The sequence below is a fragment of the Triticum aestivum genome, chromosome 7D (genome assembly GCF_018294505.1).
Source record: "Triticum aestivum cultivar Chinese Spring chromosome 7D, IWGSC CS RefSeq v2.1, whole genome shotgun sequence".
Lineage (NCBI taxonomy): Eukaryota > Viridiplantae > Streptophyta > Magnoliopsida > Poales > Poaceae > Triticum > Triticum aestivum.
In genome coordinates, this window is record NC_057814.1 from 204,981,637 (window position 1) to 205,053,725 (window position 72,089).

A 72,089-nucleotide genomic window follows, 5' to 3' on the forward strand; every position below is an offset into this window, starting at 1 on the left:
AACCCATGGACGAAAAGTTGGCAATCGCCGAGAGAGTTCGAGCAGTCGTCCGTTCCTGCGCGGCATACCTTGCCACGATGGAGGCCGCGAAAGCCCAGATCGCGGCCGCCCACGCCCAGCTCGTGGCGGTCTATTCCAAAGATATTGGGCAGACGCAGATGGCGAGCTGCTTGTCGAATATGGTGCGATTGATGCCATGGAGCCCCTTCCCGAGGAGACCGTCGGGCACGAGCTGGACATGGAGGCGACGGCGGAGATAGACGAGCACCAGCCGTAGTAGTACTCTTTGTTTTGTTTAATTAAGAGCGCCAGTCTTTAATTTGTTAGAGTAATGTTTAGGTCAGCTAGCTAGCTCTATTTAATTGCTGAACTTGCTCAATTAAGAAATGTGGGTGTGCTGTAGTCTCCTTTGTGTACCCAAATTATACAATGACGTGGATGACCACTGTAACCAGGGAAATTCAAACCAAAATTTTTGATGTTCAAACTCATCACACACGGGTAAAGCTATCTGAATCGTTTGTGATGTTCACATATCATACATAGTTCTGGATAAGGGACCATGTCTGATGACACTTTGCGCGCCAGTTTTTTCGCTGAAGCGATTCCAAATTTTCGGCTTCCGCGGAAATATCTACCTCCCCGCCCCCTCCCCCTTACAAAAAGCCACATTTCCCCTGTTTCAGCCTTCCTTTCCAGGTTGAAACCTTCACTCCTTGCTTGCAGCACCGCCTCCTCGCCGGCGACCCTCCTTCACGCTGCTCGGCCTCGCCTATCCAGGCAGGTAATCCACACCCGACCCCCATCCTCCTCCTCCTTCCACATCCCACATGCCCCGACCGTCGGCGCGACACCTATCGGCGTTCTGGGAACGGGGGTCCCCGGACTTGCCTGCCTGCAGCCCACGGCGTGGTTCTGCGAGCGGGCCCGTACGGCCCATCTTCACCAGCAAGCATTGAAGACCCTCGCGAGGGGCCAAGCCTCGGGAGGCGAACGATGCAAGGCCTCCTCAGGAGCGGCCTCACCAGGTTGGCTCGCGAGGGGCGGAGAGATCAAGGCAAGGCAAACCTCGCGAGGTTCTTGTGACGTGAGCCATGACGACCGAGACCAGGCGGGCGCCAGCACGCACAATGTCCTTGTTTCCTCTTTGGTGCTAAGGAGGCAAGCGCAGGCGCGGAGTATCGACGTGTCAAGCAAAGGTTTCCATATCAGTGCAACGAGACCAAGACCAGCAGGACAGCAAGACGGAGGCCACCATGGAGCCCAAGGCGGCGTCACCACCGGAGCCTTTGGCAGGCGAAGACTACTTTTGTCAGGATAAGCTGTAGTAGTTGTCCCCTTTCAAATTGGTCGTTGTTGGCTCCCTTCCCGCTCAATGTTTGGGAAGAGGACCAGGGCCTCTATAAATAGGGCTAGCCACCACAGTAGGTGAAGGAAATATGCCCTAGAGGCAATAATAAAGTTATTATTTATATCCTTATATCATGATAAATGTTTATTATTCATGCTAGAATTGTATTAACCGGAAACATAATACTTGTGTGAATACATAGACAAACAAAGTGTCACTAGTATGCCTCTACTTGACTAGCTCGTTGATCAAAGATGGTTATGTTTCCTAGCCATTGACATGAGTTGTCATTTGATTAATGGGATCACATCATTAGGAGAATGATGTGATTGACTTGACCCATTCCGTTAACTTAGCACTCGATCGTTTAGTATGTTGCTATTGCTTTCTTCATGACTTATACATGTTCCTATGACTATGAGATTATGCAACTCCCGTTTACCGGAGGAACACTTTGTGTGCTCCCAAACGTCACAACGTAACTGGGTGATTATAAAGGTGCTCTACAGGTGTCTCCGAAGGTACTTGTTGGGTTGGCGTATTTCGAGATTAGGATTTGTCACTCCGATTATCGGAGAGGTATCTCTGGGCCCTCTCGGTAATGCACATCACTTAAGCCTTGCAAGCATTGCAACTAATGAGTTTGTTGCGAGATGATGTATTACAGAACGACTAAAGAGACTTGCCGGTAATGAGATTGAACTAGGTATTGAGATACCGACGATCGAATCTCGGGCTAGTAACATACCGATGACAAAGGGAACAACGTATGTTGTTACGCGGTCTGACCGATAAAGATCTTCATAGAATATGTGGGAGCCAATATGAGCATCCAGGTTCCGCTATTGGTTATTGACCGGAGACGTGTCTCGGTCATGTCTACATAGTTCTCGAACCCGTAGGGTCCGCACGCTTAACGTTTCGATGACAGTTATATTATGAGTTTATATGTTTTGATGTACCGAAGGTTGTTCGGAGTCCCGGATGTGATCACGGACATGACGAGGAGTCTCAAAATGGTCGAGACATAAAGATTAATATATTGGAAGCCTATGTTTAGATATCGGAAGTGTTCCGGGTGAAATCGGGATTTTACCGGAGTACCGGGAGGTTACCGGAACCCCCCGGCAACATAATGGGCCTTAGTGGGCCTAGGTGGAAGAGAGAAGAGGCGGCTAGGGCTGGGCCGCGCGCCCCTCCCCCCTAGTCCGAATAGGACAAGGAGAAGGGGGCGGCGCCCCCTTCCTTCTTCTCCCTCTTCTCTTTCCCCCCTCCCAAGTCCTAATCCAACTAGGAAAAGGGGGGAGTCCTACTCCCGGTGGGAGTAGGACTCCTCCTGGCGCGCCCCAAGGCTGGCCGCACCTCCCCCCTTTGCTCCTTTATATACGGGGGCAGGGGGCACCCCATAGACACAACAATTGATCGTTTGATCTTTTAGCCGTGTGCGGTGCCCCCCTCCACCATAATCCACCTCGATAATATCGTAGCGGTGCTTAGGCGAAGCCCTGCGTCGGTAGAACATCATCATCGTCACCACGCCGTCGTGCTGACGAAACTCTCCCTCAACACTCGGCTGGATCGGAGTTCGAGGGACGTCATCGAGCTGAACGTGTGCCGAACTCGGAGGTGACGTACGTTCGGTACTTGATCGGTCGGATCGTGAAGACGTACGACTACATCAACCGCGTTGTGTCAACGCTTCCGCTTTCGGTCTACGAGGGTACGTGGACAACACTCTTCCCTCTCGTTGCTATGCATCAGCATGATCTTGCGTGTGCGTAGGGAATTTTTTGAAATTACTACGTTCCCCAACAGTGGCATGCGAGCCTAGTTTTATGCGTAGATGTCATATGCACGAGTAGAACAAGTGAGTTGTGGGTGATATAAGTCATACTGCTTACCAGCATGTCATACTTTGGTTCGGCGGTATTGTTGGATGAAGCGGCCCAGACCGACATTACCTGTACGCTTACACGAGACTGGTTCTTCCGACGGGCTTTGCACAGAGGTGGCTGGCGGGTGTCAGTTTCTCCAACTTTAGTTGAACCGAGTGTGGCTACGTCCGGTCCTTGCGAAGGTTAAAACAGCACCAACTTCACAAACTATCGTTGTGGTTTTGATGCGTAGGTAAGAACGGTTCTTGCTAAGCCCGTAGCAGCCACGTAAAACTTGTGACAACAAAGTAGAGGACGTCTAACTTGTTTTTGCAGGGCATGTTGTGATGTGTTATGGTCAAGACATGATGCTAAATTTTATTGTATGAGATGATCATGTTTTGTAACCGAGTTATCGGCAACTGGCAGGAGCCATATGGTTGTCGCTTTATTGTACGCAATGCAATCGCCATGTAATTGTTTTACTTTATCACTAAGCGGTAGCGATAGTCGTAGAAGCAATAGTTGGCGAGATGACAACGATGCTACGATGGAGATCAAGGTGTCGCGCCGGTGAGGATGGGGATCATGACGGTGCTTCGGAGATGGAGATCACAAGCACAAGATGATGATGGCCATATCATATCACTTATATTGATTGCCTGTGATGTTTATCTTTTTATGCATCGTATCTTGCTTTGATTGACGGTAGCATTATAAGATGATCCCTCACTAAATTATCAAAGTATAAGTGTTCTCCCTGAGTATGCACTGTTGCGAAAGTTCTTCGTGCTGAGACACCACGTGATGATCGGGTGTGATAGGCTATATGTTCAAATACAACAGGTGCAAAACAGTTGCACACGCGGAATACTCAGGTTAAACTTGACGAGCCTAGCATATAACAGATATGGCCTCGGAACATGGAGACCGAAAGGTCGAGCGTGAATCATATAGTAGATATGATCAAAATAGTGATGTTCACCGTTGAAACTACTCCATCTCACGTGATGATCGGACATGGTTTAGTTGATATGGATCATGTGATCACTTAGAGGATTAGAGGGATGTCTATCTAAGTGGGAGTTCTTAAGTAATATGATTAATTGAACTTGAATTTATCATGAACTTAGTACCTGATAGTATCTTGCTTGTCTATGTTAATTGTAGATAGATGGCCCGTGCTGTTGTTCCGTTGAATTTTAATGCGTTCCTTGAGAAAGCAAAGTTGAAAGATGATGGTAGAAATTACACGGACCGGGTCCGTAACTTGAGGATTATCCTCATTGTTGCACAGAAGAATTACGTCCTGGAAGCACCGCTGGGTGCCGGGCCTGCTGCAGGAGCAACACCAGATGTTATGAACGTCTGGCAGAGCAAAGCTGATGACTACTCGATAGTTCAGTGTGCCATGCTTTACGGCTTAGAACCGGGTCTTCAACGACGTTTTGAACTTCATGGAGCATATGAGATGTTCCAGGAGTTGAAGTTAATATTTCAAGCAAATGCCCGGATTGAGAGATATGAAGTCTCCAATAAGTTCTACAGCTGGAAGATGGAAGAGAATAGTTCTGTCAGTGAGCATATACTCAAAATGTCTGGGTATAACAATCACTTGATTCAACTGGGAGTTAATCTTCCGGATGATAGCGTCATTGACAGAATTCTTCAATCACTGCCACCAAGCTACAAGAGCTTCGTGATGAATTATAACATGCAAGGGATGGATAAGACGATTCCCAAGCTCTTCGCAATGCTAAAGGCTGCGGAGGTAGAAATCAAAAAGGAGCATCAAGTGTTGATGGTCAATAAGACCACTAGTTTCAAGAAAAAGGGCAAAGGGAAGAAGAAGGGGAACTTCAAGAAGAACAACAAGCAAGTTGCTGTTCAGGAGAAGAAACCCAAGTCCGGACCTAAGCCTGAGACTGAGTGCTTCTACTGCAAGCAGACTGGTCACTGGAAGCGGAACTGCCCCAAGTATTTGGCGGATAAGAAGGATGGCAAGGTGAAGAAAGGTATATGTGATATACATGTTATTGATGTGTACCTTACTAATGCTCGCAGTAGCACCTGGGTATTTGATACTGGTTCTGTTGCTAATATTTGCAACTCGAAACAGGGGCTACAGATTAAGCAAAGATTGGCTAAGGACGAGGTGACGATGCGCGTGGGAAATGGTTGCAAAGTCGATGTGATCGCGGTCGGCACTCTACCTCTACATCTACCTTCGGGATTAGTTTTAGACCTAAATAATTGTTATTTGGTGCCAGCGTTAAGCATGAACATTATATCTGGATCTTGTTTGATGCGAGACGGTTATTCATTTAAACCAGAGAATAATGGTTGTTCTATTTATATGAGTAATATCTTTTATGGTCATGCACCCTTGCAGAGTGGTCTATTTTTGTTGAATCCCGATAGTAGTAATACACATATTCATAATATTGAAGCCAAAAGATGCAGAGTTGATAATGATAGTGCAACTTATTTGTGGCACTGCCGTTTAGGTCATATCGGTGTAAAGCGCATGAAGAAACTCCATACTGATGGACTTTTGTAACCACTTGATTATGAATCACTTGGTACTTGCGAACCGTGCCTCATGGGCAAGATGACTAAAACACCGTTCTCCGGAACTATGGAGAGAGCAACAGATTTGTTGGAAATCATACATACAGATGTATGTGGTCCGATGAATATTGAGGCTCGTGGCGGATATCGTTATTTTCTCACCTTCACAGATGATTTGAGCAGATATGGGTATATCTACTTAATGAAACATAAGTCTGAAACATTTGAAAAGTTCAAAGGACTTCATAGTGAAGTTGAAAATCATCGTAACAAGAAAATAAAATTTCTATGATCTGATCGTGGAGGAGAATATTTGAGTTATGAGTTTTCATTTGAAACAATGCGGAATAGTTTCGCAACTCACGCCACCCGGAACACCACAGCGTAATGGTGTGTCCGAACGTCGTAATCGTACTTTACTAGATATGGTGCGATCTATGATGTCTCTTACTAATTTACCGCTATCATTTTGGGGTTATGCTTTAGAGACGGCTGCATTCACGTTAAATAGGGCACCATCAAAATCCGTTGAGACGACGCCTTATGAACTGTGGTTTGGCAAGAAACCAAAGTTGTCGTTTCTTAAAGTTTGGGGCTGCGATGCTTATGTGAAAAAACTTCAACCTGATAAGCTCGAACCCAAATCGGAGAAATGTGTCTTCATAGGATACCCAAAGGAGACTGTTGGGTACACTTTCTATCACAGATCCGAAGGAAAAACTTTTGTTGCTAAATTCAGAATTTTTCTGGAGAAGGAGTTTCTCTTGAAAGAAGTGAGTGGGAGGAAAGTAGAACTTGATGAGGTAACTGTACCTGCTCCCTTATTGGAAAGTAGTTCATCACAGAAACCGGTTTCTGCGACACCTACACCAATTAGTGAGGAAGTTAATGATGATGATCATGAAACTTCAGATCAAGTTATTACTGAACCTCGTAGGTCAACTAGAGTAAGATCCGCACCAGAGTGGTACGGTAATCCTATTCTGGAGGTTATGTTACTAGACCATGACGAACCTACGAACTATGAAGAAGCGATGGTGAGCCCAGATTCCGCAAAATGGCTTGAGGCCATGAAATCCGAGATGGGATCCATGTATGAGAACAAAGTATGGACTTTGGTTGACTTACCCAATGATCGGCAAGCAATTGAAAATAAATGGATCTTCAAGAAGAAGACTGACGCTGACGTTAATGTTACTGTCTATAAAGCTCGACTTGTTGCGAAAGTTTTTCGACAAGTTCAAGGGATTGACTACGATGAGACCTTCTCACCCGTAGCGATGCTTAAGTCTGTCCGAATCATGTTAGCAATTGCCGCATTTTATGATTATGAAATTTGGCAAATGGATGTCAAAACTGCATTCCTGAATGGATTTCTGGAAGAAGAATTGTATATGATGCAACCGGAAGGTTTTGTCGATCCAAAGGGAGCTAACAAAGTGTGCAAGCTCCAGCGATCCATTTATGGACTGGTGCAAGCCTCTCGGAGTTGGAATAAACGCTTCGATAGTGTGATCAAAGCATTTGGTTTTGTACAGACTTTCGGAGAAGCCTGTATTTACAAGAAAGTGAGTGGGAGCTCTGTAGCATTTCTGATATTATATGTGGATGACATATTGCTGATTGGAAATGATATAGAATTTCTGGATAGCATAAAGGGATACTCGAATAAGAGTTTTTCAATGAAAGACCTCGGTGAAACTGCGTATATATTGGGCATCAAGATCTATAGAGATAGATCAAGATGCTTAATTGGACTTTCACAAAGCACATACCTTGACAAAGTTTTGAAGAAGTTCAAAATGGATCAAGCAAAGAAAGGGTTCTTGCCTGTGTTACAAGGTGTGAAGTTGAGTAAGACTCAATGCCCGACCACTATAGAAGATAGAGAGAAGATGAAAGATGTTCCCTATGCTTTAGCCATAGGCTCTATCGTGTATGCAATGTTGTGTACCAGACCTGATGTATGCCTTGCTATAAGTCTAGCGGGAAGGTACCAAAGTAATCCAGGAGTGGATCACTGGACAGCGGTCAAGAACATCCTAAAATACCTGAAAAGGCCTAAGGATATGTTTCTCATTTATGGAGGTGACAAAGAGCTCATCGTAAATGGTTACGTCGATGCAAGCTTTGACACTGATCCGGACGATTCTAAATCGCAAACCGGAACGTGTTTACATTAAACAGCGGAGCTGTCAGTTGGTGCAGTTCTAAACAAAGCGTCATGGCGGGATCTACGTGTAAAGCGGAGTACATAGCTGCTTCGGAAGCAGCAAATGAAGGAGTCTGGATGAAGGAGTTCATATCCGATCTAGGTGTCATACCTAGTGCATCGGGTCCAATGAAAATCTTTTGTGACAATACTAGTGCAATTGCCTTAGCAAAGGAATCCAGATTTCACAAGAGAACCAAGCAAATCAAAAGACGCTACAATTCCATTCGGGATTTAGTCCAGGTGGGAGACATAGAAATTTGCAAGATACATACGGATCTAAATGTTGCAGACCCGTTGACTAAGCCTCTTCCACGAGCAAAACATGATCAGCACCAAGGCTCCATGGGTGTAAGAATCATTACTGTGTAATCTAGATTATTGACTCTAGTGCAAGTGGGAGACTGAAGGAAATATGCCCTAGAGGCAATAACAAAGTTATTATTTATTTCCTTATATCATGATAAATGTTTATTATTCATGCTAGAATTGTATTAACCGGAAACATAATACTTGTGTGAATACATAGACAAAGAAAGTGTCACTAGTAAGCCTCTACTTGACTAGCTCGTTGATCAAAGATGGTTATGTTTCCTAGCCATTGACATAAGTAGTCATTTGATTAACGGGATCACACCGTTAGGAGAATGATGTGATTGACTTGACCCATTCCGTTAGCTTAGCACTCGATCGTTTAGTATGTTGCTAATGCTTTCTTCATGACTTATACATGTTCCTATGACTATGAGATTATGCAACTCCCGTTTACCGGAGGAACACTTTGTGTGCTACCAAACGTCACAACGTAACTGGGTGATTATAAAGGTGCTCTACAGGTGTCTCCGAAGGTACTTGTTGGGTTGGCGTATTTCGAGATTAGGATTTGTCACTCCGATTGTCGGAGAGGTATCTCTGGGCCCTCTCGGTAATGCACATCACTTAAGCCTTGCAAGCATTGCAACTAATGAGTTTGTTGCGAGATGATGTATTACAGAACGAGTAAAGAGACTTGCCGGTAATGAGATTGAACTAGGTATTGAGATACCGACGATCGAATCTCGGGCTAGTAACATACCGATGACAAAGGGAACAACGTATGTTCTTATGCGGTCTGACCGACAAAGATCTTCGTAGAATATGTGGGAGCCAATATGAGCATCCAGGTTCCGCTATTGGTTATTGACCGGAGACGTGTCTCGGTCATGTCTACATAGTTCTCGAACCCGTAGGGTCCGCATGCTTAACGTTTCGATGATAGTTATATTATGAGTTTATATGTTTTGATGTACCGAAGGTTGTTCGGAGTCCCGGATGTGATCACGGACATGACGAGGAGTCTCGAAATGGTCGAGACATAAATATTGATATATTGGAAGCCTATGTTTGGATATCGGAAGTGTTCCGGGTGAAATCGGGATTTTACCGGAGTACCGGGAGGTTACCGGAACCCCCGGCAACATAATGGGCCTTAGTGGGCCTATGTGGAAGAGAGAAGAGGCGGCTAGGGCTGGGCCGCGCGCCCCTCCCCCCTAGTCCGAATAGGACAAGGAGAAGGGGGCGGCGCCCCCCTTCCTTCTTCTCCCTCTTGTCTTTCCCCCCTCCCAAGTCCTAATCCAACTAGGAAAAGGGGGAGTCCTACTCCCGGTGGGAGTAGGACTCCTCCTGGCGCGCCCCAAGGCTGTCCGCACCTCCCCCCTTTGCTCATTTATATATGGGGGCTGGGGGGCACCCCATAGACACAACAATTGATCGTTTTATCTTTTAGCCGTGTGCGGTGCCCCCCTCCACCATAATCCACCTCGATAATATCGTAGCGGTGCTTAGGCGAAGCCCTGCGTCGGTAGAACATCATCATCGTCACCACGCCGTCGTGCTGACGAAACTCTCCCTCAACACTCGGCTGGATCGGAGTTCGAGGGACGTCATCGAGCTGAACGTGTGCTGAACTCGGAGGTGCCGTACGTTCGGCACTTGATCGGTCGGATCGTGAAGACGTACGACTACATCAACCGCGTTGTGTTAACGCTTCCGCTTTCGGTCTACAAGGGTACATGGACAACAATCTTCCCTCTCGTTGCTATGCATCACCATGATCTTGCGTGTGCGTAGGAATTTTTTTGAAATTACTACGTTCCCCAACAGTAGGAGGCATCTGTTCTTGAGTAATCCTCACCATCACAAGTTCACCGAGCACAAGAACACCTCAACCTCAGGAGGTTGTTCTTCCCCTTGTAAATGTTCATCCTCGGCCCGAGCGGCAATCCACCACCACCACACTGGAGTAGGGTATTACACCATAACGGTGGCCCGAACCAGTATAAATCCTGTGTTTTTTGTGTTGCGAGTTCGTCGAGTTATCCCTTGAGATATTAGCAAAGCTAGGACACGGATCGGTAGGGGGAGATCTTCGCGCGCACCCCAGAGTTCGAACCTTAAGGGTTTTGCCGGAACCCGAGATCCGACATTTGGCGCGCCAGGTAGGGGTGCGTCGGAGTCTCTTCCCCATCAGCTGATCCACCGATGCTCCGCGGTTCCGACGTCCGGCGACCCGAGGGCTGACGCCGACCGCTGGGCAGCCTGGCCCACCCGAACGCCGCCGCCTGCCCAGGAAGACCTCAACCCCGCGCTCCAGGCGGCACGAGCGTCACCTAACGCTGCTGGGCGCGGGCGGCGTGGCCAGGAGCCGTCCACCCTTACTCCATGACAGGCGCGAGCCGCTGCAAGGGCCACAAGCCACGCCGCGGCAACGGCGCCACACACCCGGCGGGAGCAGGCGAACATGCGGGCTGCACTCACAGTGGCACGGGAGCTGCTGCGGTGCCGACTGATGGAGTGCGGCCGAGATGCGCTGCTGGAACGCGTCGCCGAGCTACTGGACGCAGTGGCCACGGGAGCGCCGCCCTTCTGCTATCAACTCAAGCCTCAGGCGGCGGCTGGATCACACGGCGGGCCTCGCCGCGTTCGCGTGCTCCCGGGTGCGCCCGGGGGCCTCGTCGATATCAACACGATCCGCGGTGGAGGGCGCCCTGTCACGCCCGCACCACCCCAGATGGGTGCGGGCACGAGCGTTACCGCATACGGCCCCATCGGAGCACTGCCTTGCCATCCTCAGGACGGCGTGACAGGCCAGGCGACATGGAGCGTGGGGCACTTCAGCGAGGTCTTCGGGGCAGCGGCCGCTGCCCTCGGAGGCCTACGTGCCCCGCATGATGGACCAGGAGTACACGCCGGAGGATGACCCCGGCTCGTTCCTCGGACCAGGTTGGGAGGAGGAGGCGTTAGGAGCCGAAGCCTTCCAGGAGCCACCAGAGAGCCCCACCAACCGCGCCGTCGACAACAGATACAGGGTACCACTAATCCCTCAGGGGCAAGCTTACGCTAACCATGAGTCACAGGTGAACCAGGTCACAGCGCCAGGCGATGGTTTCGGCACAGGGATGTCCGCCCTATCAGGAGAGGCCCACTGGGGGCTGCGCAGGAGGAGCCAGGAGCAAGGCCCCTCCCCGTGTCGCGTGGAGCAAGCCGTTACCCGGAGGTAGGCCCTCTGCCTGGGGAGGCGCCGGCGAGCCCTACCCCGGTAGAGGACCCGTGGTCGCCAAGGGCGCCGCTGGCGTCCCCTTTGCCCCTTTGGTGGCGTCCTGGTTTCCGGTGACCCCCAACGGTGGCCGAGGGAGGCGCAAGGTGGGGCCCTCGTCTGGCGATATGAAGTGAGGCTCATGCCTGTGAAGATTGCCGCCCGTGACACTCTCACGTAATAACGAGTGGGGTTGTACATGCCCCGGAGTCTCAGGAGTGCCGCCCTCGGGCCTCAGGGGCTCCCTCCCGCGTCCTAGTGGCAGTACTTAGCTCCACACTGGTGAGAAGACTCGAAGACAAGAAGACTAGACTAGGTGCCGGACGCGGCCATTTGCTTTGGATCCCTTTTCTGTAGCCTTGCCTTCTAGATTTGGATTTAAGTCGATGTTGAATTTTCATTGATGCGCGCGGGGGTGCCTTTTCTCGTTCAAGCGATTTCTCGCTATCTGGTTCTTGCCTTATTCCGAAGCTCGCGCTCGCTGCCTCCCCATCACGGGCCCCTCGCGAGCGGGGCTGGGCGCGGCACACGCACCGCACGCGTCGATCGGCACCTGATTCTGCGAGGCCCTCTCGGGCGAATCAGCAGACCCTTTAGGAGATCTGCGGGAACTCACGACCTCACGATCCGGTTCGGGGCTTGCCTCGGCTAAGGCAAGCCGCAACAGCAAAACTTGCCACCAGACTCATGGATCCACCAAGGCGCACACTCAGCTTGGCATAGAAGAATAAAAACTGCGATTTGTTTACATGAGGGGCTCCCCCTCTCAAAATGCTCTTACAATATTCAGGGGCCACACCCAAGTTCTTGCATACAGGGTAAAATAGCAGGGGGAAATGGGATCAGCCGGATATGTCGCTAGCCGCGTCCCCCAGGTCATCTTCAGACGCACCGCTGGCGTCGCTGTCGCCGTCGCTGGCGTTGCCTCCACCTTCGCCGGCCCCGACATCGCCGTCATCAACCACGTCACCTTCGTCCGCCGCGACTACCACCGTGTCATCCTCAGAAGCGAAGGCCCTGACCAGCGCATCCACGTTGTCCTCCACCCATCATGTCAGGTCGCCCCGGATGGCCGCGGGTACGGGGGCAATGGCGGCGTTGAAGTCAAAGTCGGGGAAGGTGTTCTGAAGATGGCTGAAGACGCGGGAGAACGCGCGCCCGAGCAAGCCACGGCTCCAATCTTCCACGAGCTGGCGAGCTCTATCGGATCAAGCTTCCAGACGCGTCACCACGTCAGAGAAGAAGCAAAGGTGACTGGCGTAGTCACCCGAGTGGGGATGCGGAGCATTCTCGTTGCAGACATGGCCCAGCGCCGCGTTGGCCTTGATCCTGAGGACCTGGAGCATGGGGGCGTGCTCACGCTCCAGCGTCCGCCACTGAAGCACTTCCTCCCCGCTCTGCCGCGCAACGGATTCGGCGTCAGCAACCCGCTTCTGGAGGGAGAGCAGCTCGGCGCGGGCAGAGGCCAATTCCGCCTGCGCCATGACCAGGGTGGCTGTCGTGGCTTCCTTGCGCCTCTCCACCTCAGCTAGCCTAGGCCTAAGGGCAGCGGCCCTACCCGCTGCCTTCGTCTCCGCAAGCTTCAACCTCAGGTCGTGCCTACCCTCAAGACCCGCGCGAACCTCGGCCACCCGGCGATCGACTTCCTCCTGGACTTTGGCCTCGCGAGCACCAACGGCACCTTCCGCTTGGGAAACTTGACGCTCCCTCATCTCCAATCACTCAATCTCGAGGCTACGCTCCACGGCTTCCTGCGCTAACGCCTCCTCGTGCCTCCGGATCTCTTCTTCTTCGGCGGGCATCCCCCTCAGCGACGCAAGGGCCGCTTTGCGCGCCTCCACCTGCTGCTCCAGGGACGCACTCCAGGCCTGGAGCTCCCATGCGCGCTTCTCCGCAGCTTCGCAACAGCGGTCAGCCTCGCGAGCCTCCTCCAAAGCTTAGGAGCAAGCCTCATGGGAGACCTCAAGAGACGCCTTGGCCTTCGCTTTGTCAAGATCGCGCTGATGGCGGCCAAGGTTGATAGCCACCTTCAGCTTATGCCATTCCTCTGCCAGCCGAAGACCCTCAGCCTTGAGGCACGCGTCGACATCCGCGAGCTCACCGTCGAGCCGGTCCATCGCGCCCATTGCCTCCTGAAGAGCTCGTGGCGAACGACGCTCCGTTCGTGCTCAAACTCAAGCGCACGACCCATCTCATCCTCCACCATCAAAAGAAGGCATGCGCTCCGCGAATTCCTCCTTGTTCGAGCAACGGTACAACAACCAACTCTTCCCAGGCATGTCGTCTGGCAACGGAACGCCCGCCAAGACATCAAGCACCGTCTGCCGCGTCTCAAGAGGGAGCCCGGACTCCTGAAGCCTCATATGGTCCTTGCTGTTGAGCAAGGCCCACATCAGACGAGAATGGCGCTAGAGCGGAGCGACTCGGCGCCTGACAAACTCCTTCACCACCATAGGCGCAGTCACACCAAGGTCTTTTAGCTTCTTCAGCCTGAGCCAGACGGGGACAAGGCAAGGGCTCGCGAGTTTCTCATGGCCCCAGCCAGAGTTGGAGATGGCAGGCGACGACGGAGGCGAGAGCGGGGGGCCGAGCACCCCTACGTCCACGTACACCCAGCGCATCCGAAATCTGTCCATGGGTGGCGGAAGGTCGAAATCGATCCCCGAGCCGGCTATCTCGGCCACGGCATGGAAGCTCACGCACCCCAAGCTCTGCCGGGGATCCACCAGATGCAACGAGAAGAAGTGGCGGAGAAGGGCCACGGAAGGGGCAGTGCCCACCATGGCCTCGCAAACGAAGGCGAAGACGGCGAGAAGAGTCACGGATTGGGGGTCGAGATGCAGCATGTGGATCTGGTAATGTTCAAGCACCACGTTGGAGAAGGCAGAGAAAGGAGGGACCAGGCCGGCCCAAAGGGCATCGATGAAGATTGGGACCTCGGTGGCAGCCCGATCAATGCGAGCACGAGACGCAGGCCAAGCCACCGTCTTTCCCCATTCATTGAAGCTGGAGGCGAGCATGGGACGCACCTTGCCCATGGCCTCATCGTTGAGCACCAGCGACCGGCCAACTGCGGGCTCGGCGGACGGAGGCGCGCTAGCCAAAGACAGAGGTTTCTTCCCCTTATCTGCTTTGTTTCGGCGCCATGGCAATGGAGTGAGCAGGGCTCAGGTCAGATCGGAAAGAAGAGCGGAGTCCCGAGGAAGCAGAGGAATTGGAGGAGTATGGCGCAGGCGGTGGAAGAATAACTGTGTAGGTTGTGGTGGCCGCCTAGCTAGGCGGGTATCAAGGCAGCGTGGGGAAGCGGAGACGCACACGTCCAATCAACCACCACGCGTCGACCGTGGTGCCCGTGGTGCTCCGCGCTTGCCCTTTGGCTTCGCCTTGAAGCCAAGCCCGAGTGTGCCTTGGGCCCGGGGGGCTACTGTCGGCGTTCTGGGAACAAGGGTCCCCAGACTTGCCTGCCTGCGGCCCACGGCATGGCTCAGCGAGCGGGCCCGTATGGCCCATCTTCACCAGCAAGCATTCAAGACCCTCGCGAGGGGCCAAGCCTCGCAAGGCGGACGACGCAAGGCCTCCTCGGGGGCGGCCTCACCAGGTTGGCTCGCGAGGGGCAGAGAGGTCAAGGCAAGGCAAACCTCGCGAGGTTCTCGTGACGTGAGCCATGACGACCGAGACCAGGCGGGCGCCAGGCGGGCGCCAGCGCACAGTGTCCTTGTTTCCTCTTTGGTGCTAAGGAGGCAAGCACAGGCGCGGAGTACCGAGGCGTCAAGCAAAGGTTTCCATATCAGTGCAACGAGACCAAGACCAGCAGGACAACAAGAAGGAGGTCACCATGGAGCCCAAGACGGTGTCACCACCAGAGCCTTTGGCAGGCGAAGACTACTTTTGTCAGGATAAGCTATACTAGTTGTCCCCTTTCAAATTGGTCGTTGTTGGCTCCCTTCCCGCTCAATATTTGGGAAGAGGACCAGGGCCTCTATAAATAGGGCTAGCCACCACAGTAGGAGGCATCTGATCTGGAGTAATCCTCACCCTCACAAGTTCACTGAGCACAAGAACACCTCAACCTCAGGAGGCTGTTCTTCCCCTTGTAACTGTTCATCCTCAGACCAAGAGGCAATCCACCACCACCACACTGGAGTAGGGTATTACACCACAATGGTGGCCCGAACCAGTATAAATCATGTGTTCTTTGTGTTGCGAGTTCGTCGAGTTAGCCCTTGAGATCTTAGCAAAGCTAGGACGTGGATCAGTAGGGGAGATCCCCGCGCGCACCCCAAAGTTCGAACCTTAAGGGTTTTACCGGAACCCGAGATCCGACAACACCTTTCACCCAAATCACCGACCCCTCCACCAAATAAGCGCCGCCCTAAGCCATGGTGCGCGCATTATAGCCAGGATCTCAAGGAGCATTTGGCAGCGGAGAAGCAAATCGCGGCTGCACGCGCGGATGAGGTCGCGATGGCTGCCATTCGTGTCGACCCCCGGATCTTGGAGGAGCACCTCGCCGTTGAGGCCACCGTCGATGCCTCGTGCGCCGATGATGCGACGTGGTTGGCTGTTTGGTTCAATTCTACAATGCAATGTTCAATTGTTGTGGGTGCATTCTGTTATTGTATACCATGTGAGAAATAAATCGAATTTGGTTGTACTAAATACATGAGAAACAAATACAATTGCTATATTTCCAAGTTGTTAAGCATGCTTGGTTTGGTTAACTGTCTGATCTTCTATTAGGAGTATGTTATATTGTGCAATGTGGTGCTCAGTTAATGTTTGGTTCATTTGTTGTGGTGTTGAGTTAACTGTTTGGTTCAATTCTGCAATGCGATGTTCAATTTGTGTGGGCGCATTCTGTTATTGTATACCATGTGAGGAATAAATTGAATTTGGCTGTACTAAATACATGAGAAACAAATACAATTGCTATATTTCCAAGTTGTTAGGCATGCTTGGTTTGGTTAACTGTCTGATCTTCTATTAGGAGTATGTTATATTGTGCAATGTGGTGCTCAGTTAATGTTTGGTTCATTTGTTGTGGTGTTTAGTTAACTACCTGGTTCAATTCTGCAATGCGATGTCCAATTGTCGTGGGTAGAATTTTGTATTGGTGTGCATGTGAGGAATAAATCGAATTTGGCTGCACTTAATAGATGAGAAACATATACAAGTGCTATATTTCCTAGTTCTTAATCATGCTTGGTTTGGATAAATGGGTTTTCCATGTGGCTTGAATTAGTCTGATGAATCTGCAATGTGCTTATTTTTCATCAACATATTTTACTGATAGCATGCGAACGCTTACTTAACCTGATGACTAACTACCTTATATGTGTTGCAGAGAAACAATGGGAAGCACTGAGGTTTACAATCGAGGTTAGCACGTGCATGGTCCGTTGTCTAATAGCACATTATTGTGCAATTGCAGGAACCATTCTAATATTTAGGTTTTTAACAATTTGGTCTTCCACATGTAGGTCCTGCTGTCAGAGGTTTTGACCCACTGTTTGACCCTTTTTGCATATGGGGAAATGAGTTGTCCATGAATATCAATCAAGTCAAGAAACTAAGAAAGATTGTTAGGATAAAGAAATTAGAGACAAAAAACAACAAGATCTTTGTCTGCACAATGAAGAAGACATCAGTTCACTACAAGATGGTACTAACTATTATACCTTGCCGTTTTTATTCCTTTGCCCCATTTCCAATATAGAGAAGATATTTATGCACATCCTTGTTTTCACGCCTTTCCAAAGCAGTTCACTGATGATTACCTCTCAAACCACCTCTATCATCAGGAGGCGAGGAAGGTTTTCATACAACACCCATGGTTCAATATTCAAGTATTCTGGAGAGGACGAAGGACGGACGGTCAATCATCCATAGGCACTGGCCCAAAGTTGCAAAGACCTTCAACATGAATGAAGGCTCAATATTCGCCTTCTGCTTCAGCAGTTTTCCTGATGTGATGCATCTGTCTATATACCGTCTATAATGCTAATTTCGAAATGTTCTACATGTTGCATGTGAAACTTGGTGCTGGTGCAGTTGTGTAATGGGGTAGCTGAGTGCTGAAGCTATATCATGTTGTACTCCGATGTATTTCAATTATGAAATTCTTCTTCCTTAATATGGAAATGAAATATATTATGTGCTTAATATGAATGTCAATTATATTAATAAATGGATTATTAATAATACGACAATTAGCCTGCTTATGGCGAATTAGCCTGCTAATTGGGTTTTGCTATTGCCAACGGTTATTGAGAAAATACCATGGGCGGTGACCTCATGCAACGCACACAGTTTCTAGGAATAAACCGTGTTGGATCAATGAACAATCACACATGACCTTCTCTTGAAAACTGTTTGCATTAGGCCACCTTGTGCAAACATTTACCACATAAAAACTGTGTGTGACGGACAGCCTTTGCCACACAGTTTCTTCTACGCACCGTGTGTGATGCATTCAATAACGCAAACGATAAAATTGTTAATATCGTGTGCAATGGCAACGCTATCACAAACGATTTAATGGGGAAAATTGTGTGTGATGTACCTGTGAACGGAAACGTTTTCCTTGGAGTGACTGTGTGGGATGTACATACGAACGGAAACGTTTAGCGGGGACTGACTGTGTGGGGTGTACTTGCGACTGGAAACAATTCCGCATGTATAATTCTATTTTTTTAGCACTACTGTACGTATTATCGTATTTGAGCGCTCGCCGGTCGCACACGACACCATTTTGCCGAGCGTGTGTGCGAGGAGGGCATATCCCCGACGGTTTCTGGGTCATGTGGGAAGGACCCCCCTATCGCCATCACTCACTAGGCGACGGTTCCAAATGCCATCGCGGAAAGGGGTTAAAAATTGTTTGTATAGCACCGACGCGTACTAGTGAGTCACCCCAAAGACTGGAATCAGACTTGGTTTTATTGCCAAGACACCTCTCCAGCGGGTGAGAACCCTCTGCCGGGTTTCCGTATCTGCCGGCTCAACCCAAGGCACCCACTTCCAGACTAGATCAGTTCTATTGAACGGGCCAAATACGGACCCGCTTTTAACAAGATAAGGGCCTTGATGGCAAATGGCTTGACCAGTGTTGACTTGGTCCGATGCTGGGTTGGCTGGAGGATCATGCCTTTAAGTCACCACCCCGGTTTAATGTGCACATACACTGGTGATGTAAACGACCCCTTGCGGTATAATTCAACATGTCTTGAAGAGAATGACCTCAATGAAATGACCAAGTCCTTGCTTGGGGAAACTCTAGAAAACTGCAGCAAAATGGGGCTGAACCCCTTCTATGCCCTTAACCCGGCTCCAGTTGTAAGCATTTCAATTTTATTCACTATTCTCTTATACTGCATTCTCCTTATTATCTTGCTTTCTTCAAGCCGACTCTCCTTTTTGGAACAAGAAGCTTCAACATAAACCGGCCAAGAAGGCCAGGGACAAGCACAAGGCTCCTAAGAAAACCAAGAAGAAAACAGATGCAATAGAGCAACTTGCCCTGGATGATGAGTCGGAGGTAGAACTTGATTCTCTTGGCTCCTTTTTTATACATCTTATTGACGCTGACTTCTCTCAGGATGACGCGGAGACTAGCCATGCAGATGCTAAAGAGGTAACTATTATTTCCTCTGACTCAGAGCCTTTGCCAAGACAAAAAGTTCGGCAAGTGACCCGGAAAGTAAGGTTTTCTCACCCTTTGGCTTACTTGGATCCAAACTTTATTTTGAAGAAACAACAGCATGAAGCCCGGCGTATAACCCGGAACAGCGGAGGGGGAGACCTTCATGCCGGATTACCCAACTCGCCGGCCCCTCGCAAACGCTGAACAGAGGTGCCTCAGAGTTCAATCCTTTCTTTTGCAAAGGCGGGTCTTACCCGTCAACCACTTAATGCTTCCGACTCAAATTATAAGGGAACCTCTCACTCATCCTCCGGCTACTCTACTGGGACTCAGATACCTCCCTTCAAAATTGCCCCTGGGTGAGAACATTTGACTTCTTTGTTTTAACACTTGTAAACCGATATACTGACATCCTCATATGTCTTACTTTCAGTGATATAGCCAAACCAAGCAAGAAGATGAAGATAAGCAAGCCGGCCGAAGATCCCAGGGTTATTGAGCCGGAGAAACAGACATCAATATCAGAAGCTTCTCATCAGACTCCTGAAGGCACTGCCGATGACCCGCCACCAGAAAATCATGATGTCATAGCGGATCCAATGGGTGTTGACCCGTCCAGTGCTAAACCACCAAGCCCCACCAAGCCTGCTGAAGAAAATGTTGAAGATGTTGTGGTCACTGGGACTGGTTATGCAGAACCAAGGAATCCTACTATCTTAGCGAAACAGAGTGCCAAGGAAGAAGTTTTAGCCGCCGACAAAGGCAATGGAAATTGGACCTGGAAAGCTATGCCAACTTTAACGCAAGTGAAATCCATGCGGGCTACTTGAGCCGCCTTCATACCAGCCGTGACATGGAAGCCGGCTGTCGGATCACGGGTTCCGGCAAAACCCTCAAGGTTCGAACACTGGGGTGCGCGGGGAGATTTCCTCCCTACTGATCTACGCCCTAGCTCGCTAAGGCCTCGCGGACGAACTCGACGAACTCACAACACAAAGACACAAGATTTATACTGGTTCGGGCCGCCGTTGTGGTGTAATACCCTACTCCAGTGTGGTGGTGGTGGATTGCCTCTTGGGCTGATGATGAACAGTACAAGGGGAAGAACAGCCTCCTGAGGTTGAGGTGTTCTTGTGCTCGGCGAACTTGTGTGCGTGAGATGCCTTGCAAATGGGTTATTAGATGCCCCCTACTGTGGTGGCTAGTTCTACTTATATAGGCCCTAGTCCTCTCCCCAAATATCGAGTGGGAAGGGAGCCAAGACCGTCCAATTTGAAAGGGGACAACCAGTATAGCTTATCCTAACAAAAGCGGTCTTCACCTGCAAAAGGCTCTGGTGGTGACGCCGTCTTGGGCTCCATGGTGACCTCCGTCCTGCCGTCCTGCTGGTCTTGGTCTTGTTGCACTGATATGGAAACCTTTGCTTGATGCCTCGGTACTCCGCGCCTGCGCTTGCCTCCTTAGCACCAAAGAGGAAACAAGGACGCTGCGCGCGCTGGCGCCTGCCTGATCTTGATCTTCATGGCTCACGTCACGAGAGCCTCGCGAAGTTTGCCCTGCCTTGATTTCTCCGCTCCTCGCGAGGCAGCCTGGTGAGGCCGCTCCCGAGGAGGTCTTGTGTCGTCCGCCTCGTGAGGCTCGGCCCCTCGCGAGGGTCTTGAGTGCCTCATTGATGAAGATGGGTTGTACAGACCTGCTAGCACAGCCACGCCGTGGGCCGCACGCAGGCAAGTCTGTGGACCCCCGTTCCTAGAACGCCGACAGTAGCCCCCGGGCCCAAGGCGCGCTCGGGCTTGGCTTTGAGGCGAAGCCAAAGGTCAAGCGCAGAGCGCCGCCGGCCCCAAAAGCCTGCGGCCTTGGTCGACGTGTGGCGGTTGATTGGATGTGGGCGTCTTCGCTTCCCCTTGCTGCCTCGGCAACTGCTCGACTTGACAAGTCCCTGCGACATGCAAGGAAAACCATCATTACCTATGATCGTCGGGGGCGCCGGTTGGCCTTCTTCCCTTATAAATGGGAGGGGGACGGAGCCCCCGTCGCCCATCTCTTCCTTGTTCGCTTGCTTCTTTCCTCCTCTGCTCCATTGCCAGTAGCAGCTCCGATGGCGCCGATCCGAAGGTTCTCCGCTGACGAGAAAGCAAAGGCCCCCCGTGATGATCCAGGGCCGCTCCCGCCGAAGAAGAGGCCGGTTCACCGTCGCGACGAAGCGGCGATGCAGGTGGTGACGAGGCCTTGGTGCGAGCGGCCTCCTCCAGGGTATCCGCTACCCTTGTAGGCCCGAGCCGAGGGCTCCGGAGGAAGGAGCGACGAACCGCGCCGCTCGCGCCGCGGTCGCGGTCGCCGTGCGATGGCGGCACGCGCTGTTGCTCCCGGAATCCACGCCGCGGATTCCTCGCGCGAGCTTGTGCTTTGGGCGCCGATGCCTCCAAGCTCTTGGATCCGCTTCCCGCAGTTCTTTTCCGATGTGATGCCGCCGCGGGGGCCCCTCGGGCTCTGGTTGCAGCATGCTGACTGCGATGCTCCGGCGACCGGAGCAGAGGTCGAAGCGGTCCCCGCCAGCAAGATCTTCATGACCCGTGGCTGGGGCGAGGTCGCACGGGTCTGCCATGCAAAGGGCGCCCTCACGATCCACTTCGAGTATGACGGCACCTCCACGCTTTTCTTCAAGGTCTTCGATGCGGAGGGCCGCCGCTTGGAGTGTTGCCCTGGAGGGGAGCGCCAGGGTGACGCGTGCTCCGCTCATGGCTGCTCCAGCAGCAGCGACCCATGGGAGTCCAGCAGTTCTCCTGAGCTCTACGAGACTCCGGAGACGGACGACGATAGCTACGTGCCCCTGAGCTCTTGTCGGGCTCGGAGCAGGGCTACGGTGTCCAGCCGCCGTCGCCGCTGATCTGGATGGGGTTGGCGCCGGCCTCCCACGGCCCACTGTTAATGATGGCGTCAGCCGCGGGAGGGTGTAGATAGGATTCCCCTAGGTTCTCACCTCCTGTTCCCTGCGAGGAACCAAGAAGTGCCCCGTGGGGGCGTGTAAGGGACTGTGATGTCTTTTGTGTATATCTTCCTTATTATGAAAACCTGCGAACGCATGTCCTGTTAAGGCTCAGTCTCCCCTTTCCAACCTCGCGATAGCTTGTTGCTCTATGCTGACAGGTCCCGGTCCCCAGGCAGGCTGCAGCCATCGCTGGTATGCCAGGTTGCGTGCCGTGGTCAAGGCCAGGAGGTGAGCGGCATGAGGTCCAGTAAGAGCCCCTGAGTCGCGGTGCTCAGGAGGTCCCCTTTAGCGCTCAAGCATCTATGGTAAGGCAAGAAAGGAAGACAACGTGGCCGCAACAGGGCTGCGGCGAGCGCGACCCTTAGGCTCCAACGATTAGCCAATCTGAGCACGAGACTTATCTTGGTGGTTTGGGGGTCGGTCCCATGGCAGAGGCGGAGGCTCGTGTTCTTTCTTCAGCCACGTTGACTCGCGTCTTCAGCCACCTGCACCTTCGCGACCCCAGCGCTCGTCTTGACGAGCTGCTGGAGCCTGTGGCTGATGAACACTGCACAGCTGCCGCCGCAGCTGTGCAAGGTCAGGTGGAGGCCTTGCTGAAGAAGTTCCGCGGCTTTGCTCCCACGCCCTTGACCAGGGGCGACACCACCACGGGAGGAGTGTCGCCCACAGGCATCGATGGTGTTCAGGGGTGACCTGCGGCTCCTTTCCTGTTTTATTCCTGCAATCATGCATCAGGCCTCGTGGAGGCGTTAAAACTTTCATCTAATATTGTGACGACAATATGTCTTGTAATATTTGCTTCGAGATTTTGTGATTTTCTTCCTATTTGCTTTGTGTTCTGCGTCGGCAGAGCCCGGCCCCGCGCATACCTCAACCGCCGTTGGGCCGACCGGAGACCAGGACGGACTAAGGAGTGAGGGGCTACGTGACCAAATAGGCTCCTGAGTCGCGATGCTCGGGAGTCCCCCTTGACGCGCAAACAACTTATAGGGAGAGTATGCGAGGATAGGTTAATGTTCTACGTCAGTAGAGCCCGGCCCCGCGCATACCTCAACCGCCGTTGGGCCGACCGGAGACCAGGACGGACCAAGGTGTGAGGGGCTACCTGACCAGTTAGGCTCCTGAGTCGCGATGCTCAGGAGTCCCCCTTGACGTGCAAACAATCTCCATGCCTGCCCTCGCCGAGGCCTCGGGAGGGGCGTGCGACGACCAGGTCCGGGAGACCTGGTTGGGTGACGTGCGCTTGGGCATGACCTGAGCGCAGCCCCCAGGTCCGGGGGACCTAGTTGGGTGGCGTACGCTTGGGCGTGACCCAAGCGCAGCCCCCGTGCCCGGCCCCCTCGCACGGCTCTCCCGAGGGAAGGCGTTGCGGTGAGGCCGGACGTTGAGCTCTGGGTTCCCTGAGGTTGGTACGACCGTGAAGCCGCCCTCAGTTGTTTATCACCAGCGCGGAGCATAGTGCTTCCGCTTGTGCACGAGCATAGCCGCTACTCGGCAGTGTCGACGGCCAGGGCGGAGCATGGTGCTTCCACTTGTGCGTGGGAGGGGGGCTCCCTCTAAGGAGAGCCCCCGGGGCGTGTACAGCCCCGCCCTGACACGTGGCTTGCACGGCAGGGCTAGACGAGGTGTATATGGGCACTCATGAGCTAGCGCGGGACTCACGAGGCCCTACCTCAAGGCGGGTTGCGCCTGGTCTTGGGTCTTTGATGGCTGTATGTTCCTGCGAGACGGTTAGGTACAAGTGCTCTACGTCCTCAGGTCCCGGCCCTCGAGCGAGCTCAGCCGCCGCTGGTATGCCAGGTCGCGATGCCGTGGGCAAGGCCAGGGGTGAGGTCTAGAGAGCCAGTAAGAGCTCCTGAGTTGCGATGCTCAGGAGCCCCCCTTTTAACGCGCAAGCGAATTGCATGAGAGAGGGATGGACCCGTGGCAGGTGGCAATTGAGCTGATGATAATCATAGGTAGATTACGCATGAAAGGCAGATCAGCTTCGGTAAATGCAGCAAGATACATGCCACTGGGTCAGGCCCGAGCGGCTTGGGGATGATGCAGCCCGAAGGGCGCCCCCAATAGGGTAAGCTAAAGACATACGCAAAAGTGATACATGCCACAGGGACGGACCCACGCGACCTGCGAATGATGCAGCCCGAGGGGCGCTCCTAGCTGAATGAACTTGGAAAATGTCACCTGGTTCTATTGATGAAGGGTTGTCGGGGCAGCTGAAGGTGCGCGGTGAAGGGATTGCTCCTCACGAGCCACCGGGGGCCCGAGCCTCGGGAGGCTCTGGGGGCTCAGGTGGTTCCCTAAGGACCATCTCCATCTCTGCCAGGACGGTGTGGTGCCTGGCCTCCTGAGCCGCCAGGACACGCCGCAGGTTGCGCTGATAGGCTGACGACATGCTCGGCAAGCCGAAAGGCATGCGAACGTAGCTATGTGGCGGACCCTCGCAACGTCCCACGCGCGAAGGCCAGAAAAGCTCCTGAGAAGCGGCCCTGTTGAGCCTTGGGACAACGATGCAGACACGCAGCTCGGCATCCTCGCCTGGATGGGATGCTGCGCCTCGTGAGCGGCGGACGCCGTGCATGACCCTTGCGTCCTGCAGTTCTTGAGTGGCCTTGGTGATGAACTCCTGAGCGGTGGGCGCTCCTTGCTCTGTGTCCTCCTGAGGGAAACGTGCCTTGAAGCACACCTCCAAGTGGTGCCCGAGCGCCTCCCTCGTGATGTTGGCAAGGTCTGAGGCCCTCCAGAAAAGAGCCCCCGAGCCCTGCCCGAGGAGGGCGCTGGGCGCGCCTTCCTATGTGACGGAGGGAGGCGCCCCTGGAGCGGGCACTGATCCTGACGAGGTTCCAGCCGCGACGCCACCCTCCTGAGGTCCGGCACGGTGCAGCTGCTTCTTCTTCTTGGGGATGGCCTCCGGAGGGCCATCGCCCTGGCTGTCAGGGTCGTCAATTGCTGCAGCTTGAAAGGCACGCTCGAGGGAGCACACCGCGTCTCTTTCTTCGCATGGGACCGTGATGATTCTGCCGCTTCCCGGCATCTTGAGGACGTTTTAGCCGTGGTGTGTTACCGCCATGAACTTGGGCAGGGCTGGATACCCTAGGATGGCGTTGTATGGCAGGCGGATGTGCGCGACGTCGAAGTCGATGAGCTCGGTGCGGTAGTTCTTGCGTTCACCAAAGGTGACAGGGAGGCGTACCTGCCCTATCGGTGTGGTGGAACCGTCGGTCACTCCTGAGAAAGGCTTGGTAGGCTGAAGCTGGTCATATGGCACTTGGAGGTTGTCGAACGTCTCGACGGACAGGACGTTGAGCCCTGCGCCGCCGTTGATGAGGGTCTTGGTAACTTGCACGTTGCTGATGACTGGTGAACAAAGCATCGGGAGGGCGCCAACGGTGGCTGCGCACTTGAGCTGATCCGCCGAGTTGAAGGTGATGGCGCACTGGGACCACCTGAGCGGGTGCGTGGCCTCCAGCTTGGGGAGGACTGCATTCACTTCACGAGCAAACTGTTTGAAGATGCGCTGCGAGGCTGGGGCCTGGGCTCCGCCCAAGATGCAGGCGATAGAGCGCGGCTCCTGGAAGCCCCCCAACCCCCTCATCCTGATGGTGGTCATCATTCCTTCTTGGTGGTGGCGGCAGCGGGGGAAGACCGGCGTTGCCCTAAGGATCATCCTCACGAGTCTGGTCCCTCCAGGCACCCTCGCGAGGATGATCCTGCCAGTGGTCCTCACGAGGCCGATCGCGCCACTCTTGGCGCGGGCCACGGTCGTCCCAGCGCCCGCCTCCACGTCCTCCTCCCCGGCCGTAGCCCCGATCGCTGCGCTCGGGGCGTCGACCGAAGCGTCCTTCGCGAATGGCTTTGAGCTCTTGACAGTCGCTAGTGTTGTGGGTATTCAGAATGTGGAAGGGCAGAACGGTCAGCTGCTCTTGGATGACTCGGGCTGGTCTCTGCCTCGCTTGGTGTCCGGCTCCGCTGCGAGCACGGCTGCTCCCTTGCGCTTCGCGTCCTTGGCCTTGGCCTTCTTCTCCTCCGGGTCTGCAGCCGGCAGCTTGAGGAGGGAGAGGCGCCCTTCCTCAGCTCTTGCGCACTTGGTCGCCAGGTTGAACAGCTCCTGAGATGTGCACAGCTCCTCGTGGATAGCGAGCCCTTCCTTCATCTTGACGTCGCGGACGCCATCAGAGAATGCGGAGATGATGGCTTCATCCGTCACCTTGGGGATCTTGAGACGAATGTTGTTGAAGCATTGGATGAACTTCTGGAGGGTCTTCCCCGGTTGCTGCTTGACGCGGCGCAGGTCGCCTGCGGCCGGCGGGCGGTCGTGAGTGCCCTGGAAGTTGGCGACGAAGCGGTCGCGCATCTCGTCCCAGGAGGAGATCGAGCCTGGAGGTAGGTTCATGAGCCACGAACGGGCGCCGTCTTTGAGTGCCATAGGGAACCAGTTCGCCATGACTTTCTCGGCGCCGTTGGTCACCTCGATGCTCAGCTCGTAGAGCTGCAAAAACTTCACGGGGTCGGGGGTGCCGTCGTAGCAAGGAGGCAGATTCCGCTTGAACTTGCCCGGCCAGGCGACGCTACGTAGCTCGGGGGCCCGGCCAGACCTAAGGATAAGGGAGGCCTAGGGGTTCTTAACTTGAATATTCAGAATCAAGGACTCCTCCTCAAGCATTTGCATAAATTCTATAATAAGCAGCAAGTACCATGGGTTCAGTTGATATGGGATAGTTATTATGATGGAGTTGTGCCACATGCAACAATACTCACTGGCTCCTTTTGGTGGAAGGATATTCTCAAGCTTGCTGACCGTTATAGGTCAATTGCCTCAGTGCAAATTAATATGTGTGATTCTGCTCTCTTTTGGCTTGATGCTTGGCATGTGGGTGGTTCTTCCCGACCCTTGAACTTGAGACTACTAAGACTCTTCTCTTTTGTTTTGGATGACAAGGTTTCTGTCAGGGACTTCATACAAAATCAAGATTTGTTCTCCATGTTCCATCTGCCAATATCACAGGAGGCAACAGCTGAATTGGAAATCTTGGAAGGATGGTTGTTTAATCTACAGAGAGATCCCACTTTGCCTGATGTTTGGATATGGCCTGGAAAGTCTGGGCAGTTCTCAGCTAAGAGATTTTATGACATCATGCATATGCACCTTCCAACTATCCAACCCTGCAAGTGGTTTTGGCTGAGCAGATGTACTATGAAAATTAAAGTTTTTGGCTGGCTCCTTTTCTTTGACAAGCTCAACACGAAGGACATGTTGGTCAGACGGCATTGGCAGTCCCCTTTGGATGAGAACATATGTGTCATCCGTAATGTTTATGAAGATAGAGCACATCTTTTCTTTGAATGTAACTTCAGTTGCAGGGTTTGGAATTACTTGCAAATTGATTGGAGCCATGGCTCTAATATCCAGCAGTGTATCTCCCAAGCAAGGCAGGGATTTGGACACCCATTCTTCTTTGAAGTGATGCTCACAGCTGCTTGGAATATATGGATTCTGAGGAATGGAAGAACCTTCAGGGGGACAAGGGCCACTTTTGCAGCATGGAGATGTAATTTTGTACATGATATCCTTCTGCTGTCTCATAGACTTAAGGATAGCATTAAGCATAAGCTTGTTGATTGGGTTAATTCCCTTATGTAAAGTAAGCTTTCTTTCTAACTTAGTTTAGGTCTATAACCTTTGAACTGCTCTGTACAGTTTTGTTTGTTTGTTTGTTGCAATAAAAGACTGTGGGGTTTTTACCCTACAGTAAATATTCAAAAAAAATTGTGGATCTCATCCCTCCAACGCGTAAGCATACTTTTGCTCCTGATGTTGATCCATCCACACTTATCGATGATGAAGCTGTATTCAAGGCCTTAACTGGCATCGACTGGATGTCACCTGACTTCTAGATGGTCAAAGAAGAAGAGCTGGAGCAGGATGACCCGGAGCCATCAACCCGCCGTGACGAAGGCAACTGACATCCGGCGATTCATAATCATGGCTTAATTTCAATGTGTTGGAAAACACTTGGTTTCCATTTGTAGGCCCTTTGTAATAGGCTAGATTGCAAACAGTTATCTGTCATGCCATCGTGCATTTTTATCTTTTGAATGCTTAAACCGCCGAACAAATATTTATGACCCGCCACTTGTGCGTATAATGTTATCAGTCCTGTGGGTCAGATCAAATATTGTCATACTCCCTACACATAAGCAAACAGCATGTGCCCTGATGGTTTAAGCCATGGTGGGTCACAAATACCTTTGAAAACCCTAATATAGACATGAGTTGTCATATTTTCGGCTTACATAGCCTTTAGTCTTTCTATCAAATGACAACTCATGTCTATGGTCAGTAAACCTTAACCATTTTTACCAACGAGCTAGTATAGTAGAGGCTTATTAGGGACACAATGTTGTTTATGTATCCACACATGTATTTAAGTTGCCGGTCAATACAATTCTAGCATGAATAATAAACATTTATCATGAACAAGGAAATATGATAATAACCAATTTATTATTGCCTCCAGGGCATATTTCCAACAACGCCTTGTCGTGAAAGTGCTCTCTCATTTTTTTAGGGCAAATGGCTTCATATAGCGGAAGATGGGGCATCGGTGGAACTTTGTAGGCCCCACAAAGCACATGGGCGCACCCTGGAGGTAGGGCGCGCCACTGCCTTGTGGGCCCACAAAGGCTCTTGTCCGGCACTCCTTTCTTCCAGTATTTTTTATATATTCCAAATAATTCTTCGTAAATTTTCAGGTCATTTGGAGCTCCGGAGAATAGCTATCTCCATTGTCGCTTTTTCACGCTCAGAATTCCAGTTGTCGCCAATCTCCCTCTTTTGGTGTACCTTGCATTTTAAGAGAGAAAATGCATTAAAATTGCATCATAAAGTGAAATATAGCTCTAAAACCCGCTACTATTTCCACACCTACCTGGTAAAAAAAATCTTGTAGGACCATGGTTTCTTGCAACCTGCATAGACTATTAGAACACAAAATAATTCAAAACTTAAAGCAAATCCCAAAAGCACTCAGCTCCCCCGACAACGGTTTCAGAAAAAAGCTTGATGACCTGCAGGTGCACAGGATTTAGTTATAGCCTTTTCAAAGTGAGAGTATCGATCCCACTGGAAGCACATGAATCAATCGTTACCTCTTGTAGTGGATTATGGATTTGTGTCTGCAAGTAATTGTAGACTACAGACAGAGTGAGGGCGAAAATAAATAGTTTTTGTGGTGCGGAGAAAACTTGAGAGTAAATAACATAAAAAGTAATAAGAAAACAATAGCTTTGAGTAACTAGTGATTTGGCAAGGGAGTAAGGCGATCTCATGGATTCCAGAATTCCCATTCGTATGTTTCTAACATGGCCTATGCGTGGGCACGCATAGTATGATCTGGATACTTGAGCCACTCTTGATGATTATGCTGGGCGGAACCGGGTACAGTAATGTTCTACTCTAGGTAGACTTCGTGCCACGCACGCCACCACCATAGCCCCCCTACAGGGTATGACTATGATAATTAGGGGTTACCCCATGGACACGGCCTCTGCAAAGGTTAGAAGTAAACGCTTGTATGGCCACCTCGAATTACCTTCACATCCTACCCTTTACAATGACAGTGATAATTTTCGTGGCCATATGACGGTAAGTCTGAGTGGGGCCCCTTCACAACATTCACGAAGTTATTAAACCAAGCATTCAACAGAGGATCTCATATCCAATATAACGATTCAGATCCTATACATACCAAGGTTCGTCTATATCCCTGAGAACTAGGGGTCTACTCACACATGGGGACAACAAACATCATGATGATGATGGTGGTGGTGAACATGAATGAATCACAAATGTAGCACACAAGATGATCCACTAGGGTTCCTGATGTTACAACGAGATATGATGATGATGACAGCGGTGATGATGTTGTAGCCCCCGCGTGCTTGGTGGTGAAGATAGCGATCTCCTACTTACCAATCCCTCCTCTGGATGATCTCCAAAGGCTAGGGCTCTGCCTTCTGAACGAGTTTTTGGTGTCTCCGTGTGCCTAATCCCCGATTTGATTTCACGGGGTGGAAGCAGTGGTCGAGGCTGCGGCGCTGGCGCTTTATACGACCGCTCATACGAGTGGGTGCGCTCGTATGGAGCGTCGCCTTTCGCCCTAGAGGCGTCGCAGCGGCTCCTCCTTTGGCCCCTTGCCCCATTCTTTTATGGTAGATGAATATCACATTAAATACGTGATTTCACTACCATTTCCTCGGATTCCTTTCATAAAATATTATTTGATCAAAAAAGCGTTACATCATGAACATCAACAAAAAGAGGTGCTCGAACGCGATAAAATTGCACAAATAGGTACAAAATAATAATCAAAATCATCACATAAATTGGACTCCTCACGGGGCGAAAAATATGCGGGTGCTCGATGTACTGGGGTGGCGTCTAGTGGCCACAACCTTGTCTCGTGGTGGCCTGGTCGGCGACAGTGTGTGTTGGGGCATCCGGTGGCGAAGCCTTGAGTTGGGGATGGCGGTGGAGCACAGATAGCGACGAAAGTCCGGTGGTGGCTGTGTGGAGGAGGGAGAATAGAGAAGAAGAGAGGGCTGCTAGGGCAAGAAGAGGGGAGGCAGATATGAGCGAATTGGCGTGGGCCATATCCGTCAGTCATACGTGGCGGGCGTGTCTTGGCGCGTTCGGACGTACCATATCCACCTCAGATATGGACCAGGTATGAGAAGTGCCGGTTAGTCTGGGTGTTTGGGCCAGATATGGAATTACCGGTTGTGTGGCGTTTTTTCGGCCAAACACTAACAGGACAGTTGTCCGGCCGGTTGATGTGGGTATGGGGTTCGATTGTAGATGCTCTTAGGACTTTCGCCTTTTCCTGAGAACTAGAGCATCTACAACCGGACCCCTCAAACCCGTTTCAAACACCCGGGCAGGCCGCCCGATCACTGACCGGTCACGAAATTTTGACCCAACCGGGCCTCTCAAACCGCCCTCAAACGCCTGGGCTGACCGGCACCCCTCATATCCAGCCCAAATATGGGGCGGATATAGGGCGGTCTAGGCGCGCCCGCTACGTCGACTTGGCCCAACCTGGTCCATGCCTGCCCCACAAATATCGCCATCCGGAAAACCCTAGATCGCAGTCAATCCGTACTCCACTTCACTCCCATCTCCGTACACTCCACTTTCGATCCCCTCCAAACGCATCCGATGGCCGGCGATCGAAGCATCGCTGCCTCCGGTGGGGACTCTGGCTCCGACAACGACTGGTCTAGCCTGCTGCGCGAAGCGGACCCCGACGATGTGGAGGAGGTCGCCCTCCGCATCGCATGGAGGTGTTCCGTTGTCGACCAAGGTGGATCCGGCAGCGGCGGATCCACTTCGTCAGCGCCCGGCGCCCTTCGACGCAGCGCCGCCGACGTCGCCGGCCCTTCCCACCCGACGCGCAGCAACGGCCACTCAGCTCCGCTCCTCCAGGTATGCCGCCCACCATCAGCACCCTCTGCTCCGGAGGTGGGGCCCGGCCACCGCTGGTTCGTCGTGCCCGCGGCGGGACTGGCGCGCACTCGGACGCCCGAGTCAGAGGCAAAGCAGCCCGGTGCGAGCGGCAGCGGGCGAGGGAGAGGGCAGCGGCGTCCGAGTCAATGTCTGCGCGCCGGTCGATCCTAAGGCAGCGCTCCTCGCTTCTGTCCTCCGCCGCTCGCTCACGACGGCGGAGACGGATGCGCGGCGCCTCCGCCGCAAGAATGCCAAGGCGCTCCGAGTCGCCATCGAGTAGTCGGAGCGGGAGGCAACAAAGGAGGCGGTGGCCCACCATGCGAAGGACCAGGACCGCCTGCTCCGCAGGTTGTCGGTCATGAGGTGCAGCTCCGACTCGGATATGACGGACGGCACCACCTCCAGCTCCGACGACGACGCACCTCCGCACGCCGACGCCTACACGAGGAGGGGTACAGCCGCGCCGACGACCGGAAGAGGAAGGGGCCGCCGAGGAAATGGTGATTTCCTCCACCCTTCCTCGCTCTGTTTATATTTTATCTATGTTTTGCACTGTCCGCTGTTGAACTCTGATGAATCATGTTTCTTTTGTCCGCCTAATCCGATGAACTGCGCTATGATCATGTGCTCTATGTAGGGTTGCAAGAATTACATGGTTTTGAGATTTTGGATATGAGGAACGCGAATGTAGAAGACGAAATATAAGGCGCGTCCGGTCAGTGCCCGCGGACGCGTCGGGCGCGTCCGCGTGTGTTTGAGGCCCTGTTTGGTTCGGCTGTGGATTTCTAAAAGTAGCTGTGAAAAATCTGCTGTGGAGAAACAGCTGTGGAAAATCTGATATAAAAAAATGTAGGTCATTTGGCAAACCAGCTGATACAGCGTTTTCAGATTTTGGCCCGCAGCGGAATCAGATTTTGGAAAGCACGTCCTGGGCTGCTTCCGCTTTTGGTTCAGATTTTGGCAGCGGATTTCTGAAATTGGATTCTGCTGGGTTCGCCCTTTGGTTCAGATTCTGCTGCGCGGCAGCGGAATCTGTCGATAAAAGCTGAACCAAACAGGGCCTGAGGAGCCGGATTTGTCCAATACGGCTGTAGATGCTCTTACTTTGCACTCAAAACACCTTTTTTTAGAGCATCAGGGGGTTTTGTCGCCCCCCGGTTCCATTCAATGATAAATGAAACCAAGCCAGTCCCAACAACCACGCATACCTCAAACGCATGTTCAGAAAGAGCAAAAATAAACAAGGTAAAGAACAAAAGGCCTGCAGCCTATTACAGGTTCAGAAATCCAACTCCCCCAATCCTGAAACACTAAAAACTGATGAACACTACAGCAGTGAGATCTGCATTCCATCTGCATCATCCAGCATCCTCATGTCTTCTGCATCAAGCATCTTGCGGGCCTCCTTGATATGCTCCATAAGCCCCCCTTCATCTTCTTGAGGGGTTGAGTTGATGTGCCAGGCCAGTCGAGAGGCGACGTAGGACTAGGAATCACCTGGACCGCTTTTTTTGATGATGGATCACTCGGCCTTGAAGAGTCTGGACTCTGGAACCCCTCCTTGCCAGCCCCAAAATTAAGTTTGGAGTCGGACGAGGCATGAGCGGCACCTCCAGTGCTCATCAAGTTCCTTTTCATTCCAAAGTCAATTGGAGTGGGTTTTTGAGTATGCAGGATATCCAGTGTAGTATCCCTTGCATTTTCTCGAGCGAGTCTTTGGTGTACAGAATCATGCACCTCTTGAGGGTCCTCCAGACCAGCCACCAGATCTGTTTAACATCAGACCAGATTGCATTGTCAAAAACATGTTTATTTCTAGTTTTCCACAAGCTCCATAAGACACAAGCACAAAAAGCATTAAGTACTTCATGTTTCTTATTAGCCGGCCAAAATTTGGCAATGGAAAAGTAACTAGATCCTATTTCTATGGAAAGAAACGAGGAGACTGCACCCCAGACGTTTTTTGCAACCACACAGTCAAAAAACAAGTGATTTACAGTTTCCTGTTCAGAGCAGAAAAGACAGTGAGGGTTCCTATCTATCCCCCTTTTAAGCAAATTGTTCTTAGTCATAAGTTTATTATGCGCCAGGAGCCAGAGAAAAACCTGGATTCTGGGAGGCACAACAATGGACCAAACAGAAGGGATATAGATAGGTTTCACCCCTCTAAAATTAATAATAGCATACAGAGAGCTAGAGGAGTAGACCCCCTTGGATTCATACTGCCAGACCATTGCATCATCATCTATTTTGAGCACAGTCTCTTTTATGATTTGTTCAAGGCAGTACCATTCTTCCATCATGATAGGGGTAAATATCCTCCTAAAGGTAAGTTTAATGTTACTCCCATCCCAAACTTCAGAGACTGTCACACATTGCTGGTGACAAATGGAGTATAAAGGCCAAAACTGAACAGAGAGTGGGGAGGTTCCAAACCAGATATCCTCCCAAAATCTAACCTTCCTACCATTTCCTACTACCCATCTATAGCCAAACTTAAGAGCTTTGGCAGCCCACATAACCCCTTGCCGGAAATTGGAGGAGGCCTGTGGTCTACATGCAAATATATTAGGGGCATTCCTAATATACTTGTTGTCTACAATGCTTTTCCAGATTTTGCCCTCATCTTGACCCAGCTACCCAGCAAACATAGGTTAAGATCTCTGATGTTAGGGACCCCTAGTCCTCCATGTTCTTTCTTCATACAAACTAGGTGCCAATTGGCCAGATGAAGCTTCATGTTCCCCTCAAAGTCACTCCAAAGACAATGAGCTAGCTGGCTGTTAATCAAATCTAGGGCCCATTTAGGAAACTTAAAGAAGGACAGCAGATATATAGGAATACTAGCTAAACAAGCTTTAATGAGAATTAGTCTAGCAGAGTAGGACAACAGCTTCCCCCTCCAGCCAGCCATCCTCTTTAAAATCTTATCAATAAGAGGCTGGATATCTTCCCTCCTCAGTTTATCATAGTGTAAAGGAATCCCTAGGTACTTTATTGGAAATGTACCAACAGTACATCCAAAGGTATTCACAAAGTTGGTTAATTCTCCCCCCTCAACCCCTAAAGGAATGAGTTCACTCTTAGCATAGTTGATTCTCATACCTGATACTCTCTCAAAACAGGTCAAGATCTTTTTCAGGTTAGCAGCTTTGGGTTCATCTTTGTCCATGAAGAGGATAGTGCCATCTGCATATTGCAGACATATCACTCCACCAGGGATAAGATCAGAACAAAGCCCTTTTATCAGGTTATGAGAAGTTGCTTTAATGAGCATTCTAGTTAGCACATCTACAACAATATTAAAAAGTAAAGGAGATATAGGATCTCCTTGCCTTAGCCCTTTGTTGGTTACAAAGAAGTCACTATCAACCCCATTGACTTTAACTCCCACAGAGCCCATGTGAGTAATTTGATAAATCCATTTGGTCCAAACAGGACCAAAGTTTCTTTTTTGGAGAATCTCCATTAAGAAATCTAGGTTAACCTTATCAAATGCTTTCTCATAATCTAATTTAAGAACAAGACCTGAATTATTAGAATGATAAGTAGAATGCAAAACTTCATGAGCTGTCACTACACTTTCAAGGATGAATCTCCCTTTTATGAAAGCTGACTGGTTGCTAGAAGTTAGAAAATTCATAAGAGTAGCCAGCCTATTAGTTAGCACTTTAGTAAAAACCTTAAAAATACAATTCAGCAAACTAATAGGTCTGAACTTCTTCATTTCAGTAGCATCTTCTTCTTTAGGAATGAGAGTAATCATAGCAAAATTTAACCTATAAATGTCAAGATTTCCTGCATGGAAGTCATCAAACAGGGCCATGATATCCTGCTTGATAATTTCCTAGAATTCTTGAAGGAAAAGAAAGGATAGGCCATCTGGTCCAGGTGCTCCTTCAGAGTATGAACCAAAGATGGCATCCCTCACCTCTTTTTCAGAAAATGGAGCTTGGAGTGTTCCATTATTATCCTCAGAGATTTTCTCCTCATCAGAGAAAAAAATCTTGGCTTAAGTTGAAACCTCCTCTATCTTCTTTATTAAAGAGATTTTTATAGAAATCAGAGGCTATTTTAAGCATTTCTCTTGTGTCTGTGGTAGAACCATCAGGACCAACAAGGGAATGAATAAGGGTTTTCCTTCTCCTCTGGTTGGCTACGGCATGGAAGTATTTGGTGTTTCTGTCTCCCTCTAGTATATCTCTATCCCTAGATCTTTGTCTAGCTTTGGTTTCCTCTTTAATCCAGATATATCTAAGCTCTTTTAGAATATCCTGCATCCTAACATTCTCCACATCAGAGAGAGGAGTTGTTTCAGATTTGATATCCAACTCATTATACTCTTCTGTGAGGACAGTTTTCCTCTTCCTAATTTCTGCTTCTACATTCTTACTCCAACCTTTGGAGAATTTCCTGAATCTTCTAACTTTCTCTTGCCAGACATCTATTGATTTGCCTTCTTTGACTGGAGCTGTCCAGTTTTTGATGGCCAATTCTTTGAAATCCTTATGAAGTAACCGCCATTTTTCAAATTTGTAACTGGAGCCCCTAGGACTGCTCCCCAACCCTGAATCCCATAGAAGTGGAGTATGGTCACTCCCAATTCTAGGGAGAGATTGGGAGGTGCATAGAGGGAACATAGCCTCCAGCTCAGTGGTGCAAAAAATCCTATCTATGGTAGTCATGATGTTATTCTCTTGGTTATTAGCCCAAGTGAATTTCCTACCTGACATCCTAATTTCTAGAAGACTCAATATCTCCACCCAGGCATTAAATTTATTAGCCCATTGGTGGTTAATATTACCATTGCTTTTGTCTTGCTGGTATCTAACTAGATTAAAATCTCCCCCTATAAGAGTGGGCATTTGGTCATCTACAAAGAGGCTATGGAGTTCAGAAATAAATTCATCTTTACCCTCCTCATATGGGGACCCATAAACAGCTATAACTCTAAAACAGGTCCCACTAGATTTAACTTTCAGGTTGCAAGACACAGAGTAATTCAGTGAGCTCCATTGCAGAACCTCAAAGATATCTGCATCTACACCAACCAAAACACCTCCAGCAGTGCCTACAGCAGGGAGATGATGCCAAAGAAAATTCTTGTTTCCACTAATGGACTTAAGAAAGGCAGTAGTAAGCTCTTCTTTTTTGGTTTCCTGGAAAGCAACTATACTAGCATTGGTCTTAGTTAGTGTATCAATGATACAATTTTTTTCCTGGGGTAGTGATACCCCTGATATTCCAGAATAAACAATTCATATTAAAAGAGTGCTTTCTTGGGGTGCTTGCCCCGCCTATGTTTGGAGATTTTAGACCAGATAATACTCTGGTCATCAGCAGCAGTAGAGACCCTGTTTAACCCCACAGGTGTAACAGGAGAATCTAAGCCAGTTTCATGATTTTTCAGCCCATTAGGCTTACCCAGGGGGTCTAAGTACTCTACACCATCTATTCCTAAAGCATTATGTATAGAATCCCTAGCTATGTTTTTTGCTTGAGCATTTTCCCCCCTAAGTGGTTAGGCCCTGCAGGCCCCTTAGGGATGTTTCTCTTAGAGACTACAGAAGCATAGCATTCTCTATGTTCATCAATCTCTACCCCTACCATTCTAGCTACAGAAATAAATGCAGGGTCATGAAAATTCTCAAATGAGTTTTTCTTAATTGTACCTTTGTGTTTACCTTTAGGTTCTTCAAGGTTCTGAACTTTCTTTGATCCCATAGCAATTTCCATGATTGTTCTCCCACCAATGTCAATCCTGGAGCTCTTCCTCTGTGCCTGAACTGGCCCCCATTTTTGCAGAATGGGTTGAGCTTGGGTTGTATTTGTGGTGTGAATTGGACTGAAAACCACTTCCTCCTCATTCTCTATTGCCTCCCCTGCCTGGTCATCTAGCATGTTGATGTTAACCTCCTCCTCATCATCTCCAATCTCCATCTCTTGCAACATTCTAAAGCTTTCATCCAAGGAAATGGGGTCCTGGAGCTGCTGTAAGTAGGACAGCACATTTTGCTTAACCTGGTGAGGAGTTCCAGAGGCAGAACCATTTCCCCCAGACTGAGATGAGGAATTTTTTGCAGTGTGGTGAGAGCCTCCAGCCCCATCATCACTATTGGTGTTGTTTGGCAATTCTTTTTCTTTACTTTTCTCAGTGTCTTCATCCAGAAGATCATCCTGATCAAGTTCCTCTACTGGTGGTTCCACAAGGATCTTGATCTTGTACAGCTTGTCTCCAATACCAAAAATTCTTTCAGCAGGAATCTTGGTGAAGTCTTTGCATCTGATTTTGATTCTAACCACCTCAAAGAAGGACTTAAAGTTTCCATGCCAATCTACATCAATCAGAGTGCCCAAAACAGAAGCAAATTGCTCTAACACTGACCGTTCTGCCCAAGTTGGGGCCACTCCTCTTAACTGAAGCCAAACAGACTGGAGTTCTGCATGAGATTCCATCTCTCCTTTCCACGCCTCAACATTGACTGAAACCCCATCAATCTCAGGCAGTCCAAAGTTGGGGTAGCCAGCAACTGTTTCTACAGGGATATGAGGGGGGAATTTGACTAGGAAAGTCCAGTTATCTAGCATCCTGATATGCCATGGCCAATTGGTTTTGTATATGCCAGAGAAGTTATGGGCTAGTTATTCTTTAGTAACCTGCCCAGCTTCTATGTAAACAATCCCAACATTTTTCCTGTTTCCAACATGCTGCTCATTGACATCTGGGACATCAATCTTGAAGAAACCTAAGCCTGAAGCTGCACTGCCCACATACTTAGCACAATTCCTAGGCTTCTTCCTAACTGGACAGTCATCTACCTTGTGTGTCACCATCTTGCAGATGAAACATGAAGGGGTTTTTGGGCATTGGGCCTTATGATGCCCAGGCTCTCCACATGTGTAGCAGGTAACATCACTGTAGTCACCTCCCGCAGAATCCTTGGCCTTGTTGACATTTTTGCTTTTGTTCTGTGGCTTCTTCTTCTTCTGCTGCTGAGCCTGACTGTTGTTATCTCTGTTGTTCTCTACTGCTGACTGCACCAGGGTAGCTTGCCCTTGCTTCCCCTGCATCTGCCCCTGAGGTGGTGCCTGCCCTTGGAATTGTGGACCTGACGCCCCCCCCCCTTGCTGGTGCAGCTGCTGATTCTGCATCTGACCTTGTCCCCAATTGCCTGGCGCTCCCCACTGGTTCATCATCGGTGGCGGCTGCATGAACGGCCCTTGGTACCATGGTGGAGGGGCACCCTGGAAGCCGAATCCGAAGGGGAATTGCTACTGCGGGGGGCCAAACTGCTGCTGCGCCCACTGGTTCTGCCCGCTCCCTCCGTGATCCGCTTGGTCCAGATGGCCATCTCCTCCCCTCTGGTTCCTATTCGGGTCGCGTCTGCCTCTCCCCCGACCACGCCCCTGAGCATCGTCCATCTCGATCAAATCTGAGAAGCTGGGCCGCTCCCCTTTCCACTCACTCGCAGAAATTGAAAAAGTGGGCACTGTAAGGCGGTGTCGATCTTGATCGCAGGCAGGGTGGCAGTCGGCGGCGGAGAAGGAGCGGCTGCGGAGGAGTGATTTCTCGATCCAGACGAGGACCGAGGGGGATTTAGGGTTTGTGGACGCGTCCCTCCCCCACAGCTGCCAAAAGTAAGCCCTGATGGCGTCCTCTTCTTCCTCACGTGGCTGCTCCACCTCAGCCCGCCCATCCACCTTTTGGCTCGGGCCACACCTCCTCCTCACTTTCTCACTGACTTGTGGGGCCTTGCACGACGTCCCTCTCGCAAAACAGAGGATCTCGCCGGCCTTGTCGACCAGCGTCTTCTCCGGTGAGGCCCTGGTCAGCCGCTTCCCAATTGAGTGCTGCTGAAGGTCTACTCCTTCTGGCGTCGCCCGAAACCCAGGATCCGCCGCCCACTTGAGCGGGGAACCAAGGACCCAGGCAGTTTGCTGGAGGCGTGGCGAACTCGAGATCTCTCCGGCGAAGCTCATCTGAGAGAGGGCTGGAGGGACCAGAACGCTCTCCACTTGGCTCTGCTCACCGGCGAGGAAGAGTTCATCTCCGCGCGCGCCCACGCAATCACCTCCTCTGGCGAGGTTTCCTCCCCCACCATCATCCGCTCCATCTCTTCCTCCGACGCCTCTACGCAGATCCGTGTGACGAGCTTGATCGTTGAGTCTTCCCTGGAAGGTAGCCGCATCGTCCTCCTCATACGCGCGCGATGCATCTCCTCCGCCATTTCCCCATCGTACCGCGCCCCTCTCTCCCTCCTCTCCATGGCGAGCCAACGGGAGAGGGGGAGAGGTCAGCGCGACCGATAGGAGAGCTGCGGTGCGCCGGCGTGCGGGGTTTGACGGCGGGATCTGCCGGATCTGGTGGCTACGGTGGTAGGTGGATGGGGCGAGGCAGGTTGCGTGTGGGAGAGCTAGACCGAGAGCGGCCATCTCATGGTTGCAAGTTAACATCAGGCAAAATCTAAGGAAGAAGATCATCGATAGTGAATCATGCCCACTCTGTTCACATGCACAAGAATCGAGAGATCTCCTTTTCTTTTCGTGTCCTTTGCACAAAGAGTTTGGGAGCAGATCAATATAACACTCAAAACACCTTTTACCACTTGTTTTAGCTGCATCCAGGTAGCTAGCCGATGGTTTTTCGCTTAGTGCTCGCAGGGTCGTCACACCCAAGCCCCACCGATGCTGGGTGACTGGGTCGGGTCCCGTCCGCCTCGGAGACCACTCGCTCCTGTTGCCCGTGCAGCGTGCACGGCAGCTAGCGCAGCGCCCCTAGTGCTGGTCCAGCGGGCACGCACACACGGCGGGGCACCGGCCGGGGCGCGGCGCAGCCCTCCCTGGTCACACTGGCACGACCACGGCCGGCAAGCTTTGACGACCAAATAATGGTGTCCCTCTTGCTTTCGTCCTCGGTGCGCTCTGGGCCGTCCGCATACGTGCACCACGTTTCCGGCCTCGACCCATCTCTTCTCCCCTCTTCTTCTTGGAGCTCCCTCTCCTCCCGCACACTTCGTCTATGATCGATCCATATCCATCCTGCCTCTCCGTCGCTGCGCCTGCGTCTCCTGTCTCCCCTCGCTTTTCAGTAATCAGGAGACGGGGCGAAGGAGACGATGCTACAGTGTGTATGCGTACGCAATTGGGAGGGACGTACAAGTAGGACGGCGTTCGTAAACCTGCCGTGCCCGGCAGCCAAAGAGAGAGTGGATGAGCAACTGGCTTTGCTAATCCAACAAAGAACGTGCGTTGGTTAAATAGCTCACCGCCTCACCTCACAATCACATGGCATGCAGGAGCTCTCCCCGTCACACACAACCTACACCTGCGTCGGCAACGCGGTGCTTCCCTTGGTTGATAAGAATCTAGCCTACCACAACGCCGTATATTTTGAAACGGAGGCAGTACCTAGTTTAGGATGAACGCATTTCATGAATTGTTGAGTATAAGAAATTACTCAGGTTCAAAAACACTACTGTATATTACTAGTAGCTTCCGGCAATTATAGTACCCCCTTCAGCTTTGTATTAAATCAGCCACACCTATTTTGAGACCGAGGAAGTGTGTGATTAGATGGAACATTTTGTATATGCATTGTGGTTGTATATTGATGCATTGCGTCAGCCTTCTTTCTAAAAGCAAAGAAAAGGCTTGGTTTGCGTAAAAAGAAATGGTTATAGGTGATCTAATCGCCAGCGGAATCTGCACGTAGGAAACGATTCTCTTGCTGACTAGTTTAATTCCAGGAAAGCTCAAAAGTTGGTTCTTTCTTTCGATCAGCCTTCGCACTTAAGGAAGTTATTAGGTCCACTTGTATGCTGCTTTAACTTAATATAGTTAAGCCAAAAATAGATCTTGCTTGGAAGCAATGTAGCGCCCTCTGGAAACCCCCAACCTTTAGACAGCAGAGACCTTTTCTTTAGAAGAAACACGGTATAAACATACAAGCTCACATATACACATGAACACTTACCTTTATTAACGCGCACACACGCACGCCTTACATCTATAAGCATCTTCGAGAGAGGAGAGCTGGCATATCTTAAGGTTGAGAAAGTCATCACATGTGTCTCGTACTTGATGGAACGTCGCATCCCAGTAAACAAACAACAACGGGAAACAAAAATAAATCCAACAAACTATGATGGGTTGATTCCACCATAAGAAACCTAACCATTTGAGCCAAATTTAACGCCAAATTTGATTAGCTACCAACAAATCTTGGGTGCGGATAGTGAGCAGCCGGGACTTACATGCGACTCGACTATACACCGTATGTTTGGACATTCAATGATGGATTGAGCCCGATAGACTCGTCAGGCGTAAACTGTTTCTCGCAATAGCAGGTATTGTTAGCTATCGTTAATAGTTGTCACGGTGTCCTGCAAAAATTGCGCTTGAGTTGCGTTTGCATTGTTACGTTGTTTGTAGAAACATTGTACCATCGACGCGATGGCTCATGATTAATACGCACTCTCCACGTTCCATAATATAAGACGTTTTTGCAAACTAAAATAGCAAAAAAAATCATCTTATATTGTGGGACGAAGGGAGCAATATTTAATTTTGGAATGTTGTCATGACATTGATCACCTGTAGGGTGCATTGGACAACCCATTGAAATTAGCACATGTTGAGACAACAAGTAGTTACTCCCACCGTGGAAGAGATTCTGTTTTTTGGGGGGATTTTGAGATATCAAACTTGGGTATCTGATCTAGCTTCGTGTGAAATTTCATGAAAAATATATCTAGAACCGTATTTGTGGCAAAAAAGACAAAAAAGTCCTATGTATAGGAAAAATTTGTTTGGATGGATTTTAATTCGGACATTATTTCTTTCACAACAGATATGTTTCCTAGTATCTGAAGGAAATATGCCCTAGAGGCAATAATAAAGTTATTATTTATTTCCTTATTTCATGATAAATGTTTATTATTCATGCTATAATTGTATTAAACGGAAACTTAGTACATGTGTGAATACATAGACAAACAGAGTGTCCCTAGTATGCCTCTACTTGACTAGCTCGTTGATCAAACATGGTTAAGTTTCTAGCCATAGACATGTGTTGTCATTTGATGAACGGGATCACATCATTAGAGAATGATGTGATGGACAAGACCCATTCATTAGCTTAGCATTATGATCGTTTCAGTTTCATTGCTACTGCTTTCTTCATGACTTATACATGTTCCTCAGACTATGAGATTATGCAACTCCCGAATACCGGAGGAGCACCTTGTGTGCTATCAAACGTCACAACGTAACTGGGTGATTATAAAGATGCTCTACAGGTGTCTTCGAAGGTGTTTGTTGGGTTGGCATAGATCGAGATTAGGATTTCTCACTTCGTGTATCGGAGAGGTATCTCTGGGCCCTCTCGGTAATGCACATCATTATAAGCCTGGCAAGCAATGTGACTAATGAGTTAGTTGCGAGATGATGCATTACGGAACGAGTAAAGAGACTTGCCGGTAACGAGATTGAACTAGGTATTGAGATACCGACGATCGAATCTCGGGAAAGTAACATACCGATGACAAAGGGAACAACGTATGTTGTTATGCGGTTTGACCGATAAAGATCTTCGTAGAATATGTAGGAACGAATATGAGCATCCAGGTTCCGCTATTGGTTATTGACCGGAAGTGAGTCTCGGTCATGTCTACATAGTTCTCGAACCCGTAGGGTCCGCACGCTTAACGTTCGATGACGATCGGTATTATGAGTTTATGTGTTTTGATGTACCGAAGATTGTTCGGAGTCCCGGATGTGATCACGGACATGACGAGGAGTCTCGAAATGGTCGAGACATAAAGATCGATATATTGGAAGGCCGTGTTTGGACACCGGAATGGTTCCGGGTGAGTTCGGGCATTTACCGGAGTACCGGGGGGTTACCGGAACCCCCGGGGAGTCATTGGGCCTTAATGGGCCTTAGTGGGAGAGAGGAGGAGGCGGCCAAGGTGGGGGCGCGCCCCCCAAGCCCAATCCGAATTGGGATGGGGGGCCGGCCCCCCTTTCCTTCTCCCTCTCTCCTGCTTCCTTCTTCTCCTACTCCAACTAGGGAAAAGGGGAATCCTACTCCCACCAGGAGTAGGACTCCCCCCTTTGGCGCGCCATGAGAGGACCGGCCCTCCCTCCTCCACTCCTTTATATACGGGGGAGGGGGGCACCCCATAGACACACAAGTTGATTGTTTAGCCGTGTGCGGTGCCCCCCTCCACAGATTTCCACCTCGGTCATATCGTTGTAGTGCTTAGGCGAAGCCCTGCATCGGTAACTTCATCATCACCGTCATCACGCCGTCGTGCTGACGAAACTCTCCCTCGACCTCAGCTGGATCTAGAGTTCATGGGACGTCACCGAGCTGAACGTGTGCAGATCGCGGAGGTATCGTACTTTCGGTACTAGGATCGGTCGGATCGTGAAGACGTACGACTACATCAACCGCGTTGTCATAACGCTTTTGCTTTTGGTCTACGAGGATACGTGGACAACACTCTCCCTCTCGTTGCTATGCATCACCTAGATGGATCTTGCGTGTGCGTAGGAATTTTTTTGAAATTACTGCGTTCGCCAACAGTATTTTTTCATAAAACTTCGCACGGGAGTACATTGGGAACCTAGGTTTGATATCCCTAAATTTCAGATTTTTTTTAATTTTTTGGTATTTTTCTCTACTCCTAATGGATGAGTTGGTGAATCGTCTTCGCGGTTTATTTTCGCTGTTTTTTTTTCCGTCTCTCCTCTCACCCTGGTCCGCGATTTATTTTCGCTGGTTTTTTCTCGTCTCTCCTCCCACCACCCCCTCCCACCCTGGTCCATCGGTTTATTTTTCTCCCCACTCTTTATTACAACCAGAACTTTCCTAACGTATAACAAATCACGGATCTAACTTCCTTAAATTATGCAAATCAATCGATTCCTTTTATTGGTTCAATTTGTCTTAGGAAACAAATAACAGATTTTCAGGAAACAAATAATACATTTTAATCTAACTTCCTTAAACTATGCAAATCAATCGATTCCTTTTATTGGTTCAATTTGTCTTAGGAAACAAATAACAGATTTTCAGGAAACAAATAATACATTTTAATCTAACTTCCTTAAACTATGCAAATCAATCGATTCCTTTTATTGGTTCAATTTGTCTTAGGAAACAAATAACAGATTTTCAGGAAACAAATAATACATTTTAATCTAACTTCCTTAAACTATGCAAATCAATCGATTCCTTTTATTGGTTCAATTTGTCTTAGGAAACAAATAACAGATTTTCAGGAAACAAATAATACATTTTAATCTAACTTTCCTAACTTATCTAGATCAATCGATTTCTTTTATTAGTGAAATTTGTTTTAGGAAACAAATAACAGACACGTCACAACTTTCCTCCCAATAAATAGTTTCTTAACATTTGCAAACTTTCCTAATCAGACACGTCACAAACGGGCAGGTACTGATATCACATTACCAAACAATAAAATCCCATTTGCATAGAAATCAGTTCAAAAATCCTAACTTTCCTAAATTTTTACCTTTCCTTGATAACAACCAATATTTCCTATGTTTTCCACCTATTGAAGGAGATCACCCCTCCATCGATATTAGCATTTTTGAACTGAGATCTCTGGGTTATGATTTTTTTTGCGATTCTTTCCAATTGTGACCTCTCCTTCCGCTCCGGCTCCTTCTCGCATAAACACCTCCACCACAGCCAGGTGACACCGCCCAGACCTCCTGCCTCTCCACACCTTCTCCGCCACCTCCTTCTCGTACTCCATTAACAATCCCTCCGCCACATTTGTCCACAGCGGTGTCGAGGGCATGGCGCAGCAGCGTACCAGCGGTAGAGCAGCGCATAGCAGCAGGAAGCAACACGCAGCAGGCGAGGCGAGCGGCCGACGGTGGAGGGCAGAGATGCGGCCGACGTGGCTGAGGGGGGCGGCCGGCAGAAGATGGCCACGACTGGAGGCGACGCGAGGTAGGGGCGCGACAGCGGGGCGACCGAAGGGATAGGCGACAGCAAACGGGGCGAGTGCAGCCAGCGAGAGTGTGGCGCGCGGCCAGGGTGTGTGTCGCGCGGGGCACAGTGGTGCAGTGGCTGCGGCGAGCGCGACGGCAGCGGCGGGTGCGACCGACGCGGTGTAGCACGGGCGTGGGCATGGAGAGGGAGTGGCCCCGCGGGCGCGAAAGAAGAGCGGCAGGCTCGAGCATGGGCGTGCATAGGAGCGGGCATGTGCCACGGGGTCAATCCGAGGAGCTCGGTGGCTACCCCTGCAATCGCCATGGCAGACGGCGGTTCTCGGCCACGGCGAAATACCTAACGAGAGGGGAAACAGGGGAAAGGCAAGAGGAGATCATGGCGGTGTCAATGGCGCCATAGGGGAAGACATGGGAGCTCGGGGCGGCGCGGATCGAACGGCAATGTCGCAGTGGCCCAAGGTTGAGGAAGACGGCAGCGACGTCGATGCAGGGGTGCTGGACTTGATCTCGTTGGCGCAGACGAAGTAGCGAAGGCGTTCGGAGCTCCTCGACAAGCTCCTAGCCCGCAGGGAGGGCAGTGGCCATGTGGACGGGGTCGGTCATGGTGGCCGTGGCGTCTGACTTCGTCCAGATCGACGGGATCGAGCGAGCGAGGAGGAGAAGTGGATTTGGGAGGGGCGTAGAGGAGGAGTGAGGCCATGGGGGCAGGGGAGGGAGGGTGTCACCCTTATCCATTCCCCTTTGATGCCAGCGAGGTGGTCGGGCGGGAGCCCGGTCTGTAGCGACGCGGCTCGGGAACAGGAGAAGACGACCGCGGGGGGACTGGACCGCTGAGCCGGTTCGGTGGCAAGGCCCGGGGGGCAGGGCGAATCCCCTTTTACATCGTCCTTTTGGTTTTTCAATGTATTCTGATATGTTTCTCCTTTTTAACACTGTTTTCTATTTATTCTTATCAACTAAATGATCTCTACTCCTAATGTCTCAGTTGGTAGTCTCCGTTCCGGGTTTATTTTCGTCCCACCTCCCGAGTGAGGGAGAGGGGGAGAGAGAGTGAGGAAGAGGGAGGGAGAGGGTGTGTGTGTGAGAGAATTTGATGGTAAAAAAGACCGCCAATGTCACTTAATATGTATGAGAATATTAAATATAATATTAACATAATTGATATTGAACTTTTAAAATTAATATGGCCCCGTTGCAACGCACGGGCGTTCTTCTAGTCACATTTAATATTCGTATAGGGATGAGCTCCTGTGTATTTTCCCTCCCGCCATCCCATAACAGAAGAACGTTTTTCAAGCTAGCACAAAGTTTGAAAACGTTCTTATATTATGGAAACGGAGGGAGTATGACACAATTTAAAAGATCCATCCAACGGTTATGATCTGCTTGGGTCAATTTGAAAAGAGTTATAGGATCTTATATGTATAGTTTTATGAATCCTAGTATGTAACAAATAATGATTTGAGCAATCTATTTTCCACTCTAATAATATGTATTGCTTTGAAAGACATATATTTTTATTTTACCACTCTAATAATGTTAATAAAATATTTTATAACTACATAGTAGTAATCAACTTGAACAACTAGAGAATACCCCGCACGTTGCTGCGGGAATCGATTGCAATATATTTCAGTGATTTGATTGTAAGAAGCTTTTATCATTGAATTAATAGTATATGAACTAAATCTAAAAATATATATTGTATTTGATTATTGTGTAGTCAGAAAATATTTTGAATATAAGTAGCATAACGTAATGGAGAATTTTTTTCATGCATGTTGAGTGGACCTTTGATGAGGTGGCATGTGTGGTGAGGTGAAAGGTGTGTATGAAATCAACTAATAATGGAAAGCTTTTTCTCATGCATGTAGTGGTGGGCTTTTGATGAGGTGGCATGTGTGCATGTTGAGATAAATAAGATAGTGGGGATCAACTTCTTATGTATATAGGATTCATATGTATTTTCACCTTTTCAGCAATGCGCGTGAAGCGGTAATAAATAGGGTCCATTAAATAAAAGCAAAATATTTCATGTTTATGTAAGATTTTCTAGCATATCTCTATTTGGAGTGCAATATTGCGCTTTTAGTATGGTGTATATATAATATTGCATTTATTTCATATCTCAATTTTGTTGCTTTCCGTTCTTACCAAGTTTAAGCACCCCAAACATGATATTCTTTCTTTTTCCCGCAAAAAAAACATGATATTCTTTTGGAGTAAAACAAAAGGCAAGTAGATAAACATGATGTGCCCATATCTCTTTTGGATACATCTGTAGTACTAACTCCCATTGATCCACCACCACTAAGTCCCATTTCGATACGCCCCGGGGCGTTTACAAGCGAATCAAAGCCTCTCAATGCCTGAGGCACTAATGGCAGGAGATTAACACCCCTTTTTGCATGGATCATCTTTAAAAAGCATTAATGGAACGGGATAATATCTCCGGACCCAAAAGGCATGCTACAAAACGTAGGAAGAAGTGGTCCATCCCACCCGAAAGCAACGCCCCACATTTCTCGGCGAGAAGAGAACGGAATGGCCATCTCGTAGGGCCATTCCCGTACCCCCATCCCCCGGAGTATATACCCACATCCACCGTATACCCTACGCCAAAATACGAATAAATAAGGGTAATACCACTACCGGCGGCCACTCCCCTTCAGTTACCTACCCCGAGGAGCATACCGAGCCGAGAGAGGTGGGAGAGAGACAGAGGCAGCAGAGCTCCACCCGAGGGGAGAAGGAAAAGAAAGCTCCGGCCTCGCCCCTCCCGCCTGCTGTCCCAAGCCCCAAGCCAAGATTCTCTCGTTGCATCGCCGTAAATGTATGTATCTCCCCCGCTCCTTCCGTCCCTCATCCATCAGAAATCTGGAATCCTACGCTTCTTCTTCTTCCTCCGTGCGCGTCGTTTCCTTTGGTTTCTTGGATCTGCCTCGGCGAGGGGAGAAGGTGGCTTGGGTTCCATTTTCTTTGTTTATCTTCTTGTTCTTGCGCCTTTTTTTGGGTAGGGATTCGGGCTGTCATGTCAGGTTCGATCTCCGCCTTTTTTTCCTTCTTCTGTTCGGGAGGGCTCCTTCCTAGGATTGAAATAAATGAGATGCTGTTTCTCTGCGCGGAATTTATTGCGGCGCCCGCTTGCTTGCTTTTAGTGGCCAATGCAGGTTCCCCTCCTGGCCCTGCGAACTGCAAATCGTTTCTCTTCGCCATTTGCTCCGCTGCCCCCTTCCGTTTCTCTGCTCAGATCTGTGGCGCAGCGCAGGGTTTACTCCCGCCTGCCACAACAAATGTGTGTTCTTTTTTAAGTCCTCCTTTTCTGCTTCTTGAAACTGACTGGCAATCCTTTGGAATTTCTTCTCCCGCAGAGCGCCATTCGAACGCGGGTTCCGAGCTGGTGTCCAAGAAGTTGAATTTGGAGGTGAAAATGTCGGGTAAGAACGAGCTCTTCTGCCGTTGCGGTGTCCGCGTCGTCCTTCTTGCGTTGCGTCTTCTTCTTTCTTGGGGGGAAGTGTGTGTGAGGCGCCGCTCTCTCTCTCTCTCTCTGCAGTGATCCATGCCGACGACATCGAGATATCGCTGTGCGACGGCAACTCGGAGGACGAGCGCCGCCGCCGGAAGATAGGGTCGCTGCGCCGGAAGGCCATCCACGCGCTCAAGAAACGCGGCAGGCGTCGCGTCGACTTCCGCTTCCCGCCGGCCATCTCCATCGAGGACGTCCGCGATGCCGAGGAGGAGCGCGCCGTCTCCGCCTTCCGTGAGCGTCTGGCCGCGCACGGCCTCCTGCCCGAAAAGCACGACGACTACCACATGATGCTAAGGTCCTGTCAGCAAACCATCACCCCTTATCCTTTTGTTTTTGCCCTGTGATGTTTGGATAGCTCTGTGAAATGCCAGGATCTGAAACCCGCCGTATGAATGTTGTGATGCAGGTTCTTGAAGGCGAGGAAGTTCGACGCCGAGAAGGCAATGCAGATGTGGGCAGACATGCTGCGATGGAGGAAAGAGTTTGGGGCCGACACAATACTTGAGGTGATCACACTGACCTGCAACAAGCATGCAGAACAAGGAGTCTCTGCTTTACGCCTAACATTCGACCCGTTCGTGTGGTCAGGATTTTGAGTTTGATGAACTGGATGAGGTGCTGTGCCACTACCCACAGGGATACCATGGCGTCGACCGAGAAGGCCGGCCGGTGTACATCGAGAGGCTCGGCAAGGTCGACCCTAACAAGCTCATGCAGATCACCTCTGTGGACAGGTACATCAAGTACCATGTGCAGGAGTTTGAGAGGGCCTTCAGAGAGAAGTTCCCTGCCTGCACATTGGCTGCCAAGAGACACATTGACTCCACCACCACCATCTTGGATGTCCAGGGTGTGGTATGTGAATCATCCTTCTTGGTCTACGCTTGTATGTCTTGATCTGTTTGTTAAAGTTTTGTTGAATGTGTTTTCATCAATGTCTTTTTTGTCATGTGCAGGGTTTTAAGAATTTCTCCAAGACTGCAAGGGAGCTAGTACATCGCATGCAGAAGATAGACAGCGACTATTATCCTGAGGTAATTTTGCGGCGCAATGCTTCATGCTAGTGTTTTGGCATGGTGGAGCGATGGTTCTAAAGTCATAAAACTGCAGACGTTGCATCAAATGTTTGTTGTAAATGCGGGCAGTGGGTTCAAGTTGATCTGGAACAGTGTGAAGGGCTTCCTTGACCCAAAAACTTCATCCAAGATTCATGTAAGCACTATGGATTATTTGTCAGGATCATGCCAGTCCATTTGAGCGTCAATTAATTTTTTAACCTTTATTAATGCAGGTTCTTGGTTCGAATTACCAGAGTCGACTTCTTGAAGTAATTGACCCAAGGTCAGTGTAAATTCATGCTGTGGAACAAGTTTTAATCTTAATCCTTACCCATTTCATTTTCTTGTGAATTGTGATACATACTTCGGCCTGTTCTCTGCATTCTGCAACATTTTAACAATAGTTGTGTGCTCCTCTCAGTGAGTTGCCAGAGTTTCTTGGTGGTTCATGCACCTGCATTGACAAAGGAGGTTGTCTTGGGTCTAACAAGGGGCCATGGAATGATCCTTATATCTTGAAGGTATTTTTGGCACTCTAATTATGTGAAAGTCTTTATCTGTGTACTGCTTATGTTTTTTTACATTCTGATTGATTATATTTTTACCACTCTACTTATACATGTACTATTTGTAGCTGATACACAATCTGGAGGCTGGTTCTGTGAGGGATATCAAGCCAGTTTCTGAAGGCGAAGAAAGAAGCGATTCTTCTCTTCGATTGGAACAGTTGAAGGCAAGATTATGAAATAATACTTCACATTCAAGCTATAATCTGGCCGATTGCTGCTTCTAACTTCGTATGTGTTACTTACAGTGGCAAGGCATGATGAGTGACACATCAAATGCTGAATCAGGGTCGGATGTTGATGACTTTGGATCCTCATTTATTCCGAAAGGTGCTGAGTATGGCTGCCTCACTCCAGTCCATGAGGAAGTGAGTTCACTGCTTTATTCTTGCTTCGTACGAATCTGATTAGCTTTGTTCTATTTGGCTTTCTATAGCATTTAAAGCCATGCTATGCCTACCACAACTTACTTTAATCGTTTATGTGAAACCTTCTACATGTGGGTTGTTTTCAGTATTTATTATACTTGCTGTAGGTAAAGGGCATAGATTCAACTTACTATGTCTGTTACGAACAGAGTTCCCTGGAAACGTCTCTTGAAACTGGTAGGAGACAGCGACGAACTACTGAAATTGTGCCAAAACAACTAGCTGATAACCGGCAATTTCCCACCAATGGAAGCCCTCGTGATTTAGGTACCATCTGTTCCCTTGCATTTTTCTTATTTAACTCTATCCTATTAATTGTTATGCAGCTTGCAATTCTTGTTATATATTTAGTTCCCTATATATGCTGTATAGTATTTGGTTGGTTGCTCTAGCCCAACGTTTACGAGTCGGAGAGTCGACGAGTCGTTCCAAGGTTGAGACTCATAGACTAGTCTAGACTAGTGCGAGACTAGTCGACATGGTACTGTAGCACTGAACTTACAGTACATAACTAATAATACCTAGTAGTAGTATGTAGTATTACACTATATAAGTATACAAGTACAGTATACAATTTAAACAAGCAAAGTGGAGTCACTGAGGCAGAGCAGCACCAGCAACTAGCAGCAAGCACAGCAGCACCAGCAGTCTATCTGCGAGCAGAGCAGCACCAACAGCAAGCAGAGCAGCACCAGCAGTCCAGCAGCGGAGCAGAGCAACAGCAGCGGCAAGCCAAGAAGAAAGAGGAGGAGAAAGGAGGGGCAAGGCAGAGCAGCACCAGCAGTCCAGCAGCGAGGCAGAGCAGCACTGAGGCTCACCTGCCTGAAGAGGAGAAGAGCACGAGGGGCCGGCGGCGCGAGGAGGGGCGCGAGACGAAGGAGCAGGAGGGGCGCGAGACGAAGGCGATGGTGGAGCTTCAGATCCGCGACGTGGGGCCGGCGACGGTGGAGCTTCAGATCCGCGGCGGCGGGCGTCCAGCGGCCGGCGGCGCGAGGAGGGCTCGACGGGCGCGTCCAGCAGCCGGCGGCGCGTCCAGGTGAGGAGGGGAAAGAAAGGATTAGGTCTCCCGCGGGATGAGGCATCGTAAACTCCCCCAGTTTTTTGAGTCGTTCGACTCGAACATGTCGACTAGTCTGGACCAGTCATCGACTAATCGATGACTGGCTCGACTCGTACAAGTAGTCTACACGAGAAACCGAGTCGACAGCCAGTTTGCGACTCATAGACTAGTCGAGCGACTAGTCTAGACTAGTCGAGCGACTAGTCTAGACTACTCGTTCGACTCGTAATCGTTGCTCTAGCCTAAGATTCAAGATAATTGTCTGTTCGTCTATTTGACCAAAATAATCTGTGTTGCTTGAACTCCAAGAGCTGCATTGTTTGTTTCTCAGTTGCATGAACAATGCATCCATAGAACTATAGGCAGAAGTAAAAATGGCATTGCAATGCTAGATGCCTAGGTTGTGCGTGCTAGATTCCTAGATGGAAGATTGGACGGCATAGGCATAAAACACTTAAAATTCTGACCGGAAAGAATGAAGTACAGGTCATTGGTATACCTGCCAGGGAACTGTTGCCCTGTGTTATGTACTCCTAGAGGACTGTTTCATTTAATGTACCATACAGTACATTGTTTGTTGATATTTACTGATGAATCTATTTGCCTCCTTGGTGATAGTATACTTGCACGAAGTTACTGCTTTATCTATCCTTGGTGCTATTTATGAATCCATCAATTGATCCAGTTGGCAAGTGTTGATCTTCCTCATTGTTGTTGATTTTGTTTGTTCTACTAATGGCAGGGAGCAATGCTGGCAAACTTGATGGTTCAATCGTCCGATGGGGCTTTGAAAATCTTGTTAAAGTTGTGACAGCCTTAATCAAGCTATTCTCCTTTTTCAAGCTTTTCATCTCTAGTAGAGCACTGCGGAGGCTTGAAAACGCCGGTCCATCCACGGTGCCAGTCCCAGCTGCAGAGAAGCCGCAGCCCCGAACCATCGGTGCTGATGAGATGAGTGCTTGCTTACAGCGCATTGAAAATCTTGAGTCTGTGTGCAACCATCTTGCAAGCAAGCCACCAGAGATGCCTGAGGACAAGGAGCAACAGTTACTGAACTCGTTCGAGCGCATCAGATCCATCGAGGCCGACCTGGAGAGGACCAAAAGAGTAAGTTTTATGCTGCACTGTTGCTTTTATTGAATCACAGACTCTTGAGAGTTCTGAGTTGGCCATGTGTCTCAAAGCATCTTCATTGCATGGATGTGGTGAAGATAGCTAGTTTTTCTCTTCTCAAAGCTATTTTGGAGCAATCGCTTCTTTGTGGATGCATGCATTGTGGTTTATGCAAGCGTTGGTGAATTGATCAGGCACTGCATGCGACGGTGGCAAAGCAGAATTCGTTGGCGGAGACTCTGGAAGCTGTACAGGAGTCGTCGAGAGTCAAGGTACGCCGTCGACAGTTAGACTTCACCGAACCGATTGTATTCCGAAATGAACCAGGGCTTACCCCAATGCTTGCCTGTGCAGAGGAGGCTGTTCTGCTCATAGGACGACCTGACCTGATCTGGTCCGAGGCACCGACCATGTCGACTACATTAACAGTGAAGCTGCCAGCGCCATTTTTGACCTCCCCGTCCGGCTCGAGAGAACGGCGAAAGAGAAGATAGCATACGACGATGCTCGTCGCTTCCTTTCGGAACATCAGCTCTCCTTTTATTTTTTGGTTATTAGTTCATATTTTGAGCCCGGTTGCCCCTCCCTCGCTCCCCTTTCCCTGGTGAACGCAGTGCAGCGCAACGTGCTATGTTTTTTGTTGGCCAAAAGTGTATTAAGTCTGTGCGGCTGCCTTTGCGTTCCACTGGGGGCGGAGGGCGGGAATGCAATCCGTCGAGGTTTGACTGACCCGAAAGAACAGCGAGCGACAGGCTTTAGCGCTGAACTGATGATGTCTGTGTAAATGGTAGGGGCACTGCCACCTCTGATCTGATGTGAACTGAACTGATGATAGGTTATTGTGATGGGAATGCAGAGGCTCGGGTCTCCAGAAATCTCGTGATCTCTCCCGACATGGCTGCGTGGGTTGATGCTGTTGGCCCGTACGAATCTTGCACGGTCTTTTAGTACAGGGCAGTGGGCTTGGCAGGGCACGGCACGGCACGCCCTAGTGCGTGACCCGGATTCCACGGCCTCCGCTTTGTTGCGCGCGCACCAAGTTGCCGGCTGCACTGGGCGCGCCAGCTGCCATAGGTGCCGTGGTCTTTGATGCGGTTAGAGCATCTCCACTTGCGGCTCCAAATGACTCCTAGGGCAGTTTTTTTGGCCGGCGCTGAAAAAACTCCCTAGTCGCCCTCACAAGGCGTCGAATTCTGCCGGTTCGGCTCGTTTTTTGGCCCGGCGATCCTAGGCCGAACCCTATAGGGCGTAGCATGCGCTGCGAACGAAGCGAGCGCGCACCCCCCTTCTGGGCCGGCCCATGTGCTGCCGGAACGCCGCTTGTTTTTTTGGGGATGTTTCCTTTTCCTTTTTCTTTTTCTTTTTTCCAATAATTCCGGATATCAAAAGGTCCTAAATTTCAGAAAAGTTGCTAATTTTGAATAAAACAATCATGATTTAAAAAAAATCATGATTTCCACAAAGATGCTCCGTAATTCAAAAATTGTTCATGAATTTGGCAAAAAAGTTCACAAATTTTAAAAAAGTTCATGAATTTAAAACAATGTTCATGAATTTAAAACAATGTTCATGATTTCAAAAAAAATGTTCGTCAAACTGAAAAATCTTCACAAAATAACTAAATCATGATTACAGAAAAATGCTCTGGAATTCAAAAACTGGTCAAGAATTTGCAATAAAATGTTCATAATTTAATAAATTCAAACAAATGTTCGCTAATTCCAAAAATGTTCACGAATTTGGAAAAAAATGTTCACGAATTTAGAAAAAATGTTCCCTAATTTGGAAAAAAATGTTTATGATTTTGAAAAAAAGTAGTCTTTAATTTTAAAATGTTCATTATTTCAAAAAAAAAATCATGATTTGAAAAACATGTTCATGACTTAAGAGAATGTTCACAAATTTCTAAAAAAAATGTTCATGATTTAAAAAAAATGTTAGTGAGTTTTTAAAAAATGTTCACAGTTTCAAAAGAAATGTTCATGATTTAAGAGTAACGATTTAGTAAATCTAAAACCACGATTTTGGAAAAAATGTTCATCATTAAAAAAAATGCGATTTTAAAAACAAATCATGAATTAATAGATTTTCGGAAATTGAAAAACAAGAATAAAAATGAAAACATAAAAATTAAAGAAAAATGAAAAGAAAACAGAAAAAGGAAAAGAAAAAACGAAAAAATAAAAAAGAAAAACATAAAAACCGGTTCAGGGAAGGTACTAGAACCTTCCCAAAACCGGTTGGGGTTAAACACCGAAATGGGTCGGCCCATAGAAACAACAGCGGGCGAAGGGGGGGGGGGGGGTACGCGCCACGGCGCTCGCGGGCGCGGTACGTGCCGTATAGGATCCCCGATCGCACTCGGGGGGCGCTTGGGGGCTCTGGCGGAAGGAAAAGCCGCACCCGGGCCATCACTTAAAGGAAATATGCCCTAGAGGCAATAATAAAGTTCTTATTTATATTTCGTTATATCATGATAAATGTTTATTATTCATGTTAGAATTGTATTAACCGGAAACTTAGTACATGTGTGAATACATAGACAAAACAGAGTGTCCCTAGTATACCTCTACTTGACCAGCTCGTTAATCAAAGATGGTTAAGTTTCCTGCCCATGGACATGTGTTGTCATTTGATGAACGGGATCACATCATTAGGAGAATGATATGATGTACAAGACCCATCTGTTAGATTATCATAATGATCGTTTAGTTTTATTGCTATTGCTTTCTTCATGACTTATACATGTTCCTCTGACTATGAGATTATGCAACTCCCAAATACCGGAGGAACACCTTGTGTGTCATTAAGCGTCAGAACGTAACTGGGTGATTATAAAGATGCTCTACAGGTGTCTCCGAAGGTGTTTGTTGGGTTGGCATAGATCAAGATTAGGATTTGTCACTCCGTATATCGGAGAGGTATCTCTGGGCCCTCTCGGTGATGCACATCACTATAAGCGTTGCAAGCAATGTGACTAATGAGTTAGTTATGGGATGATGCATTACATAACGAGTAAAGAGACTTGCCGGTAACGAGATTGAACTAAGTATGAAGATACCGACGATCGAATCTCAGGAAAGTAACATGCCGATGACAAAGGGAATGATGTAGGGTGGAACCAGTGGCGGACCCAGCAAAAAATGAAGGGTGTGCACACTCTAATTTTTTTCCACCTAATCCATGTGCCAGACAATTTTTCAACGTAATCCATGTGTGAGACAAAATACGGCAAAATAATAACATGAGTAGCTTTTTCCCAAAAAATAAATAAATAACATGAGTAGCTTTTTCCCAAAAAATAAATAAATAACATGAGTAGCTTAATTCAAATCTCACAACAATTTAGTTCACAAAATATACCTCAAATGTGCTCAATTACAATACGAGTAGTCTTATATGAAAGAAGCACAAGTAGAAAATTACATCACTAGGTAACTCTACGTTTTTGCATTGCCATGAAAGCATCAACTATGTCATCTTCGCTTACTTTCATGAACACATCCCGTTCAATAAACATCACCAAACAATCATTCAAGTGATCATCACTCATAGTAGTCCTCAACTTACTTTTCACTAGATTCATTGCTGAAAATAGTCTTTCAACACTCGCCGTCGCCAGCGGTAAAATCAATATCAATTTGATGAGTAAGTAGACCAAATCATAAAGAACATGCTTCTTTGTCGCAACAAGCATAATAGAGAGCTCACCAATATTACTTGCATTTCTAAACCTATCATCTTGTCTCATATCATCAATAAAATTAGCAAGTTGAAATTCTAGCCTTATCAAATCTGTGCTTGAAATGTCCATGGGATAGAATTCAGCAAGTCTCATTACCTTGAGTGCATCATAAGAAGCAAATGAATTGAGGGGATTCAAAGCCGACATGCAAATAAGTAACTTCGTATTAACCTCATCAAACCGATTGTCAAGCTCTTGAATGGTTTGATCAATGACACCAAGATATACTTCTACTCTATAACGATCATCATTTCTTTGTACTTCATAATACCGACGTGATCTTCGATTAGGCTCATAAATATCCTCCCACAAAGGAACTTGAATATCATGTTTGTTACAGAATAAGGTTAGCTTTGCAAGAAATTCTTCCCAACCATGAGACCTCATGTGTTGCATTCTACTCTTTGCCAAACTAACAAGTGTCATTGCATTGACAATATCTTGATCTCTCTTTTGCAAAGATTTGGACAACTCATTTGTATAGCCAAGAATAAAAAGCATCAAGTGAAGATTGAAAACAAAGTCAAATGATTCAAAGGCTTGAGCAACTCCACGTATTCTTGTCCACTCACTTTTTTGTGAAGGATCTTTTCCAATAGCATCAAGTACTTCAAGGATTGTGGAATACATGCTAACAATGTGCATAATGGTTTTAAAATGAGAACCCCAACGAGTGTTGCCGGGTCTAGATAGTCCCATCTCTTAATTTAGCCCATTTCCACTTTCAAGCTCACCCATTTCAAGTGCTTCCAACACCTTTTGAGCTCTAACATCTCGAAGCATGTCATGGTGCTTACAAGAAACTCCAACAATATTGAGCAAGTAAGAAACATGATCAAAGAACCACAAACATGGATCATTGTCCTTTGCCACAGCCATTTATAGTTCTCAAACCAAACAAAGTTGAAGTGTCAATTTTTACCATACATTTTCTTGACTTCAAAGTTGTATGCATATGGTTGGACTACATTCTTTGCAATGTACCGTCTCCGAACTTCATCTTGATCATCAACATTGTACTCCGAAAAAGGAATCCTTTCCCCTGGATTAGGTGGAAGCCTTTGAATATTATATGACCTTGCATGTGGATCTTGGGGTGATGATTGCCGTGGCGCTTCATCATCAATATCAATGTCAATCTCTGCATCCGAATGGACTGGAGGTGGATAAATATCAATGTCAATCTCTGCATTTGAATGGATTAGAGGTGGATCAATATCAGGTTCAGGTTGCTCTTCAGGAGGGGCTGCAACCTTTCTTATTTTTGCCTCATAATTCCAGAAAAGGGACTTAATGTCACCATTCCTCTTCATCTTTAGTTCTACAATTAGAAGATAATGTCAGCAAGACTAGAGCATACGTGCATACAAAGAACACAAATAAAAATGGCACGCCCTAGTCCTCTGCACTTCTGCTAACCGCTAACAACATTTTCTAATAAAAAGGCATAATGTCAGCTTGTTGATGTTCTGCACTTCTGCTAATTGCTAACAACATTTTCTAATTGAAATTCAGAAACAACACTACAAAGCTGAAGCATTACAGACATCATATAACAAATGAGATCTAGCAGTCGCATTGTCGCAGTGCAATGAGCAGTCCGGGTCACCTAACTCACCCATGACCGGGGCGGGGAGCGTTGGAACGGGCGAGGACCGGAGGAGACGAGAGGCCGGAGCAAATCCTCCGCAGACCGGAGCGGCGGCGGCCGTCTACCGTCTGATCCGGTCGGCGCGACGGCGCCTTGGCAGGGCAGCCTGGGAGGTGAGGCTGCTCGTGGCGAGTGGCGACGGGAAGGAGCTCCAGCCCCAAGTGGAGGCGGCCGAGGGTGAGCGCCAAGCGGCAGCAGCGGCCAAGCGCGAGCGCCGAGCGGCAGCGGCCGAGCGCTAGCGGGGAGCGGGCGAGTGGCCGAGGTAGTCCTCTGCGCTGCGGCTCTGCCTCTCTCGCTCGCTCAGATGGGGAAAAGGATGAGGCGGACCTGGTCGCTGGGCATATATGTATATGTGTATATATATATATATATATATATAATTCTCAGATTTCTGGGTGTGCCACGGCACACCCGCTGGTTCCGCCAATGGGTGGAATCCTAGATGGCCGATCTTTCACGAAAGGAGCGGATCCCAATGAGGAACACGTAGAACACGAGGGGAAACACGAGGGCAAACACGAGAGAAACACTCAAACCAACGAGATTAGGTCACACATATGCTAGATCCTCGAATCACAAGGAGAGATACAAGATCCATTATCAACAAAGGACGATACAAAGGTAACCGGTTCTTCTCCGTGAGGAGGTCTTGAGGGGTCTTCCCATGAAGGGGTCTTGAATCCAAGGTGGATCTTCTCCGAAGAGGTCATGGTCCCTCACGATGGAGTAGATCCGGATGGATGAGCGAAGCTCTATCTCACATATGAGCTAACACAACGCTAACCCTAGCTACGAGGAGGTGGAGGAGTATATATAGTCTAAGCCACGAAGGGGTAAGTGGGAGAGGGATATAAGGCCAAAGGCCCGCAGTTGCGCATAGGCAGGTACCGGACGTCCGGTGGGGGGTCGGACGTCCGGTGGCTCGGGACGGTCCGGACGTCCGGAAGTCTTCGGACTTCCGCTAATATCGTTTTGTGGAGGTGTCATCGGTATGTTACTTACCCGAGATTCGATCGTCGGTATCATCATACCTAGTTCAATCTCGTTACCGGCAAGTCTCTTTACTTGTTCCGTAATGAATCATCCCGTGACTAACTCATTAGTCACATTGCTTGCAAGGCTTATAGTGATGTGCATTACCGAGAGTGCCCAGAGATACCTCTCCAATACACGGAGTGACAAATCCTAATGTTGATCTATGCCAACTCAACAAACACCATGGGAGACTCCTGTAGAGCATCTTTATAATCACCCAGTTACGTTGTGACGTTTGATAGCACACAAGGTGTTTCTCCGGTATTCGGGAGTTGCATAATCTCATAGTCACAGGAATACGTATAAGTCATGAAGAAAGCAATAGCAATAGCAATAGCAAGAAAACTTAACGATCATTATGCTAAGCTAACGGATGGGTCTTGTCCATCACATCATTGTCCTAATGATGTGATTCCGTTCATCAAATGACAACACATGTCTATGGTTAGGAAACTTAACCATCTTTGATTAACGAGCTAGTCAAGTAGAGGCATAGTAGGGACACTCTATTTTGTCTATGTATTCACACATGTACTAAGTTTGTGGTTAACACAATTCTAGCATGAATAATAAACATTTATCATGATATAAGGAAATATAAATAACAACTTTATTATTGCCTCTAGGGCATGTTTACTTCAGTCTCGCACTTGCACTAGAGTCAATAATCTAGTTCACGCCGTCATGTGATTAAACACCAATAGTTCACATCTTTATGTGATTAGTTCACATCTCCATGTGACTAATACCCAAAGGGTTTACTAGAGTCAATAATCTAGTTCACATTGCTATGTGATTAACACCCAAAGAGTGATCATGTTTGCTTGTGAGAGAAGTTTAGTCAACAGGTCTGCCACATTCAGAGCCGTATGTATTTTGCAAATTTCCTATGTCTACAATGCTCTACACGGAGCTACTCTAGCTAATCGCTCCCACTTTCAATATGTATCCTGATTTGAGACTCGGAGTCATCCGGATCAGTGTCAAAGCTTGCATCGATGTAAATCTTTACGCCGAACTCTTAATCACCTCCATAATCGAGAAATATTTCCTTATTCACTAAGGAAAATTTTGACCGTTGTCCAGTGATCCACTCCCAGATCACTATTGTACCCTCTTGCCAAACTCATGGTGAGGTACACAATTGGTCTGGTACACAGCGTAGCATACTTTATAGAACCTATGACTGAGGCATAGGGAATGACTTTCATTCTCTTTCTATTTTGTGTCGTGGTCGGGTTTTGAGTCTTACTCAACTTCACACCTTGCAACACAGGCAAAAACTCCTTCTTTGACTGTTCCATTTTGAACTACTTCAAAATCTTGTCAAGGTACGTACTTATTGAAAAAATCCTATCAAGCGTCTTGATCTATCTCTATAGATCTTGATGCTCAATATGTAAGCAGCTTCACCGAGGTATTTCTTTCAAAAACTCCTTTCAAACATTCCTTTATGCTTTCCAGAAAATTCTACATCATTTACGATCAACAATATGTCATTCACATATACTTAACAGAAAGGCTGTAGTGCTCCCACTCACTTTCTTGTAAATACAGGCTCCACCACAAGTCTGTATAAAACTATATGCTTTGATCAACTCATCAAAGCGTATATTCCAACTCCAAGATGCTTGCACCAGTCCATAGATGGATCGCTGGAGCTTGCACACTTTGTTAGTACCTTTAGGATCGACAAAACCTTCGGGTTGCATCATATACAACTCTTCTTTAAGATATTCATTAAGGAATGCAGTTTTGACATCCATTCGCCATATTTCATAAAATGTGGAAATTGCTAACATGATTCGGATAGACTTAAGCATCGCTATGAGTGAGAAAATCTCATCGTAGTCAACACCTTGAACTTGTCAAATACCTTTTGCGACAATTTGAGCTTTGTAGATAGTAACACTACTATTAGTGTCCATCTTCCTCTTGAAGATCCATTTATTCTCCATGGCTTGCCGATCATCAGGCAAGTCAACCAAACTCCATACTTTGTTCTCATACATGGATCCCATCTCAGATTTCATGGACTCAAGCCATTTCGTGGAATCTGGGCTCATCATCGCTTCCTCATAGTTCGTAGGTTTGTCATGGTCAAGTAACATGACCTCCAGAACAGGATTACAGTACCACTCTAGTGCGTATCGTACTCTGGTTGACCTACGAGGTTCGGTAGTAACTTGATCAGAAGTTTCATGATCATCATCATTAACTTCCTCACTAATTGGTGTAGGAATCACTCGAACTGATTTCTGTGATGAACTTCTTTCCAATAAGGGAGAAGGTACAATTACCTTATCAAGTTCTACTTTCCTCCCACTCACTTATTTCGAGAGAAACTCCTTCTCTATAAAGGATCCATTTAGCAACAAATATCCTGCCTTCGGATCTGTGATAGAAGGCGTACCCAACAGTCTCTTTTGGGTATCCTATGAAGACACATTTCTCCGATTTGGGTTCGAGCTTATCAGGTTGAAGCTTTTTCACATAAGCATCGCAGCCCCAAACTTTAAGAAACGACAGCTTAGGTTTCTTGCCAAACCATAGTTCATACGGTGTCGTCTCAACGGATTTAGATGGTGCCCTATTTAACGTGAATGCGGCTGTCTCTAATGCATAACCCCAAAATGATAGTGGTAAATCGGTAAGAGACATCATAGATCGTATCATATCTAATAAAGTACAGTTACGATGTTCGGACACACCATTACTGAAAGGATCGATATAGTTGACTAGAGGGGGGGGGGGTGAATAGGCAACTAACAATTTTTAGCTTTTCTTTACCAAATTAAACTTTGCATCAAAATAGGTTGTCTAGATATGCAACTAAGTGAGCAACCTATATGATGCAACGACAACAAGCACGCAAGCAAGTAAGAGATATAACACAAGTAAACTAGCTAAAGTAAAGGAACGAGATAACCAAGAGTGGAGCCGGTGAAGACGAGGATGTGTTACCAAAGTTCCTTCCTTTTGAGGGGAAGTACGTCTCCGTTGGAGCGGTGTGGAGGCACAATGCTCCCCAAGAAGCCACAAGGGCCACCGTATTCTCCTCACGCCCTCACACAATGCGAGATGCCGTGATTTCACTATTGGAGCCCTTGAAGGCGGCGACCGGACCTTTACAAACAAGGTTGGGGCAATCTCCACAACATAATTGGAGGCTCCCAACGACACCACAAAGCTTCACCACAATGGACTATGGCTCCGCGGTGACCTCAACCGTCTAGGGTGCTCAAACACCCAAGAGTAACAAGATCCACTAGGGATAAGTGGGGGGAATCAAATTTCTCTTGGTGGAAGTGTAGATCGTGGCCTTCTCAACCAATCCCGAGCAAATCAACAAGTTTGATTGGCTAGGGAGAGAGATCGAGCGAAAATGGAGCTTGGAGCAACAATGGAGCTTTTCGGGGAAGAGGTAGGTCAACTTTGGGGAAGAAGACCCCTTTATATAGTGGGGGAACAAACCAACCGTTACCCCACTTCTGCCCCGAAGAGAGCGGTAGTACCACTGTGCCAGCGGTACTACCGCTTGCCACTATAAGCGGTACTACCGCTCCTCATCGCGGTACTACCGCTTGGCCCACAACGGTACTACCGCGGTGGGAGGGCGGTACTACTGCACAGAAGCGGTACTACGGCCCCCCACAGCCGCGGCCAGTACCGTAAAACCCGACACGAAAAAGGAGCCCTCGAATCGAGGCGGTACTAGCACGAGACCACCGCGGGACTACGGCTTGGGGCCACTAGCGGTACTACCGCTCTCGGAGCGGTACTACCGCTTGTGGCACCCAAGCGGTACTACCACTCCGTCCCACGGTACTACCGCTGGGACCAGAGTTAGTACACACATGGGGGCTACTAGCGGTACTACTGCTCTGGGCGGTACTACCGCTCCAGAGCGGTACTACCGCTTGTAGCACCCAAGCGGTACTACCGCTCTGGCCCGCGGTACTACCGCTGGGACCAGAGAGGGCACAATGAGAAGAGAAACAAGCCCATCATCGAAACGGAAAGGCTCGGAGGGAGGGGCAAAGGAAGTGTACGTGATGATTCCGCCCTAGCCTTTCCAAAACGGACCCCCTCTTGATAGTACGGTGATCCCTATGAAACTAGTCCACCAAACTAATCCGAAAGGACTACACCGTCTTCGCTTCAAGCTCCGAGGGGAGGAAATCGTCTCGTGCCAAAAGGATGAATCTCTGAAAAACACTCAACGCACACGATTAGTCCGCAAAAGCATTGTCATCAATCACCAAAACATCTTAGGGATAAATATGCCCTTACAATCTCCCCCTTTTTGGTGGATTGATGACAATACGGGATTTGCACAACTGGGAAAAGACAAAGGACATAAGCAAACCCCAAATCTCTAAAATATAGACGGGCTCCCCCTAGATGTGTGCCATCAAGATAAGTGCTTTGAACTGCACGACACACATACTAGGATCAACACTCCCCCTGTATTTTAGAGACCAACAACCTAAGCGAGATACAAGATAGCAGGATATATAACATAATGAAGCATATAACTCATGAGATATCAAATGACTAGAGACAAAGATAAAGATATGATAAGGATAGGGTAGCATATGTCTCACACCATATGACTCGAACTAAAGTCTCACTGAACACAAAACCAAGCAAAGCACAAGGTCCAAGCAAAGCACAAGGTAGCACACAACGAAAGCACAAGGTAAAGACACACTCGCAACACAACGACGCAAATCCCTAAACTCTCTCCCCCTTTGGCATCGAGACACCAAAAGGGGCAAAGAGCTAACCTACGGCTCCAGGTGAGAGCATGCTGAGGATCTCGAACATCAGGACTCTGCGTGATCATCTGCATTGCCGTCCTCGCCCGGAAACTGCTCGGCATCTGAGTCGGTCCACGGACAGTGCTGCTGGATCCACTCCTCCTCCTCGGTAATCTGACCCTCAGAGCCGTTGGTGACTGTCGCACCCATTTGACGCATCAGCTCCTTGTGACGTCCTCTTGCCTTCTTCTCAGCCACATGAGTCATGTACTGACCATGAGACTCCATGCAGAACAGCTTCTTCATCTTGCGTTTGAGCTTCTTTGCCCAAGAGGGCTCTGCCGCAGAAGGCTCTGTCCCAGGAGGCACATAATCCTCATCATCATCACCGGCATCAGCCTCGTCCTCGGTCTCCATGGCAGCAGCAGAAGATGGAGCTCCAGATCTACCCCAATTATCCTTCTTCCTCAGACGCTTGATCTCATGAGAGACCAACTCTCCAGTTTCCAGCTGCTCCTCAGGATAGGTATGTCTCCAGGCCCTCTCAATAAGCAACATGATGAACGGACCATAAATTGGGCACTTGCGCTCAGAAACAGCCGCCAGAAGCTCAGACCACATGACGTGAGAGATGTCCAGGGACTCGCCGGTGTTTGCGTCCTTCTCACGCTGGCAGAAGAGAAGCATGTCCACAAGGTAAGAGTGTACCATGTCCAGATTCCCAATACGAGGGAAGAGAGTCTCGCGGAAGATACGGTGAAGGATGTCCAGATAGGTAGACAACTCATAGGTTTCCTTCCTGGTCTCAGGGTGGACCTTCCGAGTACAGTAGGGCCAGAGGGCTTGCTTGTGAGTGGAGGTGACATTTTGGTGAGGACGAAAACCAACTGGAGTCTCGAGCCCTTGATCTTCCACCTCAAGCAGCCCCATGAAGGCCTGCCACTTGACAGCTAGCACCTTTCCATTTGTCATCCAAGTCAGAGTCCTGTCTGCATCAGTTCCTAGGTGAACAGTGGCAAAGAACTGTGCCAGCAAATCTGCATCAAAGTCCTTGTTGAACTGCATGATCCTGAGAATGTTCAACTGAGAGCACATCTGAAGGGCATCACCAAAGTACTCAAGGTCCTTCTCCATAGCATCCGTGTTGATGGAATGAACATTGACAAAGAGGTTCTTCTTAGCCTTGATCACATCAAAGTATGTGTCATACTGAAACCGGTTCCAGAACGGGCGATTGACAAGATTGGGTTCTTGGTCTTCCTCATAGGGGTTGCGCCGACGCCTGTCCCAGAATTCCTTGCTAGACATCTCAGTCACTTTCTTGCCACTTGGCTTCGGTCGGCTGGCAATCTTCTTCTTGCGAGGAGGATTAGCACTTGAGGAAGCACCCCCTGCCGGCTGTGGAGCACTGGAAGAACCACCTGCAGTCTCAGATGAGCGGTACTGCTTCGACGTTGAACGCCCGGGGTTGACACGGCGGACTTGCTGCTCAGGATGTTCATCACCTGGAACCAAACACACGGACACAAGAAGCAACCAGAAGGAACGATCAAAACCAAATAAACACAACAAATATGGATCAACATGTGGTAGGAAACAATGGAACTGGGCATCCAGCGGTAGTACCGTGCCTGCTCAGCGGTAGTACCGCTTAGCCACATAAGCGGTAGTACCGCTCCTGAGCGGTAGTACCGTGCCAGATGGGCGGTAGTACCGCCCGAGACGGGGCACGGCGGATCCCTACTGCCGTGGTCAGATCCGGCACTACCGGGGATGCCAAATTCAAAAATAAACCTACCAAACATCAATCCAAAGAGTCTAGTTGCCTTCTCCAACTTACTCAAGCCTAGATTTGGCCAAAAATCTAGAGATGCAACTACTATTGCCCCTAAAACGCGAGATCTGAAAACTAGACAAGAAGAGAAGAGGAACGGGGGCAATACCGGCATCCATGGCAAGAGGACGAGGTGGGGATCGACTCCACCGAAGGAAATGGAGAGGAACGGTCCGGAGACGGAGGGCCGCCGGAGCCTTCCCGCGGCGAGATGGCGCTGGAGAGAGAGGAAGAGGAACCAGGGGACGAAGCAAATGGGTATGGGGTGGAGGAAACCACCCCTGCCCACGACTTAACCCCCTGGCCCCGCCCCTCAGCGGTAGTACCGTGGTGAAGGGCGGTAGTACCGCTTAGCCACATAAGCGGTAGTACCGCTCCTGCACAACGGTAGTACCGCCCAGCGCAACTCAAACCAGACTCAACACATATGGTGCAAAACGAAAGACGGGAAACAACGGCAAGAAGACCAACAAGAGCACTAGCAAGAGAACAAGAATCACACGCCTCTATACGAGAGGGCGGTGGCCGAGGCCACCTATGTTTGAGTCACTTGGTATGGCACCGCGAAGAATTATCCTTGGGCCCATGACCAAAGCTCGTCTTTGAAGCACAAGTACCATCAAAAATGGCTAATGTGAAAGAGTGAGATCAGTTTATGCATTGTGGGGGGAGGGAAAGTTCATTGAGAGAACAACACTCCCCCTACGTCCATGCCTACACCTAGACAAGAATGCACAATGAATGTGAGGGGTGTGCAAAGGTTCAAACCACATTGCTCGAATCAATGATATTTAGCTCATGCCTTAACTCGCGAAATCTTGCTTCATCCAATGGCTTCGTGAAAATATCTGCAAGGTTATCATGAGTGTTGACATAGTTGAGCTCGATCTCCCCTCGCCTAATATGATCCCGGATGAAGTGATACCGAATCTCAATATGCTTTGTCTTGAAGTGTTGCACCGGGTTGAGAGAAATCTTGATAGCACTTTCATTGTCACACCAAAGAGGCACTTTGTCACAAATGACACCGTAATCCTTTAAAGTTTGCCTCATCCATAAGAGTTGTGCACAACAACTTCCGGCCGCCACATACTCCGCTTCGGTGGACGAGAGAGACACACAACTTTGCTTTTTAGAAGACCAACTTACCAAAGAGCAACCAAGAAATTGGCACCCTCCGGAAGTGGACTTCCTATCCACTTTGTCTCCCGCCCAATCGGAGTCCGAATAACCTACAAGCTTGAAGTTTGCTCCTCTTGGGTACCATAGGCCAAAGTTTGGGGTATGAGCCAAATATCGAAAGATTCGCTTGACCGCCACAAAGTGGCTTTCCTTAGGTGCGGCTTGAAACCGTGCACATATTCCCACACTCAACATGATATCCGGTCTAGATGCACAAAGGTAAAGCAAGGATCCAATCATAGAGCGATATACCTTTTGATCCACCGCTTTACCATTGGGATCAATGTCAAGTTGGCACTTGGTGGGCATTGGAGTGGAAGCCGGCTTGACATCACTTAGCTTGAATCTCTTTAGCATGTCTTGAGTGTATTTGGCTTGGTTGATGAAGGTTCCTTCTCTTCTTTGTTTGATTTCGAATCCGAGAAAGAACTTCAACTCTCCCATCATAGACATCTTAAACTTTGAGGTCATGAGAGCGGCAAATTCTTCATTGAAGGCTTTGTTAGGGGAACCAAAAATAATATCATCAACATATAGTTGGCACACAAACAACTCCCCTTTGACCTTCTTAGTAAAAAGAGTGGGGTCGATTTTCCCGATTTCGAATCCACGATCTTGTAACAACTCCGTAAGATGCTCATACCACGCACGTGGGGCTTGTTTAAGGCCATAGAGCGCCTTATGGAGTTGATACACATGATCGGGGAAATAGGGATCTTCGAACCCGGGGGGTTGTTTGACATATACCAACTCATTTATGGGACCATTAAGAAAAGCACTTTTCACATCCATTTGTTGCAATGTGAAATTATGATGAGAAGCATAGGCAATCAACAAACGAATAGATTCAAGGCGAGCGACGGGGGCAAAGGTTTCACCGTAGTCGATACCCTCGACTTGGGAGTAGCCTTGTGCCACCAAACGAGCCTTGTTGCGAACAATGATTCCATGAGCATCTTGCTTGTTCTTGAATATCCACTTGGTTCCAATGACATTATGATTCCCGGTTGGCCTTGGCACTAACTTCCACACTTGGTTATGTTCGAAGTTGTTGAGTTCTTCATGCATGGCGTTGAGCCAATCCGGGTCCTCAAGCGCTTCATAAACCTTTTGGGGTTCGACACAAGAAACAAACGCATGATGTTCACAATAGTTTGCTAATTGTCTACGAGTGCTTACCCCCTTTCTTAGGCTTCCAACCACATTCTCCATGAGATGACCTTTGGTGGTGAGCTTGGAAGCGATCTTAGCGGCACGACGCTCCAATTCCTCCTCGGAAGTGAAGTGAGGAGGGGTTACTTGATCATCTTGAGCGTCGTCTTGAGCTTGTTCTTGATCTTGAACTAGCTCGAGGGGAAGAACTTGACCTTGGGCATCATTTGGTGGATCACCACCATCTTGAGGTTGATCTTGCCCTTGATCTTGTTCATGAGGTTGAGGGCCTTCACTTTGTTCTTCGGAAGCGTGTGGGTCTTGGGTTGGTGATGGCTCCACTTGAGTGGAGCATTGTCCTTCTCCTTCGGCCACAAGGGGTTCCTCAATGGGTAGGATATATCCAATACCCATTCTTCTTATGGCTTGGGGAGGAATTTCATCACCTACATCACAAGTACCACTTTGCTCCACTTGGGAGCCGTTATTTTCATCAAACTCCACGTTACACGTCTCCTCAATAAGTCCCGTGGACTTATTGAGAACACGGTAAGCATGGGAGTTTGTAGCATAACCAACAAATATGCCCTCATGAGCTCTAGTCTCAAATTTAGACAAACGAACACCTTTCTTGAGAATGAAACACTTACACCCGAACACCCGAAAGTACTTGAGGTTGGGCTTGTTACCGGTGAGGATCTCATATGGAGTCTTGTTCAAGCCTTTGCGAAGATAGAGCCGATTTGAAGCATGACACGCGGTGTTGATGGCTTCGGCCCAAAAGTTGTATGGAGACTTGAACTCCGCCATCATGGTCCTTGCCGCATCCATCAACGTCCGGTTCTTCCTCTCCGCAACACCATTTTGTTGAGGGGTGTAAGGTGCGGAATATTGATGCTTGATCCCCTCATCACTGAGAAACTCATCCAAGGTGTAGTTCTTGAACTCGGTGCCGTTGTCACTTCTTATTGTCAAGATCTTTGCATTGTGTTGACGTTGGGCTTCATTTGCAAAGTCAATGACGGTTTGTTGGGTCTCACTCTTCCTCTTGAAGAAATACACCCACGTGTATCTAGAATAGTCATCCACGATTACCAAGCAATACTTTCTACCCCCAAGACTATCAAAGGATGGAGGCCCAAAGAGATCCAAATGAAGGAGCTCCAATGGCCTCTTCGAGTAAATAAGAGTCGTGGGAGGGTGAGCCTTCTCATGAAGCTTTCCTTCGATACAAGCACTGCAAGCACGATCTTTGGCAAAACTAACGTTCGTTAGTCCACGGACATGGTCCCCCTTGAGAAGACTTTGCAAAGATCTCATATTGACATGGGCTAAACGGCGATGCCAAAGCCATCCCACGTCAACTTTAGCCATTAGGCATGTCGCGGTCTTAGTGGGTCGCTCCGAAAAGTTAATCACATAGAGACCGTTCTCGACATGCCCAACAAAGGCTACCTTAAGAGTCTTGCTCCACAAGTGGGCCACGGTATCAATATCAAAGAAGGTGGCAAAGCCCGTGATAGCAAGTTGACGAACGGAAAGTAAATTGTATGCAAGGGACTCAACTAGCATGACCTTCTCGATCGTGAAATCATGAGAAATGACAACTTTGCTGAGTCCCAATACCTTAGAAGACGAGGCATCACCCCACTCGACATTGGTGGGCATAGATGGAATCTGGTGCACGTCCACCACCAAGTCCTTGCTTCCGGTCATATGATTTGTAGCTCCACTATCGAGCAACCATGATCCCCCACCGGAAGCAAACACCTACAAGAGATCAATGCTTGGTTTTAGGTACCCATTTTGTAATGGGTCCTTTGATGTTAGCAACAAGGGTCTTAGGAACCCAAATAGACCATTCAATGTACTCATGAGGAGAACCAACGAATTTGGCATAAACATGCCCATCACTAGCACGGCATAACACATAAGAAGGATTAAAGTCGTCGGCTTTGTTGGAAGGAGTGGCATTGCTCTTCTTGACACCGCCACCCTTCGCATTGTTCTTCTTCTCCTTGGAAGCACCCTCTCCCTCCTTCACAAAAGTTTGCTTGAGAGGAGGAGGTCGCTTGGTCTTGTCATTCTTCTTCTTGTTCTTGGGATTGGGTGCGAACCCAATCCCCTCCTTGGCCACAACTTCCTTTTGATTGCTCAAGAGGTCGTTGAGGTTCTTCTCACCTTGTATGCATGACACAAGGCCTTTCTCAAGTTGCTCCTTCAACTTAGCATTCTCCTCAACAAGATGCACATGCTCACAACACGGGTTAGTAGCATTTGCATTATCAATTAACACCATATGAGGAAAGGTGGCTTTCTCCTTTGTTAGCTTCACTTGGAGTTGATCATGAGACTCCTTGAGGCTAGCATGAACACCCTTCAAGACTTTGTGAGCCTTGTCGAGAATGCCAAACTCCTCTTTGAGTCTAGCAAGATCAACCCCAAGTTTTGCCTTCTCGGAGTTTAGCACACGAGACACAACAAGAGCATGATCAAGATCTTTCTTTAACTTAGCATGATCATCGTTGTATGACTCCTCAAGAGCCAAACGAAGACCACGCTCTTCGTCAAGAGCATTGGAAAGATCCGAAATCTCATCGGCATAGTCACGACTATGCCCCTCCATCTTAGAGATGGTATCTTCGTGAGCCTCGATCATGTCATTGGCTTCACCAAGTTGTTCCAAGAGAGCAACGAAGTGCTTCTTGGATTTACCCTTGAGTTTACCCATAAAGATCTCAAACTCATTTTCCTCCACATTTGTCCCCTCATGTTCATCAATGCTATCCGTCGAAGAAGGATGATTAATGATGGTAGTTTTGATGTTGGAGGTTACCTTATTGGTGGCTTTAGCCATGAGGCACTTGGCGGTGATGTTCTCATTGGGTGAGTCGAAGAGAGACACCCGTGGAGTCTTCGCAATGGCAACGGAGGCCATGGCAACCGACTCACTATCTTCATCATCGTCATCATCCTCATTGTACTCTTCTTGAACCACCAACGCCTTGGGAGGAGTCTTCTTGGTGAAGTTGCTCTTGTTGGGGAACGACTTGGCCTTGTCTTTTCTAATGAGCTTGCCACCATTGTCTTCCCTCTTCTCGTAAGGGCACTCCGCAACAAAGTGGCTCACATTGCCACAATTGAAGCAAGTCCTCATCCGTTGCTTGCCCTTTGCGCCACTTGAGTTGCTTTTGTTGAAGTTTGGCCTCGTGTTCTTCTTGCTCCAAAATTGCCTTGAAGCAAGAGCCATGTGTTCATGATAG

General features: G+C 48.8%; 1 protein-coding gene across 3 annotated transcripts; it reads left to right on the plus strand.

Moving 5' to 3' along the window:
* Positions 1-48,272: 48,272 nt before the first annotated feature.
* Positions 48,273-54,335, plus strand: LOC123164770 (phosphatidylinositol/phosphatidylcholine transfer protein SFH8). Of its 3 annotated transcripts, none has more exons than XM_044582329.1 (15): positions 48,273-48,543; positions 49,082-49,147; positions 49,264-49,534; positions 49,646-49,745; positions 49,828-50,094; positions 50,196-50,273; positions 50,350-50,451; positions 50,531-50,580; positions 50,719-50,818; positions 50,932-51,030; positions 51,112-51,231; positions 51,399-51,558; positions 53,094-53,458; positions 53,659-53,736; positions 53,819-54,335. In XM_044582329.1, the coding sequence occupies exons 2-15, from the start codon at positions 49,141-49,143 to the stop codon at positions 53,837-53,839; spliced, it is 1,818 nt and encodes a 605-aa protein (XP_044438264.1). In that variant the 5' UTR covers positions 48,273-48,543; positions 49,082-49,140; the 3' UTR covers positions 53,840-54,335. The 3 variants fall into 3 exon arrangements, with proteins under 3 accessions (XP_044438264.1, XP_044438266.1, XP_044438265.1); XM_044582331.1 differs by having other exon boundaries at positions 51,441-51,558; XM_044582330.1 differs by lacking the exon at positions 48,273-48,543 and adding an exon at positions 48,987-49,005.
* Positions 54,336-72,089: the final 17,754 nt, after the last annotated feature.

Bases quoted from the DNA above. Each gene is read 5' to 3' on its own strand.
- LOC123164770 (XM_044582329.1), top strand. The intron at 49,746-49,827 runs GTGATCACACTG...TCGTGTGGTCAG, and splicing joins GGGCCGACACAATACTTGAG to GATTTTGAGTTTGATGAACT. The intron at 50,819-50,931 runs GTATTTTTGGCA...TACTATTTGTAG, and splicing joins ATGATCCTTATATCTTGAAG to CTGATACACAATCTGGAGGC.